Source organism: Quercus robur, chromosome 9 (assembly GCF_932294415.1).
Source record: "Quercus robur chromosome 9, dhQueRobu3.1, whole genome shotgun sequence".
NCBI lineage: Eukaryota > Viridiplantae > Streptophyta > Magnoliopsida > Fagales > Fagaceae > Quercus > Quercus robur.
Window position 1 is genome coordinate 15,825,255 of NC_065542.1, and position 51,356 is coordinate 15,876,610.

General features: G+C 32.9%; 2 protein-coding genes across 4 annotated transcripts; both read right to left on the reverse strand.

Annotated features, from left to right (window-relative positions):
* Positions 1-13,722: 13,722 nt before the first annotated feature.
* On the reverse strand, positions 13,723-17,299 carry LOC126699576 (protein ROOT PRIMORDIUM DEFECTIVE 1-like). 3 transcript variants are annotated; one of them, XR_007646821.1, is made up of 3 exons: positions 16,185-17,297; positions 16,028-16,102; positions 14,276-14,610 (listed from the first exon to the last, which is right to left on the reverse strand). XR_007646821.1 is itself a non-coding variant. In XM_050397477.1 (2 exons), the coding sequence occupies exon 1, from the start codon at positions 16,812-16,814 to the stop codon at positions 16,338-16,340; it is 477 nt and encodes a 158-aa protein (XP_050253434.1). In that variant the 5' UTR covers positions 16,815-17,299; the 3' UTR covers positions 13,723-13,928; positions 16,028-16,337. The 3 variants fall into 3 exon arrangements, 2 of the variants coding, with proteins under 2 accessions (XP_050253434.1, XP_050253433.1); XM_050397477.1 differs by lacking the exon at positions 14,276-14,610 and adding an exon at positions 13,723-13,928 and having other exon boundaries at positions 16,028-17,299; XM_050397476.1 differs by having other exon boundaries at positions 16,028-17,299.
* An 8,517-nt stretch (positions 17,300-25,816) lies between these two features.
* On the reverse strand, positions 25,817-32,373 carry LOC126699380 (homeobox-leucine zipper protein ANTHOCYANINLESS 2-like). Its single transcript, XM_050397138.1, has 9 exons — positions 31,473-32,373; positions 31,118-31,338; positions 30,894-31,011; positions 30,098-30,784; positions 29,633-29,734; positions 29,347-29,559; positions 27,436-27,610; positions 26,987-27,354; positions 25,817-26,690 (listed from the first exon to the last, which is right to left on the reverse strand). The coding sequence occupies exons 1-9, from the start codon at positions 31,653-31,655 to the stop codon at positions 26,295-26,297; spliced, it is 2,463 nt and encodes an 820-aa protein (XP_050253095.1). The 5' UTR covers positions 31,656-32,373; the 3' UTR covers positions 25,817-26,294.
* Positions 32,374-51,356: the final 18,983 nt, after the last annotated feature.

Below are 51,356 nucleotides of genomic sequence, written 5' to 3' on the forward strand. Positions count from 1 at the left end.
CGACCCACACACCTCCGATCCACACACAAGTCCGATCCACATCCCCTCAAACTCAAATATGCCAAAATCCACAACCCATCCTCCCGACCCACCTCCTGGATCCGATCTTAGCATTTTATATATATATTTATATATTTATTTACTTTTTTTATTTATTCATTTTTTTAATTATTCATTTTTTATTTAAACTGTGTATTGTTCATGGGTTATGCGTATGAAATTTGGGAGCTTGACTGGTTTTTGCTTTGATTTTTTTTAGAATTTTGGAGCTTGACTGGTTATTCATGATTGGTTTTTGGTGTGATTTTTTTTAGAATTTGGCTAGTTGGGTTATGTGTAGAACTTTTGCTGTGATATATATATATATATATATATATATTTTTTTTTAATTTGGCTAGTTGGGTTATGTGTAGAAATTTTGGAGCTTGACCCATGATTGGTGTTATTATTTTCTTGCAGTAGAATATGTGTGTGTTTAAACCTTAATTGAAGGTGCATTGGGTATATAGCTGAAGGAAATAGCTGTGGCTCTGAAAGAAATCAATCGGGCCCGGTGGATTACACAGTTCTTTACAATGAGGTAATGGCTATGATGGCGGATGGGTATAGCGAAAATATGCTCGCAACTGCCTTTGATCATCTTTGTGAAAATGAGAAGACAGCACGTGAATTTCTAGCCAAGAATGCTAGGATGAGGAAGCTATGGTTGGATGGTTTTTTGTTCTCACAAATTTGACTTGTTTATTTCATGTTGACTGTGATGGTAGATTTAGGAATTAACTTTTGTTGTAGTATTAGTATTGACCTACCATTGTATTATATATGTAGTCTTTTGTATTATTGGGACAATAAAATTGCCCAAATTATGTATTTGTATTGTTCAGATACCACGAATAGGTATCATTTTTGTACACCATGGAGGTGTAATGCCAATGGTGAACGATTGATATGGCTGTTTTTATATAAATATTATGGGTATATTCAAATGATTATTTTTTATGTTGAAGTGGATGATTATTTTTGTACTGTTACAGATATGTCTAGGCAATGCAGGTGCTTGAATTTGAATGATTATTTTTGATGTTGAAGTGGATGATTAGTTTTGTACTGTTACAGGTTTCTCTAAATAATGCAGATGCTTGAATTTGTAACACATTTCACATTTTCCGTAAAATGATCCACAAACCAAACATGGGAATTGATTTTCCATAAAAACGAATTATATTTTTTGTAAAATGTTTGACCGAACCAAACATGAGAATTAATTTTCCGTAAAACGGAAAACATTTTCCGTAAAATATTTGAATGAACCAAACATCGGAATTAATTATCCATAAAACGAATTTCGAGACAACCAAACAACCTAAATATATTTTTCTTTTCTGTAAATTAACACTTCTGAAAAATATTTATTTTCTGAAAAACATTTTACAGGAACCAAACACACCCATAATCTTCAAAACTATCTTAAAATAGAATACTTAACAAAAAAAAAAAAAAAAAAGTGTTTAAATGAAATAGGAACCCAAAAAAAAAGGGGGGGGGGGGGGCGACATGATTATTAATAGGATTATAGGATAGGATTTATAGGAAGACCTGTTCATAAATGGTAGTTCAGGTCAAGGCGCGTGCGGCCTCGATTTTCACAAAAAGGTATCATTTTTTTTTTTTTTTTGAAAATACAAAAAGGTATCATTTTGATCAGATACATCCTAGATCACGTTAATCACGTGTACCTTAAACCGACCAAAAAGTGAAAAGCATGCGATAATGCTCTGATCAAAAACACTTCTAGACCAGTACATACATGGTATGTGTGGAATAAGTCTTATATTGGATGAGATGCTGTTAATGAAGGGCCTAAACGTGACGAGTTGTGATAATTGTTGTGCTATTTTATCTGATACATTATTTTTTCGATATATGTGATCAGATCAGTGGGACACATAGGTAGTGGTGGGACCCAACAGAAAACAGTAAAGTGGGAATTAAAGTCAGAGGAGGGAGGGAGAGAGAGATATCAGGTGGTTGGGAAATACTAAAATAGAATTGAATAGAATCACGTGAAAAAGTGTTGAGCGGTGCAGAGGCACAGGCACAGCACAGACAAAATTGAATTAACGTCGGGCTTTACGTCACGGATATTTATGTTAGGTGCGGTTTGGTTGTGGGGAGGCTGAGGTTGTGTGGGCCGGCAATTGGCGCGTGAAACGGTACTTTGGAGGCAAGCAATCCAATGCAATGAACTCTATCAAATTTTTTTTTTTTTTAAATCTTTTGAAAAGTTTTACTTGAAACTTTTTAAGAAAATTGTACTTTTAAATCCTTAAATTTAGGAAATGTTTCGATTTTTATGCCTTAATTTTTTTTTTTTAATTTTAATCAACCAATTTTGTTTCATTCTCAAAATTCTTTTCGTTTGGGTATTATATGATTTTGAGAAATGCTAACAAATATCCTTAGGGTATTAATTAATAATCCATTTAAAGAAAATTTTTATAGAAAAAGAAAAAAAAGCAATTAATGTTTTAACATTTTTTTTCATCTATATATATATATATATATATAAAACCGAAACTTTTGAAGCTTCCACATTTTTCCACATCAGCATTATTTAAAAAAATAATAATAATAATTTCCACATCAACATTATTTAAAAAAAAATAAAACATTAAAAAAAAAAAAAAAACCCTAAACACGGTAACTATTTCTAACCCATCCAATAACTATTACTCCCCAAAACACACTCGATAAAACCTATATTTCAGTCCCTGTCTCTCCTTCAAACGCAAACTCAGCTAACAAACACTACAAGACCCATATGCAGGAACCCAAAAACGGAAAAGCTAGACGCAGATCTTTCTCTCTTCCCCTGTGACGGTAAGCAAATTCAACTAAGCCACACACGCTTCGCCTCACAACCAACCTAACATCAGACTGCTGGAATGGCTACAGGTAAAATCTTTTATATTAATTTTGGGTATTTAATAGGATTTAGGTTCGGCTATTTTGTTTGGTTTTGATTTAAGAAATTGGTTCAGATTTTGTTTTGATTTAGAGTTGGTTTTTATCAATACATGAAACCCTAATATAGGTCAGGTAAAATCTTTTATATTAATTTTGGGTGTTTAATAGGATTTAGGTTCGGCTATTTTGTTTGGTTTTGCTTTTAGAAATTGGTTCAGATTTTGTTTTGATTTAGAATTGGTTTTTATCAATACTCGAAACCCTAATATAGATCAGGTAAAATCTTTTATATTAATTTTGGGTGTTTAATAGGATTAGGTTCGGCTATTTTGTTTGGTTTTGCTTTAAGAAATTGGTTCAGATTTTGTTTTGATTTAGAATTGGTTTTTATCAATACTCGAAACCCTAATATAGGTCAGGTAAAATCTTTTATATTAATTTTGGGTGTTTAATAGGATTTAGGTTTGGCTATTTTGTTTGGTTTTGCTTTAAGAAATTGGTTCAGATTTTGTTTTGATTTAGAATTGGTTTTTATCAATACTCGAAACCCTAATATAGGTTCTCCCTCAATTTTGGTTCCTTTCAATATTTCAAATTTTACTACAGGATTGAAATAGTAAAAGGGGGAAGGGCAAGCTGCTTATGTGGCTTGGGGATATGGGTTTTGGCATCAGAATCAATCTAGGTTGGATTATAAACTGTAACATAGCGATTATTTACTTTTTTGTTGATGGGTTGGTTTGATTTTCTTTAAACTTTGTATTACATGTTGATATTGGTAACATAAATATGCATACATATGTTTTGTTTGAAACATAATTTCCAATTAGCTTTTGTATAGCAAATAGTTTAGCCTCACTGTAAAAATTGCTGGTGTGTTTTAAACTGAGTAGAATTTATTTAATTCAGCAACCTACTTATTTTAAGATAAGTGTTAATGTAATTTAAAAGTTTCAGTTTTTAAGCCAAGAGCAGCAGCTTTTGTATTTAAATCTTTTTGAGATTAGTGTGGAGCATTTCAGTTAAAAAGAAGCTTGGATCTGCCACAAGCCAAAAAATATATTAATACATAAATAAAAAGACAAAAATTCTGATTTTATATCAGTTAAGAGGTAAATCAATGATGGTGGAATTACAACTAATATCTCTCTTTGTTGCTCCCCCAACTCCTCTTCTGCCTGTGGCTTTGCTACCTCAACCAGTAAGTTTTTCTCTTTCTCTTGGCAAACATTGTAGATCCACCCTCTCCAACACACCATAATCTCCAATTCTCACCATATGACCTCCTTAGAAAATCACTCAAATCTTCAATTGTCAACTAACCCATATAATCAGGATGAGATTTTGATTGGTTTATCATGTCAGGTAATTCTCCCAATTCTTTTCAAATTTGTTTTCCCAAATTATATCAGTTTGTCTCTCTATTTGTTTGTAAACTCCACCATTGAATCTCTGTACATCCCTATTTTTTCCTCTCTTTTTTCCATATGGATTTTTCTTTTATTTCGTTTGGTTCCCTATTGCTTGATTTTTTTTCATGTTTTTTTTTTTGTTTGATGGGTTTCCTTTGGTTTTGGAGGATTGCAAGGAACACAACCTAGAAGGTTTTAATTCTTCTACTATTCCATTTTGTTCCTTTTTCTACTATTAAAAAAAAAAATCGGAACAAAGTTCTCCATTGTTCTATGGTTCATCGTTTTAAGTTGTACTATGTTTTTTTTTTTAATGAAAAAGTTGTACTATGTTGATAAAACAAAGTTTAGAAATTTAGTAATTTTATTGTTAATTGCTTCTTCACTAAGATGTAATTGTTCTCAACTCTATAGGATTCTCTTTTTTTTTTTTTTTTTTTTTTTTTTTGTTATGGTTTTTTTCCCTAGCCTGTGTTTATATTAAACATGTTGATGAAAGGGTGATTATTTACATTTAAAGCTTTTTTTTTTTTTTAATGAGAATCACAAAGACATCTAAAACTGAAAAAGAAAGTTTAAACTCCTAGAGTTTAATATATAGATTGCTTAAGTTGAATTCTATGCCCTAAGACTTTGGGGTTACACATCAATTTTTTCATCTTTGTTGAAAATCTAAGCTGGATCATATTTTGTTCCTGAACCTATTACTGTTTTAGAATCCAAATTTTGGCTTGGAAATTGGAATCATGCTTTTCTATATTACTTGCAATTAATTTTTTAACTCAAATTTGTAGTTGGATTGTCATATCTTTTGCCTCACAGAATGTTAAATGTTGCAAGTGGTTTCTTTTACCCAGATTTGTGTTGTGGACTTTTATTATTGCCCATAATCCATTCTATGATCCTTGCTTGACACTTTTGAGGTTGGAAGAAAAGGAGAGAGCCCCCCTTTTTAATTTTTTTTTATTCCGTAGTTATTTTCAACTAGACAAGACTTGGTTTTTGGGCATTAATTGCAAGGCCATAAAAGTTCTTAAATTGAAGGATTTACATTGGCAACTGTTTATTCTTAACTTAAATTTGTTAAGATTCTCATCCCTTTTTTAGTCAATTTGTATTCTCTTTATATTTTTCCCCATTTTGCTCTTGGTTTAACATTCTGTACTATTATGGGTTAAAAAAAATTATACTATGCTTTGAGCCAAATTATAAAAATTATCTCGTGCATCGCACGGGTTAGCGACTAGTTTCTTATAAAAGTAATGTCAAAACTTTTTTAAAATGGATTTCAAAATTGAAAGAAAACAATTTCATTTTGTTGGCATTTAATGACCATTGATAATTATTGACATATCATTGCTTTTTTTTTTTTTTTTTCAAATGATATTTTTTTGCTCAAACTAAATTGAAAAAAAGCAAGTGTAACTTGTAAAAGTATTCTTGTTTTTATCTTTATTTTTGTTTTAAGCACTAGAGTATTGCAATTAAAGGGGATGAAAAGGAGGGGTAGATATTTGCAACAATCTTTCATGGCTGGTTTATTACATTTTGAGGTATAAGGCGAAAAACTTAAGCACCTTTTTTTAATATTTAATATCAATTTTTAAATCTGTATTTTTTTAAGTATTAACTATTAAAGGAATAAAGGCCCAAGATCATATATTGGGTCTTGAATTTTGTCCGAGGACATTGATAGGTCCAAGGAGGAACAAATAACTATTAGAAGTTTCCAGTTAAAGTCTCATAAGTAGGGGACGAGTGGAGGGTGATCTGAGGAGAAACTCCTCCTCGGATATGATGAATGTAGCTCAAGTGTGTATTCCGACAATTAGAGTGACCCTCTAAGAAACTCCCATAATAGGAACGTGTCTTACGAACATACTAGAAAGAAGGAAGTCAAAAAATATCTAAGGGAAAACTGCTACCACGCATTAAATGCACTGCACCAATTTTTTTGGCCGCATTTATGTGGAGAAGACCTCTGAACAGTATTACCTTGGTTACCACAACTCACAGAAAGCCATAGAGGGTGTTTGATGGGACAGGTACTCAAGTAGGGGCTCAGATAATCAACAAGTGTAAGACTAAGATGACCCAAAGGGAGCGATATAATGTAAGAGACCCTCCATGAGACAGGGATCGGAAATATAGAAATAGAGCACCGTAGCAATCTAAATTATCTTTGTATCCATCGATGATTAACTTATGCAAGGGTGACCTCCTCAGACTGAAAGTTTATTAAGATCAAAATCTCTTATTTGTTTTTTATTGTCATTCAATTAGTATTAGCCGTTGTTCAATTCATTAGAGCCTAGTTCTTCGATCCACTTTCTACAAATTTATTGAATTAGGCTCATTGGACCAATATCTCATATGTTTTAGGCTTGGACTGTAAATCGAGACACTGCAACTATACTTCCTCACAAATTTGAAATCTCTTCTTTAACCTTACCTTACCTTTTCAATGTCTAAAATAATAGTAATTCTATTGAATTAAGTCAAAGGTTGCATTTGTGGGTTTTAGTGAACTTGACTTGACTAATACAAATTTTTTATATAAAATAAGATATATGAAGTTTAGATCCTGTCAACACCAAAAATCAATTAATGTTATGATTTGATGATAAAAAACAATTATCATAAAGTAGAAGTCCTACATTGAAGTTCTATCATATTTATATATAATAATAAAAAAGTCAAACGATGCAATTTTTTCCTAAACGTAGGAATTGTGTCCTTTTTTATTTTTTGTTGTTGTTGAAGGAGTTGTTTCCTCTTTTACTTTTGTATCAATGAAGAGGTACTTCTATCAATATTTTTTCAACTATAATAACAAATTTGGAAAATGAGAACTGACCTACCTACTATAAAGAGCTTTTTTTTTTTTGGTTGTTGTTGAAGGCACGGGTGTTCAACCGTACATCTCATTGATCTCAATCAAATAATTACAAAAATAAAAATACATTTTGGTGAACGTAACAAAACAAAATAAAATAAATGTTTGTCAGCATTACTAGATATTGTAATAAATATTAGGGCTCATATATACTTTTTGTTGGACAAATCCTATTGCCAAAATATAGTATTTTTTTTTTCTCAAAAAAAAAAAAAAAAAATTCAGTTTAGGTTGTCAATAGAATTGCATTTGGGTTGAGTGACTTCAGTCTGTTTTAGAAACTGCTCAAATGTGACAAGGTTATAATATTTTCTTTCTTCAGATAATGAGTTGATAATATTTTCCCTGTATTTGTTACAAAGTACAACTATGCTATCTTCAAGAGTTTGCTCAATACTCACTCAAGCAAAATTATGGCAAACAATAACTCGATTTTTGATTTGGTGAATTGAAACTATGGTTGAAATTAAATAACTATTTGTGTTAATATGTTTTAAAATAATCCTTAAATGTTCAATTAATTAAGCTAAATTATTTGTGGCCTAATAGATAATTTCAAATAATAATACTTCATTAACATGTTCATTTATATTATTAAATAGTATCTTACACTTAATTTTATACATGTATGGTGGTAACACCACCCAATTTGCAAACGATCAAGTTGTCCATTTGCTATATATGTTTAATCAAAATGTCTCATTCTCATTCTTGAATTCCAATGGCACCTTTGCACTTGCCCCCTAGTATGCATTGCTCCTTGTCAAGAACTTATTTTTTTATTGCTTTATGAATTGATGCAAGCTCACCACATTGGACGTTAATTAAGATATATTAATTATTAGCAATAACCTTAGCTCTACACTTGTTGGATTTTTTTTTTTTGAGAATCGTACACTTGTTGGATTTTGTAGTATCACTCACATTATTTTATTAATTTTATCGACACTAAAATATCTAGAAGTCTTATGGTAGACATTAGTATAATTTATAATCCACAAATATATATAATTATGAATCTGGATTATCATAGTTGCTCATAGTTGACTAAGAATAAGACAGAATTATATGGTTAGCAAAAAAAAAAAAGACAGAATTATATTAAAAAACTAAAAGTTATGTGGCGTAATACACATACAAATCAAAATCCGCGTTCAATGTTTCGGAACAGCTAAGCTAAGGAGTCATTAGGTTGTTCACTAGTACTATAGTAAATAATACATTATTAATCAATGACGTTTATCATGTTTTGGTTGTGGTCAAGTTGAAACGTCCCTCTTTTTCCGATAATATATCTATATTTTATTCAAGTGCATGTAACATGCTGTTGATATTGCAACGTTATAGCTTTTCATATAGATATATATATATATATTATGGATTCCGTTAACGGATGTCTTTAGAATAACAATTGTTAATAAATTATTTTAAGAAAATTTTGATACCACTTTTATACTAAGAAGTTGTCAAAAAAGGTCTTTAGTTTTGATGGGAAAGAAAGTTTTGTATATAACTTATAAGACATGAAAAGGAAAGAAAAGGAAAGGACAAAGAGAGAAATAGCAAATTGTTATTAATTTATAACCTTTTATTATTATTTGATCTTAAATAAAATAAAACATACATTATATACTCTTTAGGGAAGTAGAAAAATTGAACTAATAGAGCAATCTGGCACATGCACCTTTTCAAAACATATTAATAATTAATATTCTGTTATTCAAAGGAAAATTGATAAGGTCTACTTATCAACATCATAGTTGCATGTGTTTCTTAGAATTTGATATGAGCGAATTTAATGGATGACAATACTTCGCTTAAATAATCAAATACAAAAAGATTTGAACCATAGGATTTCTCAATTCTAATAGTCTTTTGTGGTTCTGGAGACAACTAGACCAACATGTTATTCCTTGAAGTGAAGCTCCCAAAGAAGTTTATAATGAATCTTTGTGTACTTAGTTACCTACTACATATCATAAATTCATCATATCATTAGCATTTAAATAAATATTAACTACCACTATTTTTTTATTTATTAAAATCATTTTGATGATATATGGCAAGATTTTAAAAACTTTACAATAAATTACTTTAAGAACTCTAGAAGATTTTAATCATTCACAAGGAATACCAACTTTGTTTGATTTAAAATTCCAACTTGACCAACCAAATCAAACATTGGATACATATTTGTTTGGTAAAATGGTAAATTATCATAATTGTCAAGCGCAGACTAGTAAAGTTTTAGAGTGCTCTCTTACTACCATCCATGTTAGGCGAAGTACTACCTCCCCTTGCCATTGCCATGAGGGCATGAGAAAATTATTACATACTCCTGAAATATGCAATAACAACCCGAGGGCATATATAGGGGTACCCAAGAGCTCAAGAGTTCGAGCCTCAGGTGGGGGGTATATGACATTAGGATTTCTAACCTGATATATAACATTTCAAGCAACTCATTTTCATATATAACGTCATTATGGGACCAATAATACAGGGAAATGAGAAGGGATCTTTTAAGTAAAACATTGGTTAGATGTTGGTTTGCTGTGGGTAGGAAAATTTTCAGCTATATATGTTTGAAGCTTAATGTCAAACCCACCCAATTTGAACCTAACTTGCATACCCTTCTACTTATTAACTCCCTCACTTATGGTTTCAGCTTGCCCAACAATGTTCCTTTAATTCTTTTGCTTTTACAGTTTTAATCCTTAATTGATTTCAACTTACGGATGAGTATAGCAATTATAGCATTTATATAATTATATACCCGATTCTGTCAACCGTTCTGTTCCTTTAATATACTGTTTTTCTCCCCAAAAGCCAAATGGGTTCCTTTGATGTAAATGAATTAATTTGATTTTCTATTGTCTATAAAGTTATGTTATTATTTTTCAAAATAAAAATAAAAATCATAAAATCTAAGTTTGGCAGTAACCCTTTTTTTGCTCCAAAAACTTCAAATCAGGTAGGTTAATTGATGATGGGGGCTGTGAACAAGTGTTTTAAGACACTTGAGTTTTCATTTGATCTAGCATGAAAAAGTGCAAATCCTGCATCATTGTTATTATTATTATTTTCACATGTATAAGGGATTACAGGAGAGAAATGGAGACTAGAGGGAAGGAATTAGAGACAATATAATCAAAAATGGGTTTTCAAGTAAAAAAACCAATCAATCTTTCAGAATAGTCTTATGTTTAATCATGTTGTGCTTCCCCTATCACTACATAAAAGAAACATATATTTGTGAGGTCATGTTCAGGTGGGTTATGGTCCTGGCACATCTTATTTTGTATTGGAATTTTAGGATGGCTTAAAGTTTCAGGAGTTAATTATTGTTTTCTTTGATTCTTATCTTTTCTTTTGGGTCTCTTCACTAAATTCTGTGTACTATGATGTGCCTCCTTTTTTCCAGTAATTCTTTTGCTTATCCCAAAAACAAAGAAAGCAAAAGAACAATTAGTCAATGTGTTAGTTATAACTTTAGGTTTGAAAATTGGACACATATGACTAAAATTATGTGGCAACATAGCTCAATATCTAAAGCAAATAGAATCCAAGCCTTTTCAATTTATGGTTGTGGAATTCCTAGGATATTCAACAGAGATTTCTGAACTTCACAGTAAGATTGGTGGAAAGTGAAGACTTCACAAGTCAAGGAAACAATTGTGCAAACAGATTCTATACCATCTATTCTGCTCTGGCTTGTACATTTGTGGACTCATTTGTCAAATGCATGCATACGAAGGCAAAAACTTTTTGTTAGGCTTAACTTATGAGCAGTGTTTATTACACATATGTTAATATACACACTTTTACACAAATGCTAAGTTGGAAATTACACACATCAATGCACACACTTTTACACACTCAAAAGTTAGAAATCGTGACTTCAAGTCACAATTTCAGTTGTTATTTTGAGTGTATAAAGGTGTGTGCAACAAGTTTTTGTCTTAACTTATTACTTATCCAAATGAATTGTGATATTCTGGGTGAATTTACATGGATTGCTCGGGCAAAATGTATTTCACGAACTTCATGTTCAAATTTTAATTCCTTCAATTGCTCAAATTTTTTTCTTCCAAACATGTGTCCCATCTTGATACAGAAAATACTTTATGACAATCACTGGATAGCCTCTACTCCATTGAGCTACATAAAAACTTAACCCGCCTAATTGAAGCACTCTTCTACATAAAGACATCATTCTCCTAAAACTAGATCTTCTTTAAGTGAGCCGCATAGCCAAAATCTCCACCATTTATATCACCAAGTCCTTATCTTACGTAAAACATTGCACATGGTTGAAGACCCACAAAGCCACACAAAATGTAAAACAAGATGAAACTGTGAAGAGACCAGTCCAATGGCTCCAATTATATCAACAGTGTATTACTGACAACATGTTTATAGAAAGTACTCTTTTATGAAGGGGGGACACTATTGAGTTACAGTAGGAGAAGTTGTACAATGTTTGGGCAAGGGAAAGACAGAGAGATCTTCACCAAACATAGTAGAGGACATAAGGATAAGGATCTCTAGCTACTATAACGAATGCTTGCCAACCAACAAAAGCAATGTGAGTGTCTAGCAGTCTATACCTCAACTGTATCTAGTGAAGATCACAAAGGCCTCCACAGCCAAGTTAGTGTGCGTTTTAGGAGCTGAAAATGCCCATATTACAAAAAGCTGAAGAAAAATTGTGATTGGCTCAGCCCAAAACGCAACTTTTTGATAAAAGTTGCGTTTTGGGCCCAGGCAAAAAATGCGTTCAAAACGCGCAATATTTATGGACCGCAGGAGGTCCATAAATCAAAACGAGCATGCTCGTTAGAACTATTACTGTTGAGCTGATGGTGAATTACGAAAATAACCATAAAAATTCCAGTTCTCTCACGCCTGAAACCTCACGCCCCTCATCTCATCTCTCTGCTCTCCCTTTGCACGAAGCTCCTCTCACGCCTCCCATCTCAAGCATAATCAAAATACAAACTCAAAAACATAATCTTAAAATTAATCAAACCACAACAATTAAAGCAAAAAAATTCTTGCTCTCATAAAACTGATATAATTTAAACAACAAATCTAAAATCAAAACAACAACAACAGCATATCAAGAACAGAAAAAAAAAAAATTAGAACAACAATAAATGATCAAGAAAAAAAAAAAGAAGCCGATATGACCCCGGTTGCATGCACTCCGCAGTGAGGAGGAGGAGCATCGGTGGCGGTGTGGTGGAGCAAAGACGATTTCTCCTCTCTCCATGCATGTCTGTGTGTTTGAACTTTGAAGATAATGACACCAAAAAGGCAAGCAAGATTATGGAATCAAGTATCACAGAGAGAGCTAGAGAATTTATGGAATCAGAGAGTTAGAGAGCTTCTGGAATCAAGTGGAAGTAAAGGATAAAAAAGAAGAAGAAAGAATGAGGGAGCTTCTGGAAAGTGGAAGTAAAAAAAAAGAAAAATGAGAGGATGTGGACAATGGTATACGTGTGTGGTGGACAAAATGCAAGAGAAAAAAAAAAGAAAAAAAAAAGAAAAAAAAAAGAAAAAGGAAAAGGAAACGTATGGATGAAAGAAATGCAAAGAATTAGAAATCACAATTTAAAAATATTACCACAATATTTTCACAATAAATTTTAAGTAATTAGCTAATATTGGTGAGTAGAAATATAATTTCAGTGATGAGTTCAAATTATAACTAGTAACAACTTTTCATATAAGATTTTGTTATGATTCTTGTGAAAGTATTGCAAAAAATATTGTGGATGTAACACTTTTTGTTGAAAAATATAATTGTTGAGAATGAATAGAAAAAGAAAAAATAAATATTAAAAAAGAATAAATTTGATTACAAAATAAAAATTAAAAAAGTGGGTAGACAAAAGATAAATGTCACTGTTGATTGTCTAAACAGTACAAAAATTTGTCTAACCTGCTAGAGATGCTCTTATATATACATTGTCCTTTTTGGTAATTTATCCCTCAAACTGCCACTTTTATAAGTGCTAGCCAAACACTCAGCTTTTTCAAAAATAACTTTTTAACAGTTTTTACCAAACATTCAGCTTTTTGAAAATGCACTTTTTCATTATTCACTTTTTGAAAACTCCACTTTTTCATTATGTACTTTTACAAAAAGCTGAACCAAACTCACCCTAATTCTATCAACTCATGTGATTTTATGAGTTACTTTATTTATCGGTGACCATAACAAATTAACAGTAGTTCATTCATCTAATTTATTTCTCTATTTGTCTTTAACATACAATGACGAAATTCGACAAGGTTTTAACTTTTAACAGTCAGGTTACGAAAAGAACTAACTTTGTATGTTTACAATTTATTTAGGATTGAAAATGAACTTTTCAAAGTTCAAGGGCTATAATAAAATCTTACCCAAATTTTGGTTACCGATTATATATATATATATATATATATTTTTTTTTTTCCATTCTTAAAGTATCTTGTTAATGCAACTCTGCTTGGCATTGGTGTGGACCACAGCACTCTGCAAATATGGCAAGATACCTGAAAGATCCATCAGGCTGGCTTCTTCTGCACACACTGGATGACCTACAGTCGAAAAGTGTGGTGAGAAGAGATCTATGTGGCTCTCCAGCTATAAAAATTTGCAATTCCTGCATGAAATTTTCAAAGTAAGGGTGAAGTGGTGGTAGCGGATATGCTGGATTCTACCAATACTTGGGTCACAGATGTGGTCAGTTATGACTGCCAACATACAAGCAATTAGAAACTTTAATTACTAGTTTGCTCCTCAACAAATATAAACAGAAACACACATTAATATACATCTGTGTGAGTATATATATGTATGCATATAAGTGTATACACACGTCTCCATATGTATGATAGGAGACAAAATAAAGCCAAAAGGAAACAGAAAAGTATGAAAACAGAAAAGAACGAATTTTCAACTCAAGAAAAATCTTTCTATAAGGAAGTCACAGCCATAACAATTGTAATCTGTAGGACTAAATTCTTTAACTTTATTGGAGTGAGGTAAAATATACATTCAAAGGAGAGTAAGATTTCAAACCCACTTTAGCTTACTTTTAAAGTGTAAAATTTACATCATTAAGACAATCAAATCAAATATAACATCTGTTTTTGCAGATTTCTGTGAATTATTTGACCAAGTTTACACATTTGGAGGCAGAATCTAATGTACTGCAGTCTCATTTTAGCACAACTTCCCAAATCGGAATGTGAGGACTCTGAACAAGAAGGATGATCACCTGAATAAACTTACATGACTGCATGAGCAACTACTTGAAACAATAATTTTCCAGATTGATACAGCTGACAAGATATGTAAAAGTGAAATGTATTAGTTTGACTTCAACAACTGAAACCAATTTAGATACATCAGGTATTAAACAAATTTTATAGAATGAATTTGTGCATAATGTATTAGTTTGACTTCAACAACTGAAACCAATTTAGATACACCGGGTATTAAACAAATTTTCCAAATTCTCAACCATTTTCACCACGGCATAAAAATTTATGTATACAGACTAAAATATCTTTGACAAGGTACAAATGGCTGAAAAGTTTGGATCAACTGCACACTAAAACCTTGTAGCAACTGTCCTAAAAATGTTCACAGGACTCCACAGTCTCCACTACTCCCCTTGAACTCCCCCCCACCCCCCTTTTCCTGCCGGCTGGCTCCTTCCTTGTTTTTCATCTAAATTCCAAGAGCCTTGATGTCTTGCTAATGATATCGATATTTCCATCCCATTCTTTTTTTGAGGACTACTTGTCCGTTCAAATTTATTATTATTTATGATACAGTTTGTACATATAATGTATTAATTAACCACCCCCCCCCCCCCCCCCCCCCTCTTCTGCCACACAAAGAAGGGAAAAAGACAAATTTAAGACTCTTGGATGCCTGTAAAAGCAACATCTGCACATATAATCTCAGATACTTGCCCTTTACTGGATAAAACCTCTTGAATGAGTAGGAAGTCATTCAAGAGTCAATGAGTCATGTTTGTTGTTTAATTAATGCACACACGTGCACACACCCAAAAAAAAAAGTCATGCTGTTGAAAGTTCTACATTTGGAGCTCATACAAGTTGATGAAGGCTTTAGAAGCTAATTCTTTTTTCCTGGACGCCTTTGAACTTTGGAAATTTAGATTGCAATTGTTTATAATTTCAAAATTCCTCCAACTCCCCCTTTGCTCTTTTTAAGGCTTTTCTCCCATTTACAAAGATTCCAGGCTCATTTTGCACTCTCAAAATTTGTACTTATAAGGAAAAACAAGAATAACTCATCCAAAATGTAGAGACACAGTATGTATGTATCTCTATGCACCTCTGCATTTGTACATGTTATGAATATATGTGCCAGTGTCAAGCTACAGTAACATGTAATTCTTAACTATCTGTGCAAAATCTTCTGACTCAAACTCTACATTCCACAGTCTAAATTTTCTACAAACTACTGTATTAAGAGCATGTTTTGTCTCATGTTGCTATTAGAAGTAAGAATTATCTCCAAAGGGACACTGCAGAACCAAATGAACTTAAGGGATAAATAGATAATCAAATCCTATGAAGATTCAGACATTGCATCATCATTATTGAGTTAACTCCAGCATTATGGAGGCATCTAGACCAATATCATAAAAAAATTCTAATAGTAAAGCAAGTTGAAAGATAATACAAGGTAATGTAAATTACTTTCAGGAAATGGATGTTTTACCTCACCAGAAGAAGCCATGAAGGTCATTAAACAAGAAATTGATCCTTTATGACCTCCTGTGTACCGTCGCACAAGCTGCAAGAAACTAGTATTATCACAGAATGAAAGAAACACTAGATCTGAATGTGATAGACCAACAACATGAAAAACAGCCAACCTTCCATGTTATCATTGAAAGGACTCTTATGACACCATCTGATCCACCAAAAGCAACAATTCCACCCTCTAAAGGATCATGTTGCCTTGAAATAGCAATTGACTACAACTAACAATATGCAACATAATCATTAAGCCACAAGCTTTATTTCAGTCACTCGGTTACATGGGCATCCTCTGCATCCAAAGTTTCAAGGCAATTATCATCCTCATCACTATAATCAGAGCCAGCATCAGAAATGATATCTGAATCCAAATCATCCTCCTCTTCCCTATCTTTTTTAACATTGTCCCCAACTGCAAAACTTTGAGAACCATTTTCCACAAACTCATTTCTAACTTGTACCATTTCATCATCTTCTCTATCTCTTCTATAATTAACTAATTCTCTATCCACCTTTGCCTTCCTTGGACTCAACAACACCAAGTCGGCCAACTGCCTCCTCGCAATATACAAATCATTTAGCTCAACCAACTCACCCCTCTTATATGCCTCCCTAAGAAAAACCGTATGTAGCTTCCCTAGATTCCCCCTTGTCGAAATATAAAATATCCCTTGATGCTGAAGAAGAAACTCCTTCAACCTCTTTGGCATCTTCATCGCCATCCTAAAATGCGCAATCCTCTCCATCGTACACGCTGAAGCTTTTTGGGGATGGAGGTGGATTGGGACATGGGTCTGGTGGGAGTGACATTTGAGAGTAGGGGTTGAAGGGTTTTGGGAATTGGGGTTTTGGGTTTGAAGGCTTTGGTGGTTTTGGATAAGAGGATGATGAGCATTTTTCAATTTTGGGGGGGTTTTAGGGTTTAGGGTTTTGGATTGGAAGGGATTTATGGTTTTGGTTAAGATAACACAGATGTAATGTACAGAGTATAACTCTGTGAACAATAAAATGACACTAGGACATTTGGACTCATGCGAGTTGGAACGTTGGGATACTCGTAATAAGTTTTACTTTGAGCAGAAACAAGTTTGATTCTCAATGGGGCATACGGGCTATTGGATGAATACCAACGGTTGATGCAGTCAAGGGTTTAGGAGGGCTCAGGGGTTTTGTAGATGCTTTTTGTGTGGGGCATGGTGTAGTGTGTTTTCTTTAGTGCACTTGGAACAGCTTTATTCCTTGGCTAACTGCATGTGGTTAAGACTTAAAAAGCCTGGGGTCATACTTTTTCTTTGTTTTTCTTTTTTTGTATTCTTTTGGTTTCGCTTTTAATGAAAGTTTCTAATCAGTTCTCAAACAAAAAACAAAAAAAAAACAATGAAATAACTATGCTAACTTTTACTTTTTGGGAAACAAGTAACAACTACTTTATGTAAACTTGAAAATAACTAATCCCATATAGTAACTCATAAGAAACACTCATCCTATACATCTATACATGGGTTTATTAGTCTGGAGCGTGACGAAAAGTCGTAAACTTAAAATTTGCAATCGACTATATTATCGGTTCAGGCGATTTGCAGTAGTGTCTCCAGGACATCAAATGGGGAAGCAAAAGTAATTCATGCATAGTTCTGACTCCTTTCCTGTGATGCCATGGGCCCATGGCAGTGTGCATCATATATTCATATCAGTCACAAAATGTAAACAAAACACAGTGTGATGTTTTACTTTTGGGTTGATTAGGTAGGCGTTGGGCCCTTGGAGGAATGGGTTTTTGGGGGGATTTCATTTTGGTGGGTTGGTACTTGGTACTAGGGCTAATGGGTTAGTAGATGGCTCAGCCCAATATGTTGCTTTGTTTTATGAATATAGGTAGTCCAAGATGGTGGAAGCTGTAGTTGTTTAATTGGGTTTTTACTTTTTCAGGGCTTTTTATTGATGGAAAGGAAGGAGATTCGTCAACTGCTGAGTGGCTTTTGTGTGAATGATGACACTTTCTTTGGGCCTATCATAATGCTTGTTCAACTACAAATAGATGAAACCCAAATGTATGTACCAAGCCCACGTGTAAATTTAAGAGAGGAGAGTGGGAGTTGCGGCTTGGAGGACAAAATAAAGATTTTTGTTCACTTTTTTTGGGCTTTATGAAAAGTCTTTCAGATGGAGTCTTTCTTCACTTATTCTTCAGGTCTAATGTGCAAACAAACTGAATGCAAGAGGAAGACATTATTCTTGCTTTTTTTAAAAAAAAAAAAAAAAAAAAAGTCATGCCCCTTACCTCAAATCTATATATATTAATAGTCAAAACTTAGACAAATCCAATTAGATTTTAATTGGATTTTCAATTTTGCGCTATGTATCCTATTTAATTTTTAATTTTGTGTTAAGTGAATTATTGAGTGTAAAAGTCGAAGAATTCAAATCCAATTAGATTCTAAATTAGATTTCAATTGGAATCCAATTTTCCACCACATATCCATCTAAGTTTTTAATTTTTGTGGCAATTAAATTATTAGGTGCAATAATTGAAAAGTCTAAAACCAATTAAATTTTAAATTATATATATATATATATATAATATGAGAAACCATTACATATTTTCGGGGCTACACACTAGTATGCAGTTAATGGTTAATTATTGTCCATATTTCTTAAATGGGTCCGTTTACAGGTGCCTTGGGACAATTGTTAATTGACTATTTTAAGAAAGTTTTGATATTATTTTAATGAAAAATATAAAAAAAAAAAAATTGTAAAAAATGACAGTTGCTTTTTTTCTTTTCCTATAAGAAGTTTCTAAAAATATTTCTTAAATTAATATCCTTAAGGTATCCGTTAAGTTTTTCCTTCTTATATTTGTGGCTCCCCTTATAAAGACAAACCAAAATCAATCAAATTATCTTGTTTAGAATAAAACAAAATAGCTCAACCTATCTCTACACCAAACAAAAAAAAAAAAAAAAAAAAAAGAAAAGAAGAAGAAGAAGAAGCTCAACCTCCAATAAAAATCACTGATTCATGCAAAATATTTTGGAAAATCCACTGTCTAAAAGCTTCTAGATATTGTCTAGGTTATGGTGAAACTGGAACTCACTCTTACACGCTAACATTTGATTATTTTTTAATGCTAGAGCGACAGATCGTGTGTTCACCACATTAGTTGATATTGTGTTATGAAAACACGATTTCAGTAAAAGTGTGTTTTCAACGCAATTTCGTGATTTCAAAATTATAACTGATGAAAACACAATTTTTAAGGTTGTGCATCGATAAGTGCAACTAGCTGTGTGTAACCAACATTAATGTTAATACTAAATATACAAGGGAAGGAGAAGAAGAGCAATGCATACATAACTTACATCACCTTCACCAAAAAAACTCTCTGTGGCCATTGAATTTCAACACAAATGCTCTCTTTCTTACATTCAGCAGGTACAAAATTAAGCCTTCCCCTCATTATTCAGCACTAACAGGACATTATCTTTCTTCCTCCTCCCTTGATTTCAGCCATCTCTCATTTATCGTTCAATAAGGTGAATTATTAACTATGATTTGCTTACTCTCACCTCTCTGTTTATCATACCTATATGGCAGGAATAAAAGAGTGCTTGTACCTACAGATCATGCATGTCTGTGTGAATTCTTGAGATTGACCTCTTGTTGACGTGTGTGATTAAGATAATTCTCTCCCTTTCTATTTCACTTTCTTTATCTATTGTGAAATATCTCTATTTGATATTGCTAATTTTATCTAATAGCTTGAATTTACAACTGAATATACTTGTTTGATCATCAATGGATATATTCATTTAACCCCATTAAATATATTTGTTTGTCCCTACTAGTAGTAGATTACATATTTCCTCACAATTATTTATATGCTTTATAGACTAAATTACTTACACTTGGGAAACACAATGCTAGTGGACATGAATTTTCTATTGGCATGATTCATAAGTGCTTGACTAAACTATCAAAAAAAACTTAAACCTAATTGCTAATCTATGAAAAATGAGACGTGTGTGTGGGTGAAAAAAAGACCCAAACATGTAATCTAATTGTAATGTTTAGTATTTGATGATATGAACTATAAAGTGACAGAATTTTCTTGAAACCAAGCCAAGCCTCATGAGTTCCTTAATCTTGTCTGGCTTTACCTTTCATGTGCTGAGATCAACTTTTCATCTTCTTGGTGTTTGTTTATTTGTTTGTTTGTTTGTTTTTTTTTTTTTTTCAATTGCACAAAATGATAGAATGGTTGTGACTAAAAAGTAACCTGTGACTCAGTTAATCGGTTGAAACAAATGGCCTTAGATTGGAGGAATCCGACTTAAATTCACATCGTAATTTGTTATGAACATAAATTTTTGGTTGGTTACTTTAAGGGAACCAAGACCTCTTACTCTGATAAATGGACTACTTTGAGAGAGTCCAAACCTCTAAAATGAAACTTCCACTTAATAATAATATTTCTTAGCATATTTTATAATTCACCATCAAGCTGTATAAATAGTTAGCTTTACAAGATAAAGCTAACATTTAATCTCAAAACAAACCTAATCTTTATCTACTATGTACTAGTCTCAAAACAAACCTAATCTTTATCTACTATGTACTAGTTTGGATTGCATGTTTGTGTTCAGCGTTTTTTTTTTTTTTTTTTTTTTTTTTTTAGCACATGAATAGTAAAATCGCATGAATTTACTGTGTAGAAACAAAAATCACTGTTCATACACTATAGCAGTACTGTTCACGCATTTAAAAATATTAAAAATGGGTCCCACGATACTATTCACACATTTAAAAATTATTTTACTACAATGTTTTCAATTTTCAGTTTCAGTAAAAATAAGTTCAATCCAAATGGACCCTATAAGTAGATAAGATTTATTTAATATTTCCTTCTTAATTTTACCCTTGTCCTGAAGAGTAGGCTTTGGAAAGGCTCTCTCTCTCAAAAACCATTTTCAAGTTTAACTTGATGCCTATTTTTCCTTCTCTACGACTTTCCTTCTTCTTGAATAATAGGTACCATAAGAATGCTTCTCCTCCAAAATGATAACTAGTCATAAGAATTTCTTCCTTATCTAGTTTGGTGTTTGTGACTTTGTGTTCAGCGAACCACTTGTGTGTTGACCATTTTGTCCTTTGAGACATCTTGATTCAAATTATATAAATCTTCAACTTGATCACCATCCTTACCACTCGCTAGTTAATTAAGACCCAAACCATTGGGACATCTTGATTACCAGCTGTTATGGTCTCAATTTTTATATTGGTTACATCAAGAGAACCAAGATCTCCAAATTTAATAAATGGACTACTTCGAGGGAGTCTTGACCTTCAAGTTAGACTAGCTAACAAGACATTCATTACTATCCTTAATTCATTGTCAACATTTGAATTAATACAGACTACCAAATATATAAAGATAATACTATAATTCCTATAATTTGTCAATAAAACTAATCATATTCTAAACAATTCTCACTAGTCCTAATTTAAATCAATTAATCTCTATCATTATTAATCTAACAATTTTAAACTAAACTAGACTCCTAACATTCCTCCCCTCTAGAAATATCCTTGTCCTCAATGTTCCTACTCTTCTTCTTCTTCTTCTTCCTGCACCATGAAGTATTTCTCCTTTTTTTAAATGTCGGTCTTTTAGATTTTATCTGCTTTCCTTTCCCACATTCTTCAAGCTTGCATTGAGCTTTCGAAGGTAAAAGAAGTAAAGTGATAAAGACTGGACTTCTTTTTATTGTTTTGTGACCACACTCCTCCTCCCTTGGAGACATTTTTATTGCTTTTTGGTTGCAAGGACCTAAAATCCTTGCCACCATGGAGGGAAGAAGCTAAAAACCATGGAGATGGAGGAGTGGAGTGTAAATTCTGCGATGCTTCAATGACACCGTTAGAGTCACATTCAAAGATCCATATATATTGGAACCTGTGGAATACTGCAAGTTTGATAGCTTGAAATACAGTATGTGCTTCTCCTTGAGCATAATATTTCTCAGCATACCACTCAAAAACTGACTTGTGTCAAACTCACTTACACAATCCCATCTTCACCTTGTACCTAAACATCCCCTTTTGTCTTTCACCGTTGCCTCCAACTTCCGGCTATTGCCGCCACCAGCTTTTACATTCATTGGTCGCCTACCACCTCAACCAAACGACTGGCACATGTTTGGCAAAGACCCATGAAGGTGAAAATGTCCGATAACTTTGTTAGTCTAACGAGTCTTAGGAATTTGAAAGACTTGTTTTGAATGAGAACCAAGATTTGGGAGGTCTTGTTCCTCTGTGGCTTCATTCAATCACTTAAAATATGAGCTATCTCCTACACTTGGAGAAGCTTCTTGTGTTACATTTGAGTAACAAACATTTGTTGGTCCCTACCAGGCTACCACACAAGATTGCAGAGACAAGTGACAAATATGTACTTGTTGTTCGTGACTTTAAGTGTATATATGGCCCATTGCAGGTGATATGGTCCCAATAGAGGCACATAATTAGCAGTGGGCGGCTCCACATGTTGTTTCAGGGGTTCACCTAACTTCAATATATATATATATATGGGCACATAATTAGCACACCTTGATCACATACCAATCCGGTTCAAAATCAAACAACAACACATATCTATCCATCTCAAAGCAACAATAGAGTTTAGAGAGTTTGGAGAGAAACTTTTATGAATCTCATCTTGTTTTTCTTCTTCATCTAACTATTTCGGTATTTTCGACTCTAAGATTATGGAGTGCATGTTTATGTATTGTGAGTATCTCTCTTTATTATAAATTTGTATTATATATGTGTGAGTATGTGTTTAATACTAATTATGTACGCTATTTTTTATTTTTATTTTTGTTATAATGTTATTTGTGTGAATTGTGGTGTGTGTGTGTGAAAGTATGTGTGTATAGTATAAATATAATTATATAATTAGAAAATACAGATGGTTTATTACACGTGTATTGTTATAACAACTTTTTGTTATAAAGTTAGTGATTCAAGAAAAAAAAATGTTAGTTAGTGATTGTTTATGCATTTGATCAGTTAAATAGACACGTGTACAATTTATGTATGGATAAGTGTGGTTGTGTGAGTCAATAATTAATATAGTGCTAGTGAGATGAGTTTTGTCATTTATCTATACTACTATTTAAAAGGTTTCCAAGTTGTCAAGTCATGAATTCTAAGTTTTGGATATCCCAAAATATCTACTTATAAAAAAATAAATAAAAAATAAAGATATCTCAAAATATCCCTCCTTGCTCACTTAGATGTTTTTAAATAAGGGAGACAAATTTATAAAATAAAAGCTCATAATTAAAAACCTCTCACTAAACCCACGTTTTGAACAAACACACCCTATTTTCCTTCTCATCTCTTATCATTTTTTAAATTTAAACATACACTCTCTTTTTTCTTGCTAAACTAGCTATGATACTAAACCCAAAATTATAATAAAAATAAAAATAAAAAACTCATTGCATGCACAAAGCGCGTGTGATGAGGCTAGTTAGTTTGAAATTATTTTATAAAAACAATGACATAGATATTGAAAAATGCATAAAAAATAAAAATTTTATATAAACTTAATAAAATAAAATGGTCACACCTACCCACATTAATAATTGATAATGAGCTATCATATAACAATTTCAAAATATGAAAACTCATAAAATAAAATTTTAAAACTTCATGTATTTGCGCGCTCATGTGTGTGTGTGTGTTTTTTTTGTCCATAACTTGATATATGGGAAATGCTAACAAGTGCCCTTAAGACACTCATTAATAATCCATTTAAAGAAAGTTTTTATGAGAAATGAAAAAAAAAAAAAGGTAATTAATACTTTGACAGCTTTTTTCATTTCTCATAAAAGTGGTATCAAAACTTTCCTAAAATTGATTATTAATGAAGGGCACTCGTTAGCATGACCCTATGATAATCAAGGGTTTGGAAGTGTTAATTATAATGTGAATTTATTGTGGCATTTTGGTGTTTGGAAATCTCATCAATGTGTATAATTAAAATTTAATGGTGTGATTATCAATGTGGCTCCATGAATTTAAATTACTTCTAAAAAAAACCTTAAATTAAATAAAATTTAATAATAAAAAAACTTAAATATAGTGCCCTTAGGTCACTCATTAATAATCTATTTTAGGAAAATTTTGATACCACTTTTATGGGAAATGAAAAAAGCTGTCAAAGTATTAATTACCTTTTTTTTTCATTTCCCATAAAAACTTTCTTTAAATGGATTATTAACGAGTGCCCTAAGGACACTCGTTAGCATTTCCCATTATCATAATATCACTCGTATTTGTAACACTAAATAAATACCATTCCTATCCATGTAATGTAATCTCACAAAAGTCTCTCCCCAAAGAAAAATCTCATATCATACTCATTCTCCCAAGGCTCAAATAGCATGGCATGGTTCAACAGTCTTCCCTTCATAACAATCCTGTTCATATTGAGCAACATAATCTTGATTGAGCCAACTCATCAATCGATGCCAACAGAAAAATCTGACCTACAAGTGAGTGACTGCTGGGAAAAACTTGATCATCAACCCAACTTTTTACTGGATTGCTCAGAAGAAATTGATGATGCTTGGTTTGATAGGGCCTTTTCTATAACAAAACCATGTTGCCAAAACGTGTTGGCATTGGGTAAAACATGCTATAAAGATATTGTGAATGATCGAGTATCCTCACTGAACCCAAAGGATAAATACGTTCATAGGCTACCAGAAAACAGCAAGAAAGTATGGAATTATTGTGTTTCAGTAGGAGGATCATTCATACCAGCTGAATGAGAAGTCCAAAAGATTGTTCAGACAAGATATGCCTCAAAAGAGTTATTTGGTTAATGATGTGATATGAGACTAGGATTGAATTTAATTATCTTTTGTTGTCATTATCTTAGTTTTAAAAGGGAGGAGTTGTCTAATCTAGCCATATGTTTTGGCTAGTTTGAATAGTTGTAGTCCAGTCCTGTGTTTAAAATTCAGCAGTGCATTAATAAGAGGCATCACAAAATTCAAACCAAAATGTATATTATTGAGATTTGTCGTCTAGTAGAATTTGGATCTACGTTTCTGCGTCCACATTTGTGCGTTTTCTCTTCTTTCTTCTTTTTTTTTTTTTTTTTTTTTTTTTTTAAGATCAACACCTGATGCACTGTTCATGTCCCATGAACAATGCACTAAGGCATAAGAACAGTAAAAAAAGAGTGAACAGTAATTTTTCACATATTTAAAAATTATTTTGTTAACAGTGTTTTTAGTTTTCAGCAAAATAAGTTGTATCCAAACGAACCCTAAGTACCCACCACCATCCACCCATTCCACCATCAATGACAAACTCGTAGTCATACTACCCTAGCAGGCGAACACAGTCTGACCAGAATTGACTTGTGAACAACTTGGAAAAAGCCCATTATGGCATCCAACCATATTTTAAATGGGTTTTTTTGTTATAAATAATTTAATAGCATGATATTTCGTGAAAATTATGTTTGTGCATTCATGTAAACAAGGACAATATATTCCATCCAGTTAGGCTAAGTGTGATTATTTTAGCTATTTTTCATTGGTTTATTTTATTTTGACTTGTTTGTATGGTGTAAAGGTTTTGATGTACCTAGAGTTTAGGCAAACTGACACTAGCCCTGTGCTTGGAATGAGAGATATAGGGAAAGAGGAGAGGAGACAGTAGACGCTAGCCAAAACGAACAAGTTGGTATTATAGAGCTCAAACTTTTTGAACCAAATATATAAGTTGAGAAAACACACCCTACAATTTAGAATAAAGTGAAACAAAAACACTTAAGGCATACTTCCTCCCACGTCTATCTTGTTTACCTCTATAGGTTTAATAATTAATACACACTTGACAAAGAGAGTTTGAGCCAACCTCGCTGGTCCACAGAGTCAATACCCGAACCTCCAGTTCCAAACTGATGAATTTGAAAGAGACCCCTATAAGAAGACCGACCACAAGTCATGTTGCTACCATGATCAAGCAAAAATTCCCAGCACGCGGTTCGTTCTTGACTCGAAACCCTTAGGAGAATTTTAACCTCAAGCTCCTCCTTTACTCTATCCACTCTATCTCCTATAATTCTTTCATATCTTTTTTGTTCATTTCTTAAAACAAAGGGTAAACTAAGCTAAACACATAGTTGCCCATCATCACAACTATGGTATTTTAAGGGCAGCTTTGATCTTCTGAATAGTGCAGGAGATGAGATTGTTAACAGTCTCTACTGACTCCACGGTTAGTTTCGCAGCTGGCTGGCTATTAATTAAGATTTGAAATCCAACAGTAAGTAGACATCCACCGCTTCCATCACTGCCATTATTGTCTTCTTTTATCACAGTTCCATTGCAAATTTGAGGCCCACCAAAGAAGGATTGATCATCAGGCAGAATAGAAAACCCTGATGGTAGGAGAGCCACATAGGTAGAATCCCCACCACCCATCACCACATTTATCGATGGCGCATCTACTGGTGCATAAACAACTACTGAGCCTGATGCATCTGTCCATGTCTCTTGCAATATCAGCATGTTGCTCTCGTTCTCATTAGTGGACTGTCAAGTCAAACAAATACATAGATAAGTCGGGGAAAAAAAAGCAAAAAATGGTGGGATAAATTACCAATTCTCGCAAAAACTGAACATGTTAGATAATGATTAATTTAATCATTTAGGCATTATTTTAACACTTGGGACTATTTGCTCTGATACCATAATAAATTACCAATTTCCTTAAAAGCTTAAGTTATTAGGAACCGGTGAATTTAATCATTCAATCACAATTTTAACATGGTGGAGTTCAAAAACTACCAAGGTATGCTATGCTGTGCATATAGAAAATGATTACTCACATTTCCACGAAGGAGAGAAACACAGTTGCCTTGTTTCTGGCCTTTGGCAATATGAATCATCTCCTGTATTGGCCTGCCAACGCATAAAATGTCCCACTGACTCCTCGATCGGTCATCTCGCAAGAAATCAAACAGTCCCTGCTGTGATACAGGCATCCAAACCGAAGTTGCAGCACTCACCACAATACCATGAGGCTCACCAGGGTCATCCAAATTCCTCCTGGTCATAACCCTAACATTTTCACCCACATTTCCAAGACGGAGATTGTCCCACTTGTGAGTAGTTGAAGCACAAACACCAGAACAGAATTTGTCAGTCATGCGCTGCGCCAACTTCAACATGCTCCTCTTTCCGGCTGGACTAAGTGCTACAAAAAAATGGTGTATCAGAATGTGAAAATTTACAAAATATATCCAAGTGAAAAAATGATCAGGCAGTGAAGAGATACTTGTGTGATCTTCAAGGGGGAAGGTTGATGACATGAGGATTGCCAAGAACTCAGACTGCCTTTGGAGGGTAGCAACCCACCTTTGTGCACCAAAGCCCATGCCAGCCCTAATAAATGGCTGGTATAGTTCATGGATACCACTCTCATTATATTCTGAATGTTCTATCCATGTAACCTGCATTTGCATGCACCAAGTATCTATCAGAACCCACTTACTTAGAAATCAAACGTAAGGTCTACAAACTACACCTATGCAACAACAACCCAAACCTTAGTCTATAAAATTGGGGTCAGCTATGGATCCTTAATAGGCTAATCAGAGTCAGTCACATATATTCTTTTCCACCATTCTATTCTCTAAAGACTACACCAATCTCAACAGAAAATAGTTCCCAAAATAACTATCGACGAAAGGTTTCATCCTTTTATGCTCCATTTGTTTTCATGAATGTATTATTATAACACTTGTGAAAATTCTCTCTTCCGTTAGCTTCGGTGAAATTTTCTTACACAGTTAAACTCTTATCCAAAGAAAAGTTTGTGTGTGTGTGTATACACAAGAAGGTATTTAGGAAGAAGGCTAGGAATTAGGATGGTGAAGGTAAGCATTTACAGCCATTATGATGCTTAAACTAGGGGAAAGGTACAACCAACACAAGACTTTATGTTACAAACCATCAGCATATTCTATTCACTGGACATATTTTTCATCGCATCAAGTGGTGATAAGCTAAAATTAAAGTTTGAAGACAAGATAGTACGGCATTTAAAAATTCTATAAAAACCTCCTTCTCTGGAATTTACCAAACAGCCCCTTAGCATTATACTACATGCAAAAAAAAAAAAAAAAAAAAAAAAAAAAAACTAAAAAATAGAATGCTGCCACGTGAGAGGAAGAGAAAGAGGAAGGGGAAAAGGAAAGAAAGATATTAAAATGCAATTAGAGTAAAGATAATACGACCTAGAGAAGAGTTGACATGAAATCCAAAGCTATCATAAATTAATATTGCATATAGAGGTCCATAGAAAAGGATGAAGAACAAAGTCAAAAATCAATATCAGCAAGATAAGGACAGAGTACTTCCTAGATGATACAAAAAATAGGAATTCTTAAAGCTTGACAATAAGGTTTTGTGGAATTTTATTAATTGTTAAAAGAGAAGCTACAATTTTATTAAGATAACGAGAGCCTTTATCGCACTGCATGTGTTTCAATATACTACAATATAGGACTGGATCCAGGTCATATAGTCTCGTGGAGATAAAACATAACACAAAAAGAGAGCAAGAGATAGGAATAGAAGCATCAAATATATTGTTTATACATCAAAGCTTGAAAGTTCCAATGTTACCTGCTGAGATAGATTATTAAATGTAATATATTCAATAAGCAAGGATAGTATATGAGGCTTACACTTATATTAAACATTGATTAGTGCCCTTGATTTGCTCATCTCTAAGAGTAGCAGTAGACTAATTAAGTACAGACAATAAGCAATCTCAGCATTGAAGTTCGAATGGGATAAAATAATCATACTGAGGAAGCATCTTCTTCAGTAAAATACTAATAAAAGGTTCAGATTCTTAGGTAAAGCCCTATTATATATCATAAAGAGAAATCCCACCAAATATAGGGCAACTTTGGTGAGTAATAAAAAACAACATAAATTCTTGGAAGCACAAGTCAAGGTGGTTTGGGACTGGGAGTCCAAGTGCCCATAATTTCACCTTGATGGAGTGTCAACTAAACCTAAAAAATGCAGTTATTACAACAACCTCCTTAAATATGCCCAAGGGATAATACACCAACACAGAATAGCACAATAAACATCAGGAAAGAAATTAAAGAGTGAGAGAGAGATTGCATGTAAACATTTAAATAACAAATAAAAAATCCACATTCACAATTACCTTTGAGTAACCATTAGGCATATCTTGCACAACACATCCAGAAGGAAGCCTTCTACAGTTCACAAATGGGTGCATGTTGGTGCTTTCTATGCTAATGTCAATAGAAACATCAACCACAGCCCACACACCCTCCGCCTGCTGCTTGCAGTACCGGAGGAACTTCAATTGACGGACAGAGACAAATGGTGAAAGAACTTGCAGCTCAGCATGCATCTACAAAGTAAGATCTTAATGAGCTCTAATTCAGCAGCCTTAGAAAGGAAAAAGGAATAGCTGAGAAACATACCACTTGTAGAGCACCATTTTTGGTTCCAGCTATGCCATTTGATATCAAATCAATGGTGGAAGCTCTAGCAATTATGCATGGAAACATTTCTTTCCATCGACCCTATTTCAAAGAAAGGCAAATAAAATCACCATTTAGACACTAAAACTTCCAAGTGTAGCATGATTTCTAAGTTCAATGGTGAATAAGATGAAGAGAAAATTGCAGCTATAAGCAACACTACTAAAAAAACACAAACAAACAAAGGTGCTTTAATCTATTCAGAAATGATATCAAATATCTAGGAGATACAATGTAAATAAAGTTTAGGAACAACAATGTGCTGAAGCAAAGAAAACAGTTCTATCCCAAACTATACAAAAATGAAAAAACCACCACGAAAGATCATACTCATTTAGCAAAAAAACATTTACAATAAAATCACTTAGAACTTCACAAAGGCACAAATGGTTTTAGACAGCATACCTCGTCCATCAATGTCTCCACAAGAGCCAAGCTGTTCATGATTACCATACCAGTATCCCTTGTAGTCTCAGTTACAAAACCCACGGGTTTTGTGCCAATACAAGGAGAAAATGCCCTTACATACTCCTCTTGATTCAGCGTTTCCTTCCCTCCATCCAAACTTTTGATCCAAAGGGAGCTATCTGCCTGGGCCATCTTAATTAATTCATCCATAGCTGTCAAAGCAAGATCCATAAACATCGACCTGTCCGTTGGTATTTCATTGCCCATGAAGCTCATGGAAGGCTTAATTAGAGGCATAGCTGAAGCGCCCATAATCCCATCTCCCAGATCAAGTCCCATTGGTAAAGGTGCGCCCATAGAGCTTAAACCACCAATCCCATTTCTTCCTACCCCGAGTTCCAAACCGGAGGTTGAGCTTGGGAGAGGGATGGAAGTGGCTAAGGATGAGAGAGGCCTGCCCAAGAACTTGTTTGCCAAAGCACATATACGGTTTAATTCATCCTTCAATCGAGCATTCTCAATCCTAAGCTGGTGCTCCTCAAATGATATTTGACCAGGAATGGCCGGTCCACCGCAATTGTTGCACACTGGGTTTGCCATAGCATCCCTCATTAAAGTGTTCTCGGCCCGAAGCTTATCATTTTCTTGTCTAAGAATCATGTTTTCATGGCGCTCCAATTGGGTCTGATTCAGATTATAATTTATCATTTCCTTATGTCCATAAAACAAAACCTATTGGGATAAAAAGAAAAGAATACATAGACTACAGGTTAAAACCAATATATCAATTTACCTTCATTTGGGTTCGCCTATTTTGAAACCAAAATTTGACTTGCTTGATCTCCAAGCCAAGCTTCCTGCTGAGTTCCAATCTTTGCTTCTCATCAGGATGGGGACACTCCTTAAAGAAACTACACCAGTATAACAACAAATAAAACATAAACTCCTAATAACAAATCCTTCAATCATATTGATTTAAGTACTAGAATAGCACTGCATTCAAAAGAAGAATCATACCCTTCAAGCTCTTGAATTTGGTTGGGAGTGTGCCTATGGTACTTCTTCTTCTTCGCCGGCCCTTGATCATTGCCGGCCTCCTGGTCATCACCCGAGCCTTCAACATTATCACTCCCTGACCTGCTCTCATACCCTTCTTCCCTCAACCTTCCCACCATACCAGGATCATAGTTTTCCCCAATCAGAGCCATCTCACCACCTTGGCCTTCCATTTTCCTTGACTGCAGAAAAATCCAATCACATAAAGACCAAGAAGACCACGCAAAAAATCACAATCAAAATCAATATGAATACAGAAGTAAACCATGAATCGTTAAGAAAAACGTTTAGAGAGAGAGAGAGAGATGAGGCATACAGTGGAGAGAGTGAGGGTAGAGGAACTGTGCATTGAACTTGGAATAGGTGGAGTACTGAGAAGGGGTAGCGGAGCAAAGGCACCACTAGTCATGTTTGAGCTGTGTGGAGCAATATCAGCCACAACTCTTGCAACCCCTCCACCACCACTACCACCACTGATCAAACCACCAAACCCCATCATAATGGAAATAGATCAAAGAGAAGAAAAAAAAGGTAAAGCCTTTGCTCTCCGTTTCTCTCTTTCTGACTATTTTTGCGTCTCCAGGGTAATTATCAAATAGTCACTATCACTTTCACAAGGGTATGCTTAGGTTATAATTCTTTTTTCTTTTTTTCTTTTTTTATCTTATATATTTTTGACCTTACCTTAGATTGAGTTGAGACTGACAATTACACTCTCAACCAAAACAGAAACAAAAGAAAGCTGATTCCTTGTCAACGCCCATGCATGACTTAATCCCTCTCTCTGCAGAAAATCAGTTTCACTCTTACGGATAGAGATATAAAAAAGAGCAACAAGACAAGAAAAGCCCTTTTATCTATTCCGCAGTTCACACCTCTCTCTCTCTCTCTCTCTCTCTCTCTCTCTTATACACACAGACAAGCAAACACATGAAACACCATGGAAGACTATCCAATATGAAATAAACCCCAAGTTCCCATCTTTTCATGGATCATTCTTGGCCTAGTGTTTGTCAGTACCGAAAAGGACCTAGAAAGCAGAAAACCAAAAGGAGACTAAAAAAGATGGCAGAGAGAAAGAAAGATGAAGACAAGAACACCAAAAGAGGTGAAGAGGACTTATTTCACATTCACACTATCTATGACTTTTCAAAGGCATAATACCATATCCAAACAAAAAGACCCAGCTGACCCCCCTAACCCTCTCTCTCTCTGATAAAATAGAGTCAGGGAGGCAAATACAAAAGTTGCAAAACCAAACACACTACCAAGAAAAAGGGTACCTTTATAAATTTGAGTATTTGACAGTGAGCCAAGTTAATAAGCCAAAAGATGGGTCCTCCTGTTTTACAGCCAAGAAAGTAAAGGACTTTTTAGATCCTCTTACTTTCTCTCTCTGTGGGATCTGTGGAAGAGAAAAAGACAGAGATAAAATACATAAAAAAATTGTTGAATTTCTTTAATTTTTAACTGTGTTTTCAAAACTTCAAACTAAATAAAATACTACGTAAAATAAATAAATGTGGAGCTGACTTACAATGACTAGCAGAGAGAAAGAGAGAGAGAGAAAAGAAAATCCAAGAGTCAATGAGAGCTTTTGTTTATTGCTTTTTTTTTAAAATAATCACTAACAAAAACCCCAAACAAACAAAAAAAAAAAGTTCTGAATTCTCTTATTTTCACTCTCTGAAAATTCACGAACACCTTTCTTCTCAATGCATTTGCAAACCAAAAATCTCTCTCACAGTCTCAAAAAATTTTCTTTTTCTTTTTCTTTCTTTGGATGGAAGAAAAGAAAAAGAAAATACCACAAATTTATAGGAGTGAGAGAGTGAGAGGTTTTTGTGTGGGACCAAGTTTATGAAACTTTTGGGTTCGTAATGTCCGCCCTTCAACACTGTTCCACGCGCGCTGGCTTTGCACGCGCGCGTGCTGCGTTACTCTTTTTCTACTTAGGTTGTCCCTTTGTCTCTTTGGGGGGACAAGTACTTTGTTGTACAACATAAAAACCAATCACATTGTGACAACGCTGTATGAACTGTCAAAAAACCTAGCCCAAATTGTAATTTCGTCACTGCCCTGTGACTTTTGGGTTTGTTGATTCACTGCATGGCGCCACTGGTTTTTCTTTTTTTTTTTTTTTTTTTTTCACTAATCCGGATTTTCCTCAGATTCTCAATATTTTGTCCTCTCTTCCCTAATAAGAAAATTATTAGTCCCATTTGAGTCTCTAAACAAAAATGTAAATAAAAGTATTTTCTTTTTATGTTAAATTTTGTAGCTTTTATAAATTGTTTTCAATTAAACATTGGGTTTATTAAAATCTTTTTAAAAAAGCACTCTAATTGCAAACTTAAAACTATCATTTGGAACACTTTAATTTATTTTGTGTTTTTTTCTTCAATTAATGGGATTTATGTAATGGTAGCCTTTTACTTTTTGATCTCTTAAATCATTTTCTATTTAAGTAGTATATTATATTACTTGTTGGAGAAAATTAAATATTGGTGGAAGCTTAAGTATGAAATTGGTTTATGCATGCTTAAATATTTTAACAAAAAAAATGTACAAATAATAACCTATGATGCTTTAAACTCAAAAGCAATAATAATTAACAAATCATTGAGGTATGTTTGCTTTAAAAAAAAAAAGATGATGCATTCGGTTGAAATGATTAACCATTAATGAGATTATCATATAATAATAAGTTGTCAATATTCCAACATATATATTTGATATGATTAATTAACCATTAATCAGATTATTAATTATCATATGCTATTTTAATTATAAAGAATAAATTTTGTGACAAAATAAAACAATGTATGGAAAGTTAATCCTATTGCAAAAAATACGGGATTCTCATATTTACAAGCATAGTGCCTTCTTTTGGCATGATAATATTTAATTAATTTCTAACATTAGTCATTGACCAATTTTAACGTCATAGCCTAATTGAGTAGAGGAACACATGGTATACACACTATCTTTTTTTTTTTTTTTCTTCTTTTTTTTTTTTTTTTTTTTTTTTTGAGAAAGACACTATCTAAATTTGATCACACACTTAGTAATTGTATATTAAATTTGAAGACACTCAAAGTTCATAACCATGACATAGCCTGAAGGCCCTGAACTTCGCATTAGAATCTAAATTTCTTGAAAATAAAAAATAAAATAAATAAATAAACATAAACATACACACACGTTAAGGGCCTAAACTTCATGTTAGATTTTAATTTAGTTTATAAGTTTTTTAATCCGATTGAATTTATAAGTTATTTTCTGTTTCAACAAGTTTCTAAATACTTAAGATAAGGTCAATCTTACTCTTATAAAAATCAAAATACAAATTGTAAAAAGTTGAGAATCAAATTGAAAAATTGGGAAAAAAAATATAGGGAACAAAAATTTGTACTAGATATAGCTAGACGCTTTTTATACACGTGTTCTTATAACGTGCATATAAACATTATAGAAAACAAATTTAAAACAAAATAAGTTTACCACCAATGGCGAAGTTAGGATTTGAGATCAAAGGAGACAAAATCTATAACTAATGGCTTTTTAGATGGAAACATATAACTAACATACTAAAAATGTGTATATTCTCTTCAAAAAAAAAATGTGTATATTACCTACTACGCGTATGCAAATATTACCACGCGCATACAAACATACGTAGAGACACACAACACGCGCACAAACTATATTAGAAATTTCATGTAAAAATAACATATCAAACAATTGAATGACTTTTGTTCATTATTTTGCTCCTAACTTTGCATATCAATTATTTTTAAAAATGCATACCTCCACTATTTAGATTGAAAACTTGTAAGTAAGGTTATTATGATTGAGATCTTACATAAAAAACAGTGAAAAGATTTGGGGATCAGATCATAAGATTTGCATGAGGATCGTAAGATGCTACATTTTGATTAAAAAAAAATTTAAAAATACCTATAATTATAATTCATAATATATATTAAAGAAACATTGAACAAAGGTAATTTTTTACACAAATTATAAATTACTAATAAAAGGAAAAGTATCAAATTACAAAAACAAAGTTCAAAGTGCAAAACTTACAACTCAAAAACGCCAAATTCTAAGCTCTAACACCACAAACATACATAATGTCTCACATAAACAACACAAAGCAAGCAACAATTCCATTAAACAATTACTAAGATAGTAAGATTCATCAAATAATTTTTCTAATATTAAGAAATTATAATCAGTGAGTGTTTGTAGCGTCTATGTTAGGCAACTAAGCAACTAATCAACATCAGAATTTAAAAAAAAAAAAAAAAAAAAAAAAAAAAAAAAAAAAAAGATAAAAATGATCTATGTCAATGGTCTCTCTCATTGTAATGCCACCATACTTGCATTCGCTCTTTAGTCTCTAGTCTCTTCTCTTTTCTCTATTGTCCTCTTTGATTTTGTTGATTAGGTTAAGCCATTAAGGTGATGTGAGACTTAGGGTTTTTTTTTGCATTTTTTTTTCAATTTAAGCTAGGGGCACTAGGCTAATCAATTTATTACTCTTTTTTTTTTTATCAGTTTGGGGCCTTTGGGCTCCATTTCGTGTCCCAAAATAAGCAAATTTTTTTTTTTCTTTTTGAATTTTCCTTCACTGCACAGAATGTTTAGTATATTTATGAGATCATAAAGGGATCCCACACAATTCCTACTTCAGAAAAAATCCTAGTGAGATCTAGGACATTTGAAGAATATAGGATTTTAGAATCTTAAGATCCTAAAATCTGGATTGGGATACTGATAACCATTCTTATAAGGGTAGATTTCATTTGGTTTGTTGCAACGAACATACCATACACGCGTATATTACCATGTGCATGCAAACGTACATAGAAACACACGCACGCACAACACACACATACTATAATAGAAAATTCATATAAAGATAGCATATCAAACAATTGACTGACTTGTGTTCATTATTTTGCTCCTAACTTTGCATATAAATAATCTTTGAAAAATGCATATATCTCCACTATTCAGATAGCGAACTTGTAAGGGTAGATTTCTTTTGGTTTGTTGCAAATCCCCACACCACCACCCCCCCCCCCCCCCCGCAAACAAACAAAAAAAAGTAAATACTATAAATTGTGCAAGTTGAGCTCTTTATGAGAAATTACATGTGTTATCTTCTTAAGTTCCCCCTTGCATGATTTTGATTCAATTTATAAGTTATCTATTGTTTAAAACAAGTTATTAAATATTTAATTTGAGTCAATCATATCCTTAGGGGGCGTTTGGTTTGTTGTAATGTGTTTTTGATGTGATGTACATTACGATGATATGACATTAAGATTTTTGATTTATTTTATTTTTTCTAACATTACCATAATTTAAAATAACAAAATATATCACATCATTTTAATCTCATCACATTCCTAAACAATGTAATGTTGTATTCTTGTATTGAAATTACATTAATGTAATATTACAATAACGTAATATTATGGCGTAATATAACATCACGGATAACCAAACACCCCCTTAATTTACCTTACTGATTTTCAATTTAAAAAAAAAAAAAAAACCAAACCAAAAACCTTACCATTATTAAAAATTACTAATATAGCTAGACGTTTTACTGGGAACAAAATTATGTTAGTCACTCGCAATCCCAATCTTTGAGCTAGTTTTGGGCCAAACGACATCACTTCATACATCAATACTTTCAGTGGTGGATCCCATAAGCAAAATATGAGATTAATTAATTAATTAATTTTTTTGCCTTAAGCTTTAGATGTGCAAGAGTGTGATGGTCTGCAATCTGCATGTTGCATGAACGTACTACCGACGCTGTGATTGACACATAAACTTATGGTATATATCCCCATGCATGTGTCTGGTTAATTTAATTGTTGTCTGTATAAATCTATTGGTATGGTAAAACCATTTTGTTTATATCATTATAGCTTTTTTTTTTTTTTTTTTTTTTTGTGAAGGACATGCATTATAGCCATTTAATTCCACTAAAGAGGTCCAATTAATAAATAAATCCAAACCATGGGTGCGCTTTGGATATTTTTATTTTTATTTTTCAGAAACAATAATGAGAGATAAAGAGAGAAGAAAAAGAAAATCAACAAGAAAAATTTTATATGGTTCAACAATATTTCTAGAGGTTCATATTTATACTTTCTTAGACAAAAATCCTAACCCTTAATATAGGTCACCATCTGACTATCTTCAATTCCAAAAATAAATAAGCCACCATCCTAGGGACCTAGACAGCATTTTCAATATTGACGAATAATAAATTTTCCATTATATATATTTCCACTTCACAAATCATGAGTTTCACAAATCATTTAGTATAATGTATTGTAGGAAATTTAACGTAGCTTATAACTCATTGGCCTCATGGGTAATTCATCAAAGTAAAATTTGCTCCAATGATTTCGAGGATTTTTTTAATTAGCTAATACACTCACTTCCACGAGATGCCACTATATGAGGGTTTTAACCTATCATATAGTAATCACTACTTTCCACTTCAAACCAATAAATATAATATTTTAATAATAAAAAGTTTGAATAATGCCTTTGAATCAGAAGCATGATGCCCAAATTTGTGTTTTTAGATTTTTAGATGATGTTCATTCAATAGTACTATATCAGAAATAATTAACACTTACCCATCAATTATAAACCAGTTTATACCATTATTTAATCAAGTCAAAGTCTATAGTACTTGATTTTTTTTTTTAATTATATTTATTATTGGAACAGTGTTGGACATAGATTATTCCAAAAGGGCATTGACATATTACAGTGTATATGAAGCTGTAAATTAAAGCTGTGATGGAAGATGAAGCCAGTTCAAACTATTAATGGTGAGCATTTAGTAACAACGGACCCCCAACTAGATTCATCTACTCCATGGTTTTGTAATGCAAAAGTTTGGCAGGACTATATATTGAACAAATTAAGATAGCATTGGACCACAGAACCATGCATATATATATAATGCAAGCTGCTAGCTAGCTAGCTAGCTATAGTTGCTTCAATTAAGAGCTGTATATGGTAAAAGCTTGAACAGATTGAATCGTACGTTATATATAACTAGATTATATTTGAAATGTACATTGACATTGTTTTACAATTTTTTTCCTTAGGTCCATAAAAGAAAATTTAGTTAGCAATACTGTACGTATCATATATTTGGTTTCTATTACCATTAAGTTTCTATTTTTGTTTTGTTTATGATAACCTTAGTTCAATAGTTTTTGAACGAGGAGCACACAAAAACAACATCACTTATTTTTTTTAAAGAAAAAGAAAACAATAAAACATTAATTTTAAGGAACATATATTTTGAAGACTATTTGATTTAAAGATTTATTTATAACGTATGAATAATAAGAAGAAATAATGATACATTAGTACGTCATTTACATAAATTTAGTACTTTTTGTTGTTGAAATTAGGGGCCATTAATTAAATTTAAAATAAAATATAGAAAAGGGAGGAGGATTTTCAAAAGACTTAAATGCTAAATTGGGATTTTCAAAAGACTTAAATGAATTTCTTAATAGGTTTTAGGTTTTAGGGTTTTTTTTTTTTTTTTTTCAACTTAAATGCTAAATTGGGATGACCACTCAACGAATAAGTTATGATGTCGATGCTGATGATCAATTTTTTTTTCGATAATTCTAATTGCAAATGTTTCATTAATTCTAAAATGACTTTAAAAATATATATATATTTAGAGGACCATCTAGATTCTAGATGGCTAAAGGATAAATGTACACTTGGTAGTTTGTATTGTTATAAAACTTAGTAAATCTACCATGAAAGTAAATTAAATATAGCTAAATTCATTCAAGTAAAAAATAATTAAAAAAAAGGCACCCTTACTATAAGCTAGTATATATAAAATTAATTCCTAAACTACAATGGTTTAAGATTCTACCAAGTGACACATTCTTAAAAATGATAGATAAGGTCTATTAAAAAAAAAGTTTGGCTTACTTCCAATACTTTTTTAATTGGACTTATCCTTTTGTTTTAAATATACAATGGTAAGTGGTTGTGTGTTTTAATCTCCACATTTTTTAGTAAAATAAAATGAGATTACAGTTAAAAAAGTACTGGAGATAAGCTAAATCCTAAAAAAGAAATGATAGATAAGGCTTTCACAGCATCAAAATTTTGCATTTATGTTAATGTATTAATTACTCTCTATGAGTTAATTAGGTAAATGCAATTTATGTTTATGTATTAATTATCTATAGATGGTGTACAAATTGTTTTTATAAATGAAACTTATTTGGTTATTTTTATAAAAATTATATTAAAAAAACAATTTATTGAAAATACATAAGGCCTCGTTTGGGAGGAGGGAATGAAATGGAATGGAAAGGAATGAAAAGAATCATTTTAGAATATTCTTCCATTCTCTTGTTTGGGAGTTTTAATGGAGGGAATGGAAAACTCATTCTCTTATTTGGGAGTTTAAGTGGGAGGGAATGGAATGGATATAAGGGAACACTCATTCCTTTCTATTCCCTTAAAACCTCAAATTTTCATTCCCCCCAAAATTGGGAGGAATGGGAGGGAATGGAATTAGATTTAATGATTTTTTTACTAAAACTCCCAAAATACCCCTATATATTCAACTCTTTATTTTAAAATATGGGTCTAATAGTAATATTATCAGAAAATGATTCCATTCCATTCCCTCCATGTTGCTCCCAAACAAGATTAGTTACATTCCATTCATTTTCATTCCTTTCCATTCCTTTATTTTAAAACATCCAAACAAGGTTACTTAATTCCATTCCATTCCATTCTTTTCCATTCCTTTCCCTTACTTAAATTTAGTTCATTCCATTCCATTCATTTCCATTCCCTTATAATTATTCCATTCCATTCTATTTCATTCCCTTATAAACTCCCAAACGGAGCCTAAGGTTCTACCAAGTGGCACATTTTTTGAGAATGAAAGAAAATTCTCTTTATTTAGCTTTCCCCTCATTAAATCTATGCATTTATATGTTAAGATATTAATTATTGGGAAATGTTAACAAATGCCCCAAGGGCATTGCTTTAGAAACTATTTTTAAAAACATTTTATTGGAAATTCTCTTTATTTAGCTTTCCCCTCATTAAATCTATGCATTTATATGTCAAGATATTAATTATTGGGAAATGTTAATAAATGCCCTAAGGGCATTGGTTTAGGAACTATTTTTAGAAACATTTTATTGGAAAATGATAAATTAATTAATTTTTTTGACATTTTTTTTTATATTTCCCATGAAAGAGATGTTAAAACTTTCTTAGTGTGTGTTTGGTTCCGCGTTGCGTTTGCTGAAGCTGCGTTTCTGTTTTTTTTTTTCACGCGTTTTGTTTTGGAGTAATGCGGTTACTGTTCATTGAACAGTAACCGCAAATGTTGACTTTCTGCAGTGAACAGTGCACATATGCACTGTTCATGGACCCACAAATTACACTTTTTATCAACTTTTTCATTAAAAATGGGTCCTACGATACTATTCACACATTTAAAAATTATTTTGCTACAGTGTTTTCAGTTTTTAGTTTTCAGTTTCAGCAAAATAAGTTCTATCCAAACACATCCTTAATATGTTTTATTCACAATTGCCCTAAGGACACTGATTAACATGACTCTTAATTATTTGCCACAAGTTAATGAGGTAATAACCCTAATGACATTAGTTTAAGAACTATTTTTAGAAACATTTTATTGGAAAATGATAAATAAATTAATATTTATGACAATTTTTTTATAATTTTCATGAAAGTAGTGTTAAAACTTTTTTAATATGATTTATTCACAATTGCCCTAAGGGCACTGATTAACATGACCCTTAATTATTTGCCACAAGTTAATGAGGGTAATAAATGCATTTATTTCAATATATTAATTATATATAAAACCAATTATTTTGAATATATATATATAAGAACTGAAATCACAATCATCCAAGGTTCTGCCAAGTGGCGTTTTTTTTAAAATATAAAAATAAAAGATAATTCTCTTCATTTAGCCTTTCATCATGTTAAAATTTTGTATTTATGTCGATGTATTAATTAATTACAAAAGTTAATGGAATAAATGAATTTATTTTTATGTAGGGTCATGCTAAGGAGTGCCCTTAGAGCACTCGTTAATAATCCATTTTAGGAAAGTTTTGATACCACTTTTATGGGAAATGAAAAAAGCTATCAAAATATTAATTACTTTTTTTTCATTTTCCATAAAAACTTTCTTTAAATGGACTATTAACCAGTGCCCTAAGGGCACTCGTTAGCATTTCTCTTTTAGGTATTAATTATGAATAAATGGTGCACCAATTAGTTTTATAAAGGAATTTATCTTTTTTTTTTTTTTTTTTGATATCATTATAAAGGAATTTATCTAGTTATTTTTATAAAAGTCATGCTAACGAGGAAATTAAATTCTATAGGATGTGGTGTAAAACCTAGTTTTACCCCTCCGATTCCAACATGTCACATTATCTTATTACATATTTAAAAATAAACATAATCATACTCAACCAATTCTAATACCCATATATAAATCCAACTAAATTGGGAATCTATCAAAATGTTATTAGGTGTGGTAAGATATATTGAATTTTATATAAAATGATGATGTGACAATCACTTATTAGATAGTGTAAAACATGAGTTTTACATCCCATCCTTATAGAATTTAATCTCTGCTAACGAGTGCCCTTAGGACATTAGTTAACAATCTATTTTAGGAAAATTTTGACAACACTTTTATGGGAAATAAAAAATCAAACTGTCAAAACATATTGTTTTTTTTCTTTTCCCATAAAAACTTTCTTTAAATTGATTATTAACTAATACCCTAAGAATATTCATTAGCATTTCTCTTTATAAAATTCTCTCTCTCCCTCTCTCATAAAATAAAGAATTTTGTTAATGAATGCCTTAAAGGAAGTGGTTAAGAACTTAAGATGAATTTGATACTTTATTAAATAAAATTATATATATATATATATATTTCAAAAAATAAAGTCAAAATATTTTGAAAAGTATGTATTATGAGTATTTATTAATTTATAAAAGGAACCCAAAATCATGGTGGTCTAAGGTTCTTACAAGTGGTGTGCATTCTTTGAGAATGACTAAAAATTCTATTCACCTAGGATTCCACCTAATCAAAACTTTACGTTTATTTCAAAATTATTAATTACTGGCAATGAGTTAATGTGGTAAATGCATTATTTCTGTGGGGGTAAAGTTCGCCAGACAACATTGGGTCATAGCACCTGTACTAGGCCCAACCACAATAAGAAGCAAAGACACGGGTGGAGGACCCCCATCCCAATCATGTTGGGCCGGGCTTGCTTAGGGGCGTCCGAGGAGGAATACCTCCTCGGATGTACCAAATGGGAATCCGGTTCACCCCCCTTACATGGTGAAAGGCCATCCGATATCAAGGAAGAGTGCATGACGTTCGGGGAGGGGGCAACCACAACTGCCGCATTAAATGCCAAGGAGCAACTTTTCCAGCCGCATTTATGTGGAAAAGACAGGGGAACAGGATTATCTTGGCCAGTGCAACTCATAGAAAAGATGGAGGATGTCCTATGGGACAGGCACTCAAGTGGAGGCCCAGATGATTAACAAGTATAGGGTCATTATCGTAGAAAGGATGCTATATAAGAGAAGAATATCCCCATGGTTAGGGGATGACAACCAGAAGAAGAAAAACAGAGAAAAGAGAAAGGAGTCATAGGAAAAAGCGGAAGATACAGCCCCACGGACTATTATCCCAAAAGCTTAGAGAAATATCCCCACGTCCAACTAGTTGCATGGCTTGTTCGTAACTACGTTCACGCTGTCAAGACCTAGTTCTGTAACCTACTCTCTATAAATTCATTGTTGAGGGACTTTTGGGCCAGAATCGCTCGCCTGTTGGGCCAGAGCCCCCAAAAACCGCCCCTACAATTTCTATTTATTAATTATCAAAAGATGGTGCACAAATTTATTTTATTATTTTTATAAAGGAGCTTATCTAGTTATTTTTATAAATTTATATGAGAAACAATATATTTGGAATACGGTATACAAATAATTATATATTATATATATAATAAGCAGGAACCAAAATTATAGTGGTCTAAGGTTCTTCAAACTGATTCATTAATTCTTTGACAATGAAAGATAATTATCTTCATTTGGCTTTCTACTTCATAAAAATTATGTATTTATGTCAATATAATAACTACTTGTCATAACTTTATTGGGGGGGGGGGGGGGGTAAGTGCATTTGTTTTTATTAATTGTCTCTAGACGGTGTACTAATTATTCATATAAATGGAATTTGTTTGGTTATTTTAAAAATTTTATATAAGAAACGCTTTTTTAGAATTAAGAAACAATACTTATATAATATGCATGTAAATACAATTCTTTTATAATAGCAGGACCCGAATCATAGTGGTTTAATTAAGAAAAAAAATAAGATTATATCAAGTGGCACATCATTTTAAAATGAAAGAAAATTATTTTCATTTAACCTTTCACTTCATTAAAACTCTGCATTTATGTAAATGTACATATTAATTACTTAACATGAGTTAATTAATGGGGTCAAGACTTTTATTTATATGCATTAATTATATTAAAATTTTAGATTTTATGATTTAAGTTCCTACAATATATGTATATATGGTAGGAACTTAAATCATAAAATCTGAGGTTATGCTTGATAATAGTTTTTATTTTCTATTTTCAAAAATTTGATTTTGGGAATATAAAGAAAAAACAATTTTCTTATATTTTTGAAATAAAAAATATGGTTGGTTAGTTGAAATTAAAAAGATAGTTTTTTGAAAAAAAAAAAATAGAAAATACTAAAATATGTTACTAGGATTTGAACTCTAATGCTAACTCTAAAGGGGATAGATTTATTAAATTAAATGCGTGTTTTCATTGACTATTAAAAATTAGAAACTGAAAACAGCATTTTGCATGTTTTCAGTTTCCTTCACAAATTGAGTTTGAGAACAGTTTTTGTTTTCTGTCCATTTTAGATTGCCAAACAAGTTTTTTAGTCTCAAAAATAAAATAAAAATTGTTTTTAAAAACAAAAAATAAGAGGAAAAAACAGTTACCCAACATACCCTAATTTTTTGTCAAATGTGTATTTTCTTTAGAAGAAAATAGATTCTTTTCATTTAGTATTCCACCTCATTAAAACCCCTTTGCATTTATGTTAATGTATTAATTATTTCTTATGAGTTAATGGGGTAAATCATAAATGCATTTAATTTTTTTTTTTGTATTAATTATCTATAGATAGTGCACTTACTATTTTTAGGTTTATGTTAACAAGTGCCCTTAGGGTAAATGTTAGTAGGGAAATGTTAATCAATGTTTTTAGGGCACTTTCATGGAAAATATAAAAAAGTTGTCAAAAAAATTAATTTTTTTTTATCATTTTCCCATAAAATGTTTCTAAAAATAGTTGCTGAACCAATGTCCTTAAAAAATCTATTAATATTCCCCTTAGTCACAGTGGTCTAAGGTTTTTTTTAGTGGAATTTGATGACACAAGGGGCAGATATCATCATTACTAATGCACCGTTTGACTAGGCACTCTCCCACTCCAATAGCATTATGGAAACATTGCCACATAAAGGTTTTAACCCGTGGGATGGTGTCCAATTTCCAAACCCACATCCCATTAAAGGGCACAACATCCAATTCACTCCCCATTGCTAATGCATAGGCGTGATTAAGATCAAAATTTCCCCGATTAGCTCCCGACCAAATCAGCCTATCCTCCCCTTGAATTGCTCTTACCGCATAGGGAATAGAGTTGATCTCCATAAGGATATTGTTAGGAAGTTGAAAGGAAAGCACAGACCAATCCCAACCATGCAACCCAAAGACATCTTTAACCTTTAACGACTCATCCTCAACGGTAAGAGGACCTTGAATGAGATCTCTCAACCTTCCATTGGGCATCCAATTATCATGCCAAAGGTTCAAGCTACTGTTTCTCCCCGGTATCCATCGGATTCCCTTGTTGAACACCTCACCCCCCATTTTCATAGCTTTCCAAGTCCTAGAACAAGGAAGCTTATCACAATTCTTTGCATTTAGTCTTTGGAAGGAGCAATATTTGCTATTAAGGACTTTCACCCATAAGGCATCTTTCTCCATCCTAAACCACCAATTTAACTTGGCCAAAAGGGCTTGGTTCCTACCCTTGGCTGCCTAAATCCCTAAACCCCCTTCCGCTTTAGACTTAGTAACTTTATACTAGGCCACCCAATGAACTTTCTTAGCCTCATCCGTCGATCCCCACAAAAAGTTTCGATTGACCCTGTCAATGTTGTCAAGCAACTTCTTTGGGAGGGTCGTACTTTGCATAATGTATGCAGGGATGGTAGAAGTGGAAGCTTGAATGAGAACAGCCCTTCCCGCCAAAGACAAGAGATTGGCTTTCCAACCAGCCACCTTTTGTTTAACTCTCTCCAACATAAAGTTGAGATCCTCATTATTGGTTCCACGGTGCTTTAAAGGAAATCCAAGGTATTTTCCTAGGTTTGGAGTTGAACGAAAACCTAGAATATCACACAAGGATTCCCTAGTATCCACATCCACATTTGGGGAGAAAAATACTCTGGATTTGCTTTCACTAATGGACTACTCGGACCTAGCACAAAAACTATCAAGGACATCCCGAATAGTTGAACAATTAACAAGGTCCGCTTTGGCAAATAGAACCAAATCATCCGTAAAGAATAAATGTGAGAAAGCAACTCCATTATTGGAACTTTTAACAGGAAACCAACTTTTATCTTTGCATTTCTCATCAATAAGGTAACCAAGGGCTTCCATGCAAAGGATGAACAAATAAGGCGAAAGCGGATCACTTTGCCTAATTCCTCTCGAAGGAAAAATAGGCTCCATATTACCTCCATTAAACAAAATGGAAGTAGAAACTGAGGACACACAGCTCATAATAAGGCTAATCAAATTTTGGGGGAGATTGGCATTCATGAGCACTTCTCTAATGAAACTCCACTCAATTTTATCATAAGCTTTTTCGAGGTCCACTTTGATAGCCATATAGCCCACTCTACCTTTCTTATTGCTTATAGTATGGATAATCTCTTGCACCACAATAGCATTATCAACACTTCTCCTACCCGGCACAAAGGCAGACTGAAGGGGGGAAACAAGTTTATCCATATATGGTCTAATCCTGGTTACAAGGATCTTAGTGACAATCTTGTACACTGTATTGCATAAACTGATTGGGCGATAATTTCCCAAGCTTTCAGGACCCGCCATCTTCGGAATCAAAACCACATTTGTTCTATTCATGTATTCAGGTATTTTACAATCCGTAAACGCTTTCCGCACTTCCTCCTTCACCGAATCCCCCACAATGAGCCAAAATCTTTGAAAGAAACCCGCATGGAGGCCATCAAGACCTGGAGCTTTAAAATCTTTCAGAGCCCAAAGACCATCTTTAATTTCAGCATTCGTAACCATACCACCCAAGCTGGATCTCTCTTCATTAGAAAGGCTATTTAGCCACCAGGGAGGCCACATGGGGTTGAGAGTAGCAAGGTCAAAACTAGTTGTGAATAACCTCTGAAACCCCCTTCTAATGTGGTTCATAGCCTCATTTTCACTTAGAATCCACTCCCCCATATCATTCTTAATACAAGTGATTTTGTTACGCCTTCTCCTAACAATAGTGGACATATGGTGAAAGGTCGTATTACCATCACCCTCAATCAGCGGGTTAATACGGGATTTTTGCACCCACAACTCCTCCTCTTGGTCTAAGAGGGTATTAAGCTCTTTGTGCAACACTTTCTCCAATTCAAGCAAGGAATGCGACGGGTGATTAGCTATTGCTTTTTGGATGACATTGAGATGAGCCATAACTCTTTTCTTTTTCCCAAAATATTACCAAAATGATTCTTGTTCCAATCCGTAGTTTTCCTAGAGAAAATCTCAACAGAATCCCGAAGGGGTCTAGCCCTACCCCAAGCCTCCCTGACAAATCCCGGAAAAGATAAATCCGATAGCCAAAAACTTTGGAATTTAAAGGGCCTAGGTAGAAACACCCTATTGGATGGATTGGTCTCAAGAAGTATCGGGCAATGATCCGACACACATCAAGTGAGGTGAGTAACTCTAGTATCCGGGTGCAAGGCATACCAGCTAGGATTAGCAAAGAAACAGTCAATCCTTTCTTGAACAAGAGCAGAAAAATTTCTTTTATTTGTCCAAGTAAAACGAGGCCCAACAAAACCCATATCAACCATAGAACAATAATCAAGGCAATCTTTAAAAAGAAGAGACCTACTAGAACTAATGCTCCTTCCCCCATATTTATCTCCTTCCAAAAGGACCTCATTAAAATCTCCAGCAATAACCCAAGGTTTATCATGAAGGCTGGCAGCATTTTTTAAATTATTCCACAAAACACATCTCTCATGGAATCTAGGACTAGCATACACAGCAGTACAAACAAATTCAAAATTAGAGGGAAATACCTTAACCATAACATGGATTTCTTGCTCCGACAAAGCCAACTGGGTGATCTAAACTCTGTCTGAATTCCACAAAAGCCATAGACCACCAGCAAACCCAATAGTGTCCGTGTGAATGGTCCCATCAAAAGGAAGTCTGTCAGTGATATCCTTAGCTCGCTCACCCCCAATTCAGGTCTCCATAATGATCATAATGGCTGGATCATGATTATGCACCAGATCCCTAACATGACTCTGAAAAGAGGACTTTGATGCCCCCTGCAATTCCACGCAATAATAATCATGACTAAACAGTGGATGGAGTTCGGACACTCATCAATTGGAGGTAGGAATTTCACTTCCTCCATTAGATTCCATACGGTCATCCTCACCATTTCTTTCGTCTGGCCTCTGTCCGGCATCCACCTCGCAGCCAACTCTTCCATCTCTGCTGTGCTGGCTAAGATTATCCACCATGGGTCTTCCAACTGTCCCCAAATGTTATTCCAAATGTCCTTAAGATTATTCCAACTTCCCAGCTAGGTGAATTATTTGAGAAAAGAAGATAATTATTTTCTTTAGCCTTCCACTTCATCAAAACTCTATAGTTATGTCAATGTATTAAATTACTTGTCATGAATTAATGGGGTAGACAAATATATTTTTATATATTAATTATTTATAAATGATGCATGAACAATTTTTATAAAAGGAATTTATCTTGTTATTTTTATAGAATTTATATAAGAAATTTTTTTAAATACTTATTATTAAAAATAAAATGCTACATTGCTCTAAAGGAAAGGGCGATCCATTTCTATATGAAAAGACCAATTAACAACCGACTGTGGAATTATCTTTAATAATAATAATTAAAAAAAAAAAAAAACCGACTGTGGGAAAGAACTCCATAAGAAACGTAGACGTAGGAAGAAGAAAGATTTTTTTTTTTCAAAAAAATCCATTGATTTAGAATATGACATTTTTATTATGTTTATTGTTTTGGTAACAATTGAAAAAAAAAAAAAAAAAGCTATAAGAAGTGGAGAAAAGAAAATTTAATAGCATATTCAATAAAATATAAATAATAATGTTGGGCTTAGATTAGTTTAAATACTTAAATATTTATATTATGAATTAACTAGAGACCTAGAGTAATATGTTCATATTTTTAATTATATTAATATTAACAATTTTACATTTCCTAACTCCTTTAATGACATGAAATATATAATATAATGCATCAATTATTTTATGTCAAATGAATTTTTATGATTATTTTATATAGAAAATAATTGAATTGCTTATCAAAAGAAAATAATTGAATTGGAATATGACATTCTTTGTGAAATGACTCAAATTAAGTTGCTTTGACAACAATTGAAATAGAGAAAATGGGCTTTTGCCTTTTTTTTTTTTTTAATCCAGCATTTTGCCCTTTTTCTCAAACTAATTAGGAAAATACCCTTGTTTTTTTGAAACTCAATTTTCTAAAAATCGAGTATCAATTTAAAACTTGATTTTTGGACAATCGAGTTATAACAAACTGAAAATTTATTTAAAAAAAAAAAAAAATTTCATGGAACTCGAGTTCCATGCAATTTTTTTTTTTAATTTTTTTTGTTTTTTTAAAGTTTAATTGCCCCATACCCATAGCTAGGGGTGTCCACGGGTCGGGTTGGGTCGGGTTTGAGCCTAACCCGACTCGACCCGCTCAGGTTGGGTGGGAGAGAATCAGACCCGCAACCAACCGCCAATCACCACGGGTTGAGTCAGATCGGATTCTAAAAAACGATCGGTCGGTTCGGTTGAAACCGACAAACGGCGGCGACGAGCGAAGGAGAACGAACCGTTGTCGGATTTGGTTGGAGGAGAGCGAAACCTCACCGATCTAAGCTTAAACATCGCCGGATCTAAGCCAAAGTTATCGATCTGAGCTTACATGTCACCGATCCGAGCTTAAACGTCACCGATCTAAGCGATTTTTGAGCTTAAACATCACCGATCTGAGCGATGTTTTGAAAAATATTGCCGGATCTGAGCCAAAAATCGTCGGATCTAAGTAGATTTGAGCAAAATTGTCGCCGGTCTAAGTGAAAGATGGCTAATCGTTGACGGATCTGAACAGAGGAGGCTTTCATCTGAAGTGGTGGTCGGGTGGTTTGGGTGGCTGCGGTTTTAGAGGAGAAAACCCGCCACTCGACCCGCCGGAATCGGGTTTGGAGGATTGAGACCCGCCGCCGACCGCTAGAGTCGTCGAGTTGGGTGAGCAGGTCGGTCCGGGCGGGTTTCTCGGTTTGGTCGGGTAAACGGGTTGCATGGACACCCCTACCCATAGTTGCATTTAGGGAGCCTTATAGTGGCATTTTAAATGGAACTCGAGCTCAATGAATTCTAGTTCCATGCAAGTTTTTTTTTTTTTTTTTTTAATTTTATTTTAAGTTTGATCGCCCTATACTTGTAGCTATGTTCAGGGAGCTCTATAGTGGAGTTTTAAATGGAACATGCAATTTTTTTTTTTTTTTTTTTTTTTTTTTAAAGTTTGATCGCCTCATACGCGATTTTCTACAAATCGAGTTTTACATTTAAACTCAATTTTGAGAAAATCGAGTTTCAAAATAGGGGCATTTCCCTAATTAGTTTGAGAAAGAGGGCAAAATGCTGGATTTTTTGCACGAAAGGGGCAAAGACCAATTTTCTCCCAATTGAAACAAAGTCCAACAAAAAATAAAAAGAAATTTAATCATACATAAATTTAATAATGCAAAATGACAAATATAAAAATAAGTATAAGGTTAAATTAGTAAAAATAACTAAATATTTGTTAACTCATGATCAGTCAAGTAATAGATATTCATATTCTTAATTATATTAATTTGAACAATTCTTATTTTATCTCTTCCTAATCACTTGTGTAATGTAATATAATGGAAGTGTGCATCGGGGGGATATCAGCTAGTTTATAATTAAACCTTAGGTTTGTTAAGCTACATGATGAAAATACAACTATGTGAAAAGTTTGAGAGGCATCGATCGAATAAAAACTTTGTTGGCATAGTTATATAGAGAGTTTTGGTTAGTGCGAGAATATACAATTAATTATTATACAATTTTTCCTTTCTTTGGATACTTAAAAAGTTTTACAATCCTGATTCCTCAAAAAATAAAAATAAAAGTTTTCACAATTCTTGGGTGCAACAAATAAATTAAGGCGAAAAACACATTTTGGTCCCTATATTTTCACACGATTCCTACTTTGGTCCATAAGTTTTATTTTTACCGCTTATAGTCCCTGTTTAGAAAAACACCTTCTGTTTTAGTCCTTTCCGTCAGTGCCGTTAGGGCACTGACCTACGTGGCAAACGGAATTATTAAAATAATAATAAAAAATTTTATTTTGTCATTAAAAAATGCCAAGTTAGTATTTAAATTTTAAAAAATAATTTATTAAATTTAACTAAATAAAAAAATAAAAAACAGAAATAAAAATAAAAAATCACATTTATCAAGATTGAAGTGTGTATTGAGCAAGAACAACAAGAACACTAACCTAGATTTAAGTACACAAACCCAGAACACAAGAACACAAAATTAAAATTCAAAAATCTCAAACCCAAAAAATAAGAACATCAAATTAAACCTGAACAAAAAATTAA

Coding starts and splice junctions, on each gene's coding strand:
- LOC126699576 (XM_050397477.1), bottom strand. CDS start 16,814: ATGGAGAGGATTGCGCATTTTAGGATGGCGATGAAGATGCCAAAGAGG.
- LOC126699380 (XM_050397138.1), bottom strand. CDS start 31,655: ATGATGGGGTTTGGTGGTTTGATCAGTGGTGGTAGTGGTGGTGGAGGG. Junction 30,785..30,893: donor ATAGGCGAACCCAAATGAAG/GTAAATTGATAT, acceptor AATCTGAATCAG/ACCCAATTGGAGCGCCATGA. Junction 26,691..26,986: donor TTTCTCTCCTTCGTGGAAAT/GTGAGTAATCAT, acceptor TTGACTTGACAG/TCCACTAATGAGAACGAGAG.